Here is a 72,089-nt window from a genome sequence, read left to right as displayed (position 1 = left end):
ATGGGAGATTTCTCAGGATAAACATACACTAAACCTAGAATCACTGACCTATTAATTTCCTTACATAACACCCTGAAACATAGACAGTCATTCCAATCACTATATATGTAAGATTCGGATCCATGGAAGGCCTCAAATCCGTGGCGGATTTCCAAATCCATGGCAGATTTTCAAATCCAGGGCTAGTTGCCGTACCTACCCTGATCGCTAAGATTGTCTTTCGATATTGCTAATGTTTTCATGACTATCATAGAAACTAAGAGAGCTTCGAAAATTTTGGCCATGCTAATTATCGAATACGTTTGCTTTCCTTTAAATATTTAACAATACATGAAGAAAGACAGAAGAGTGAATAAGGTGTAAAAACATTTATTTCTTATACATCTAAATCTGTCCATCACGGACCTGATGTCTGTTCAGCTGGAACCTATGGGAGGTTTGAGTGTCCGTCACCTCCTACACTCGGCCACAGTTAGAGTTCTTAGATGCGGTGACAGTTCCCGGTCTCCAGAAGCCGCTGGTGAAAACAGCAACGCCCTTGTTCATCGCGGGGTTTGGTCTGAAATAGACAGCCTGTCCATCCCGCGGGTAGAACTCATCTTCCGTCATGATCGAGCTTGTCTGCAAACTGCTTAAAAAGCAAACCACAATATTACAAACATAGCTGCACGTCCTTTGCATTCCTCACATTTTACATTGATGTCAAACAACACATCAACAGCTTCCCGTACAACCGGGAAAACAGAGCGGTGAATGATTAATAAATGGCCGCCGATTTCCTATGGTCCAGTGCGTGTTGTTTAACAATGATTTTTACCATTTCTTCTTTGGTGCAACATGGCCGATGCGCGGTGTCGACACTTTCTTAAAAAACACTTGTGATGTTTCGTAAAAGAAATAATTCACAAGGATTTTCCTAACCATTCTTTCGTTGGTTGCAAACGAGAGGATCTTGCAAATCTGTACACTTCCCCATTTCGGATTCAGCGTTTTCAGTTTTGTAATCCACACGTATCAAGTTTTTCCATGTCGTTCCAAATTGTTTCTGCATTGGGATCTTTTGATAGGGGTTTCTTCTCCTTTGTAGGTGGCTCCGCAATTACAAAACCATCATTTTCTATGGTTTCCATTTTCATAGCTTTGAAGATTTTCCAGAGATTACTATCGCCACGAACGGCTAGTGTCAAATAACGTTGGGAAAGGTTAGCGATTATGACGTCATCGCGTAATGACATCATTACGCGATGACGTCATGTAACTAATCGAACAATCAAACCTGCAACGGATTAGGAAACCCGCCATAGATTCGAGACCCGCCACAGATCTGGAGTCCTACATATATTCTTTTAAATTGTGATGAAACGGGTTTCTTTATGCAAACAATGATATCCCGGAGCACCTTTAGAATACAGCACCACAACTTCTCGTGAGGACGATCTCTGCCGTAGGTCACGTGTCATTAAGACAAGCAACCAGTTTGTGAGAACCCGTCGGACGCGAACCCGCGACCTTCGGATTGTTAGCTCGACAGCTAACCGACTGAGCTACGTCCACACTGTTGCACACTGTGCAAATTTATCGAGTCATTCCTGTGACGTCACGGAAATGAACGGAAAGAGTCGAATAGGTCACGGACAATTACGATAATGCTACGGGTAGACTTGTTGTCATGCAATTTTATTCTACGGACAGTTGCCGAATGGACCCGATGCCATTTGGCACACTCGTCCCATTCCGTAATCTACAAATTAACGTGTGGCGTGGAATGAGCCGATATGCCTCAAACGGAAAAGGGTTGTTGACGTCAGGCGTCAGACGTAGATTTCACGGTGCATGCATGAATGACGCGCTTTTATATAAATCTGTGATTTTGTGACAGAAAAGTGATGTAGGGAACACTGTAAGGATAATGTGGATCGCAATAAGGAACGAGGGAGACATGAGCATGTGTAGTGACGGCACGAGGGTGAGTTAGCCTTCGAATCATTACTTTACAAAATTTATGTTGCGTGTGAAAGAGGCTTCAGTGCAAATTCCAGGCCAATTTCCATTAGCCCAAAATTTCTACATTAACCCATTTCATAATGTACTTTCGACGTTTTTGGTTTCCCGTTTTTGTGTGAAAAAAAAGTATTAAAATGCAAAAAGGAAAAACAACAAATGGTACTCACGTATTACACCGGACATGTACCTACTATATTGGATTAGGTCCCTAACCCTAACCCTAAACCCTAAACCCTAAACCCTCAGCCCTAACCCTAACCCTAACCCCTTGAAATAATCCTAATAAATAGAATGCATTGACCGAACCACCGGACATGTACCTACTATATTGCATTAGGTCCCCAACCCCAACCCTAAACCCTAACCCTAACCCTAACCCTAACCCTAACCCTAACCCTAACCCTAACCCTAGCCCTAGCCCTAGCCCTAGCCCTAGCCCTAGCCCTAACCCTAATCCCTTGAATTAATCCTAATAAATAGAATGCATTGACAGAACCGGCACAAACACGACTGACGTGTCTAGTGTAATGCATTATTACCGCTTCGAAATAAAAAATACTAATAAAACACTTTTCTATGTAATGGTGCAACTTACTGAATGACAAAAATATATATGTAAATTTAAAAAATTACAAAATACAAAATACACAACACTTAACACCCCAGCAGCCCGTAATACAAATAAATATGAGCGTATTAGTGAAAAAAAAAAATATTTCAAACTGGTGCTTGCAAAAATATTGCGCATCCGCCGGTATACAACTACTGGAAACTCTCAGCAACATCGTTGGCCTTATGCAATGACATGAAGCTCGTAGAGATGAAACACCAGTGAGCGGAGCTTATACGCACTCGCTGAGCCAGACAACCGTGTTGCCATGCAGGCGTCATAGGGCATTGTTTCGAGATCGTGCTTTCGAACAAAAACACATTACATTACGTAAAGGGTATGATGACGTATTTTTAAAGTTTGTGGTGCTGTATTCTAAAGGTAGGCCGATACCCCACTATGTCTGCCGTATTTTGTGGCCGTACTGGATAAAAAGTGAAGCACACATGTTGAGGGAAAAGTGAGGATAGATTCAATAGCTCAATACACCATGTTTCAATTAGGGCAGAATATTTCGAACTGAGTGCAAAAGTCAACAAAATCAGAAAAAAGATAACTTAGAGAAAGTCCATGGAGATGCCAAGTGGTGCATTTTGCTTGTCAGTTTATATGAAGCGTTAGTAACTGTGACACCTAAACAGTCAGGTTTGTAATTGAGATCACAGCCACTGACCTATTCTGAATTATGTCTTGAAGGATCTGCATACGTTTCCTCCTCGTCCAGTTCCGTCGCTCGCCAACTCTCCTAATACTGGTTGTGTCTTCGTCATAGGCGTAGACAGCGCCATCTATGATGAGTTTATCATAACTCATGTAGGAGAGAGACCCATTGTCTCTGGCCTCCATCATGTGTGAGAATAGTTTAGATCTGATTGTTCGTACATATTTGGTGAAGCCTTCGGACACCCTCAAAGACTTACTGCCTTTCAAAACTTTCTTTTGCTAACTGGAATATGTCACTTTTGTCCTTGAAAATGCTAACTGCACTATAACGGGACGAGATGCAGATTTGGCGTTTAATCTATGTGCACATTCAATTCTGACAGTGTCAGATGATTCATATTTGATAGTCTCTTTGAGGAACAATCTAACCTGTCTCTCTGTATTATCCAGTCCAGTAGAGCAAGAAGCTATTGATCAGGCCTTATTGAATAGCTAAGCCGTTTCCCATGACAATTTTATCAACCTGCTGTATTTGACAATGACTTGTATGTAATCCCGAAATAAATTTGTGTATCAGGATCAATAAAAAATTATTCCACGAGTATTGAGGAATCTTCGACTGAAAAGTTCTGACAGATGGGTGAGAAGATTTGAGAGTGGAATGGTAGTCAATATTTGATGCGATATGTGCTGTGGGGTCACTCTATCAAACTATATCTGATCGATTCTGCCAGTATAGAAATGTGTTAATTAGCATCGATTATAGTCCGTTTGATTTCATTTCAGACCGATGAATTGCTCACTAATAATAAACACAAAATCTAATAATTGCAACAAAAAGTAAATTTTGCACAGTCCATGAAATCGACAGACCAACTCTGAAGATTTGCTTCATAATTTTGGACACCCGAATAAAATGTTGTTTAACAACTGAGCAAAATTTGGTTTATCAGTCGTTGGGCATTGGACCTTTTATTTGATTAATAATTTTAATTCATATTGATATGGACATTTCTCCGTAGTTGTGATTTGTGAATATATTTTTGCTACAATTGAACATAAAAATGGTATATATCGATATACAAAGTCAGTGCTAAGGAGTACCAAGACTTCACTATTGTATGAAACTAATTCATTTCGACATAACGAGAAAAATACCTGTGAAAATGATGAATGAAGCACTGAAAATCAGTGATGACACCATGTGTTTGCGTAAAGGGAAGCATGTCTTACCCTAACGGTAGAACCCGCCATTTATATTGCCTAGAAAACAAAGTACTTCTTGCCTGACGCCGCACAGATGTGCTTCTGCCGTGCGACCATGACCATGGGGCAGGACACGCTCAACCTTTTCTCGAACACATAACAGACAAACCTATTATGGCCAGCAATAGTTCAGTGGATAGGGACAGTGGATTCCACCTGGTTTTGTGTTTTGATTGGCCGCACTCAGCAATGTTTCAGTAATATGGCGGCGGGCTGTAAATCATCGAGGAAGAGCATCAACCAGGAAACTATATAACGTTGTAGATTATCCCTGCATCAACCAATCAACCACACGATCCCGTTTGTCTCCTCTTTGGACAAGTATCTGTTGGTTCCAGTAATTATATCAAATGCGAGGGACACCAGAAATGGGCTTCACACATTGTACCCATCGATTCGAACCGGGTCTTTGTCGTTATGAGCCAACGCTTTAACCACTTAGGCTACCCAACCGCTCCTTTTCTAGAATGAACGGGCTCTCTTAGTTTCACAATTGGAACTTTTGGCGGCGGCCTGAAGGGAGGAGGTTGTATTCCGGAATTTAAGTAGTGAGTATGGTCAGATATAATTTTGACAGCTTGATTCACGATTTTGCCGCTCATATATTGATGATAAACATTCAAATCTGACTCCAGCGATTTTACTTGCAATGTTAACAATTATTTTTAGATTTGAGATGAACTGAGAGAGACCCGTACCAACAATGGAAGGAAAACGTTAAAAATACTCTGAATAAATGCTGCATAAAAAGATGACATCAGAGATTGGGTTAACATTAAAAGATCTCAGTTTACGCATGAGATGAAGACGTTGTTGACACTTTTTGTATAGGGCTTCAGTGTTAGAGTTCCAGTTCAGCTTAGAGTCAATGGAGGTTACCAGATACTTATACCCCGACACTGTCTCAACACATTCACCATTGATTATCACTGGAAACATTTCTGTGGGCTTACTCCGAAAGTCAATTATCAGTTCCTTTTTTGTGACATTTAAGAGTAAAGTGGTTTCTGCACCAAGTCGTAAAATGATTAATGTCCTCTTTATACAGTTCTTCAGAATCAGTGTCGTTCAGTTTGCCAACAATTGCTGCATCATCTGCGAACTTTACAGTTGAACAGGTTGAATTCGAGCTTGCACAATCATTAGTGTAGAGGGTGAAAAGAACAGGAGATATTACACAGCCTTGTGGTGCACCAGTGGTGGTGGTCCGTTTACTCGATGCAGCCCGTTAACTTTCACGTACCGCTGTCTGTCCACAAGAAAGTTTTCGATCCACTTGGTGAGGTATGAGTTAACGTCCATGTCTAACAGTTTCTGTATCATGATATGTGGCTGGATAGTGTTGAACGCAGATGAAAAGTCAACGAAGAGGATCCAGATGTATGACTTAGGTGTCTCTAGATGTTTATAGACATTATTAAGGGTGACAGTGTGGCATCAACAACTGCTCTCCTTGACCTGTAGGCGAACTGAAGCGGGTCCAGTATGTCGGCAACTTCCTGTCGGAGATGTCTCAACAAGATGCGTTCCAGCGACTTCATTGCTATAGATGTGAGAGCAACTGGCCTGTAGTCGTTGAGTTCTTTAGAGGTTGTGTCTCTTTAGGAACTGGTACAATTTCTGATGTTATCCAGACCGGAAGGAATAACGTGTGTATTCACTGAGAATTGGGAAACAATCTAGTGAAAACTGTACACAGTTTAAGTCTGCACTCCTTCAACACAATGCCGTCAAGGTTGTCCAGGTACTTTTGTTTTCTGATGTTAATTCTGGAGAAGCTTTGAATGACGTCAGCTTCTGATATATGGATACGACTTTCACTATCCTGTACGGCTTCAATAACTTGCGCTCTCTCATTGGTAAAATCGTGACAATCAAAGCTGCTGTAGAAAGTGTTGAGGTCCTCAGCAAAGGTCTTATTATCTCCGGCTTTGGTTGCATGTCATCGCCTGCTCTTGCCAATCATCTTGTTCACGCCTTGCCAGGCTTATTTGCAGATTGCTTTGGTGAAACTGTCTCTCAACTTTCTCTTTGTACGCTTTCATATGCGAACATGTACGTATATGTATATATACTTTCAGGTGTATTGATGCCATGAAAGGATGGGTGGGGTTTGGATGAGGAGCCTAGTTGGGCTATGCAGTGTTTTTATTGTTTATCACTTATCCAGTAGCATAGGGTGGAGTGTCTATATATATGTACTCCATATCATGGCTGCAGAGCCTTTTATAATACTAACATGCATATTTTATGGCCACGGAACCGTTATTACCATGGTTTAACTTTTTATTATTCAGTTGAAACCTGTTTTACATATTTGAGCAAAATGTTTTGAAAATCGCAATATGTGTACGCCCAATTGTCGATATATTCTGGGACAATGTATTATGCTACTGTAAACCCTCCAGTAGAGGAGGTGGTGTTGAATTTGTTGAGGGAACACTGATCAAGAGCTTTTTCTCATAAACTTTTTATCTCTGGTTTTAATTATCGGGCTTAAGCTACCTCCGACCGTTTTTGAAATATACATATATTTTGTGTGGTAACCGGCGTGATGCCGGCGGTTTTAAGCAGTTAGTGTTTTTTCATATTCGTTAAAATAGAGATTTTGGTATTGTATCATGTTGGGAATTATGACAATAAAAGGGCCGTGTACCGCCAAGCTGATCCAGTTTTGTAGTTGCTCTTTAGTTGTTGATTATAGGACTCTTGGGCATTGTGGGAGAACTTTTTTTCTCCTAAGCAAATCGGATGTGTTGGACTTTATCGTAGCGTAGGAGTCCAGTGTTGGCTTTCGCCATACACTGCAAACACAAAACAACTCCCCTTTTGTTGCAATATTGTAATCTTTTAATAATCAACTAATTATACAGGAAATAATGGATATGTATACCGATGATTATTTAAAAATGGTCAACTAGACAGTTCTCTCCAGTTGATTTGCCAATCGAAAAGGAAATAAAGAAAACACCAACATTCACACAAACATACATCAACAAAAGGACGTATTATCATATTTACAAACCACAATACGATCAATATAAACAAATCACATCGCACAGGCATTATCTCGGCCATGCAGCGACTTCTTAGTATACGGAACACTCAGTATGCAGCCAGTTTTATTTCATTGTTGAACATGCCTTTTGATTCAAAGATTTGGGCAAACTATACATTTGTGAATGCTTGAAGTGTATCTCCTAAAGTGGACAGGTATCGCCTTAATATTCTGCAATCCATGTTTTATTATTGCAACGGTGGCCCAGTCCGGCTTTTTCTTGGCTCAGGTTTTAGGAATCACCAAATTTTCAATTCCTTGGAGACCCGACCCGTGATGATCGGGTTAGAATATTGATCTTCAGTAACTCATGCTTGTCGTAAGAGGCGACTAACGGGATCGGGTGGGCAGGCTCGCTGACTTGGTTGACACATGTCATCGGTTCCCAATTGATCGATGCGTACGCTGTTGATCACTGGATTATCTGGTCCAGACTCGATTATTTACAGACCGCCGCCATATAGCTGAAATATTGCCACTTCTTGGAACCCAGAGTAAACACTGTCTTCCAGTTCCGAATATCCGTATAAACGTTGGAAATTCTATACGCGGAAGATCATCATGTTAATCATCATCGTGTTAATTTGTTCGACGCTCATATCTTCTGGCTTTGGCACAAACATGACACAACACTAAATACATACAGTCCATATTTGCAACTGAGAAAATTTACATTTGTATCTGCTCCAGACATGATTCAAATTTGCTCGTGCCTAAAATATTTTCACATGATAAATATGTTGACATTTTTACAATTATTAACAAACCTATCCTAGAGAAGCATTGCAAAATTATGTGAATACATTAAGTTATGCATGTAAGTACCAAAGTGTTTTATCCAGCCTCTTTTTGTAAATGTACATTTTGTATATTTCAATGGATAAGCATCATTCTTCTATCCTTTATGTAGTGTAAAATGATGACGTGGGGCATATAGCCCAAGACTTTACTGAATAAAAATTCTAAATCTGAACCTGAATCCTTAAACGGGTGACACAAACTCATTAATTGAGTGCAGTTGGCGAGGTTAACTATAAAACCTATGGTGGCTCAGCATTGTTTGTTATATAAGGAACAATACATAGTCATGAATACGACCTTCAGGCTGTTGCAGTACGTTTAACTATTCATGTTGCCAAAACATTTATGTTCTAAATATTATACATCCCTTCAACATAAGTCCAAGGATCAACAAGAAATCCCAAGTCATCAATGTTGTAAACCTATCCACCAAGAATCACACGATTTCACGAAAGGAAAACATGCCTTGTTAATATTAATCTGATGTTTGTCTACAACATACTGTGCATGTGTAATTCTAACTATTTAGTTTGTAGTCACTTTAGATACAATAATTGTAGACAAAACATTCTTGAGACAATTTAACTGTGCATTATGCTGGTATAATTAAGATGATATTGGCGTATATTAACATATAATTGTGAAAACAAATAAATAATTTTAATATTAGATTGAGGAGAGACAGTATAATGACTGTACGAAGAGAGAGTCAAGTACTTTCACCACAATCAGGATATAACCTTGACGTCGCCAAGGACGAGAAGAGGGATAACTGACAATTGACTAGCGCGTATTTTTGTGTCAAATGTTCCATACTTATTCGTTTTTATTTTCAGGTGGACGGTTGACTTTTATATGACGTTACACTGGAATGCAGAGTAAAATCTCGTGATTACTAACCATAAGGTTGTCATGGGAAAAACCTGGAAGAATGCCTGTTTCAGATCTTTCTATCCCAAACGGGACCCAGGAAGGCTCGTGGGAGGTGAATAATGCGGCCTTGAAGAAGCTGACCTCAATAAACCTATAACTATTGAGGAAGTCAAGACAAGACAAGAAGTTTATTGTATTCAAGGCCTTCGTCCCACATACAGTTTACATAGAGTTATACATACGTATTTTCTTTACAAGTCAGTTGTAACTAATTTTTCAGCAATTCATCTCTAAACTTACTGGAGTGTTTTATAAACAATGATAGATTTCTAATATTTTTCTTCATTGCAAGAACATAACAGTGATTTAAAAGCTACATCGGGCGTGGTAGGAATCATATCGAAAGAACCATAAAACACTGGTCGAGATATTCCTCCTCACAAGGATGTTTACTTCCAGGTTCTCAAATAACAGAATGATGCAATATATCAACTTGTATTTAGCACTTATTATCATGAAACAACATTTGTGAATATCCCATTATAATGAAACTACAGCAATAAGTTCACAATACATGACACTGTCATGCAAGGACTGTTCTAAGTTTCATGAAACTTTGAAAAGTCTAGCAAAACTACAGATGGTAAATTCCATGAATTAACACTGAGCATGTTGACTTTATATTGAATCTAAAACTACAAACTGACTCTAAAATCCTGTCAAATAAAGATATTATTCCAAACCAGTACACAAGATGCAAAATACTGCTGCACATTTCCTGACTAGAAACAATTCTGCAAAATATTATGAAAGTGAATTTCGTTTTCTACTGATTCCTCTATTCTTTGATTCCTCTCAATGGACATTTTTCTTCCTTCATTTACCATCAAATTTAGCAAACCTAGTCTCCATTTTATACACTTAAACCTTAAATCGTTGCATCTACGTGAAGATAAATATTTTTCTGGTTGTAGTAAAGTTTTAAATCAGTCAGGACTGCAGTGAAGACGGCAAAGAGCGGTAGAGCGCCAGGAATAGATGACATCCCGGTTGACGTACTGGAATATGAGACGGCAATTTATTTTCTACACACTTTGTTTAATCAATGCACGTCACGTCACGGTGGAAATAAGCTTAGGCTGCACTCTAAGTTCAATGATACATATGCAGTTGAAGCGTACGTAACACCATCCCTACCTAGATCTCGTGGAAGCGCACAAGCCGAGTTTAGATGTGGAGTGGCACCCATAAGAATAGAAACAGGGAGATATCAACCTCCCAGAGTAGCGGAACGAACTTGTTTTGTGTGCCGTACTTGTGTTGATGATGAGTGCCACGTACTGCTACACTGTCCACTCTATGGAGATCTAGACCCGTGGAGATCCGGGTTAGCATTGATCTTCAGTAACCAATGCTTATCGTAAGAGGCAACCAACAGGATCGGGTGGTCAGGCTCGCTGACTTGGTTGACACATGTCATCATATCCAATTGCGTAGATCGATGCTCATGCTGTTGATCACTGGATTGCCTGTTCCAGACTCGATTATTTACAGACCACCGCCATTTAGCTGGAATATTGCTGAGGGCGGCGTAAAACTAAACTCACTCACTCACTATGAAGATCTACGATGAGATATTTTGTCTATCTGTGATAGTATGATGGGAAACTTCCCTGAACACCAGGATATGGACGTCGTGAGTTGTATTTTAGTAAACCCTGCGAAAGGTCCCCTTGTTGCCAAAAGCTGCCATGACATTTTAAAACGAAAATAATCCTCCCTTTTAATGCCTTTTAGGGTGTATATTTTTGTTTTACTATACTATACTGTAATATAATATCTGTATTTACATCTACCTTTAGTGCTACATTGTATATAATTATGTATATTTATATTTTGTGTTCTAGAGGTTTTTATGCATGCATATTAGTCATGTATTTTATTAGTCTCCCATAACATAACAACGTATCATATGGATGTACAATTTCTTTATTATTTACAACAGGGCGTTTCTGGGCTACTTCTTGCCCCTTCAGCACTCTATTCAGAGTGGCTTGTTAAGGGTTTAATTCATTCATTTATAAATGTACATGAACCTGCTGCTGTAGTGAGACGTGACTGTAACAAACGATCTGTCTGTCCGCCTGTCTTGTCTGTCTGTCCGCCTGTCTTGTCTGTCTGTCCGCCTGTCTGTCTTTACTGTTCGTTTGTGTGTCTTTACTGTTCGTTTGTGTGTCTTTACTGTTCGTTTGTGTGGGATGCAACTTCAGCAAAAAAAGTACGCACGTATGTAATATTGTTCAGCTTAACGAATCGATTGGTGTTTAGTTTTGTCGTTGAACTAATGAAATGTATTGAGCGATACAATAAAGGTATGTATGCTCATAATCATTGTCCATTGTCATGTTGCACTAAATTGGGAATTCCTTAGCACAGACGTTATACATGCACTGTGCTTTTGCATGAAAGTGTACTAACGTGTGAAAATAAGGTATGTAAATGGTGAAATGCACATGTATTAAACGGTTAGTATCATAAACTGTAAATGTTTATGTGTAGCTAATCTATCTAAGGCTTATAGTCCGTGTTTTAAATTACAAGTAATATTGCTGTAGCCCATGTTTTGAATAGTAAATATTATTGTTCCAGACCATGTTATAAATTGTGCGTTTTATTGTTATAGCTCGTTTTTTAATTTTCGGTAAAATCGTTGCAGCCCATGTTATTAATTGTGCGTTTTATTGTTATAGCTCATTTTTTAATTTTCGGTAAAATCGTTGCAGCCCATGTTATTAATTGTGCGTTTTATTGTTATAGCTCATGTTTTAATTTTCGGTAAAATCGTTGCAGCCCATGTTATTAATTGTGCGTTTTATTGTTACAGCTCATTTTTTTAATTTTCGGTAAAATCGTTGCAGCTCATGTTATTAATTGTGCGTTTTATTGTTATAGCCCATTTTTTAATTTTCGGTAAAATCGTTGCAGCTCATGTTATTAATTGAAAATATTATTGTTATAGCCTATTTTTTAATTTTCGGTAAAATCGTTGCAGCCCATGTTATTAATTGAAAATATTATTGTTATAGCTCATTTTTTAATTTTCGGTAAAATCGTTGCAGCCCATGTTATTAATTGAAAATATTATTGTTATAGCCCATTTTTTAATTTTCGGTAAAATCGTTGCAGCCCATGTTATTAATTGAAAATATTATTGTTATAGCCTATTTTTTAATTTTCGGTAAAATCGTTGCAGCCCATGTTATTAATTGAAAATATTATTGTTATAGCTCATTTTTTTAATTTTCGGTAAAACCGTTGCAGCCCATGTTATTAATTGAAAATATTATTGTTATAGCTCATGATTTTCATTGAACAGAGTATTGACGTAGCCAGTGTTTTAAAATGTACGTAATATTGTTAAAACCCATGCTACTTAATGCACGTAATAGTGTTGTAGCCCATGTTTTAAATTGTATGTAAAATTGTTTTAAACACATATCTTTTGCCTTTGACATCCCAGTACTGCCAAATTATATCATTGATATTTTTAATGCTGTGGCTCTAATCTATTCTATTGTTTCAACTGTCAGAAGTTCGGTCATGTGTAAAATCCCTGTAAGAACAAGTTGACTTGATACAAATGTGGAGACTCTTATTACGATTGTAAAATATTTACTATCACTAACAAGTGCACATTGCAAAGATGTTTATGTGACATCTTCAACACTCTGGACATATGAGGCCACTGGACAGTAACTCAAAGAGTCAGTTACTCCGAGGACAGAAAACAAGCAAAGTTGATTGCGTCTGAGAATCCCACGCCCCAATGTTATGCTTATGCAGTCAAAATAGTGAAGTACGGTGGCGTTTGTCATGTTTTACAGTGTTTGCCAATTGACATCCTATGACACAGTTTAACATGGACACCCCAGTCAAAGATAGTTCATTCATCCCCCGAACGACCAGCGCCAGCCAGAGTAACAACAAGTAGCATCTTTAACGTGGATTGGTGTGACGTGGCTCGGGAATCGAAGCACTGAACCTTCACTCTGAGCATTTGTCCTTTAGACAGAGACAGCAATGCATGTACGAAAGAGTGTCAGTACTTTTATCACAATCAGGATATAACCTTGACGTCGCCAAGGGCAAGCAGAGGAATAACTGATAATTGACAAGTGCGTATTTTGAATTGTGTCAAATGTTCCATGCTTATTCGTTTTTGTTTTCAGGTGGACGGTTGACTTAATATGACGTTACACTGAAATGTAGAGACAAAACAACTCAATCGGGAGAATCGAGAACCAACTTTATATACAAGAGCATGATGCATGCGTTGTTACTGATGGTGAAGACAATACTATCACTCCGTCACTCGTCTTCTCCCACAGAGGATTATGATAAACCAGAGAAACAAGCTGATGTGCTTGCAATGATACTGTATAAACTTCTCTTATACTCTTAGACCTACACTCGTTACCCAGCACTTGATCTTTGAGTGAGTGAGTATGGTTTTACATTCCAGCAATATCACGGTGGGGAACACCAGAAATGGGCTTCACACATTGTACCCATGTGGGGAATCGAACCCGAGTCCTCAGCTTGACAAGCAGATGCTTTAACCTTTAGGCTACCCCACCACCCCTATTTATCTTTAATGAACGGTGAGTGAGTGAGTGGGTTTGATTTACTATAATAATGTTAAAGCACTGTGTATAACTTCTCTGAGAGGCTTTGGCGGGCATTTAGGAGTACAAAGGAAAGATAAGAATATATAAAACCTATGCCGAAATGCCATTCCTGTTGTTGCAAGGAAGTTATCCATTCATGTATTCTTATCCTTCTTTAAAGTGATGTGGATGGAAATTCCAAACGATTCAACAATAACTAAAACCCGTCCTGCGAATATCTACATCGCAATGCAGAAAGTGAGTAGTTTAATAGAAGGACGATGGAAGAAGTTACAGCTGTCAGACAATGTTGTTTACCCACATACAGAGAGGCCGTTCTTTGTGACAAGTAGTAAACCATATCGGAAACACGTTGAAGCTCTTTATTCCGCAATGTGTGACACGTGTAACATGTGGAACAGGCTTCGAAGTGTCAGTATAATAGAGCCATAGTGCCTTTCCGATCATATCATATCGATTTGTTACATCATCATAAAAACTACTATCATCAGTAGCATAATATTGTTTAATGCAGTTGGAAACATACTAACAACACCAAATACTTGAAGGAACTTTCATGTCACATAAGACTTCAGACAAATTACGTCCTCTGTGTCATTTCCCTTATGTATTGGGTTTCATGTTATCGTTTCTGTTGAGCTCCTGAGTGCCGGACACAATGCCATACGGTCGTAAGTGGTAAATGTAAAACTCCAGATCGTACATCTTCTGTGGTTTCACATAGTGGAAGGATATGGCATAGTCGGAGATGCTCTCTATACCCTGAAATATAAAATGATAATGTTAGATCTTTACATTAATCTAAAAATACTTACATGTCGACTTTCATTCCAGTGTCGAAGAAGAAGAAGTGTATTGTGTTTTAGGCATTCGGCTCACATACAGAGTATACAATATATACAGTAACTCACACAGTGTGCGAAATAGTTTCCAAATTTTGCTAGCCAGTCGGGTTAGCTTTGCCTGAAAGCTACTAGCCCACAGAATAATTCACTAGCCCGAAATGTGAATGTAGAAACTAAGCAAGGTAAAATCATAATTTATCCGGCCATAATCTTGCATGAATTTAAAGTGTGTTATAACTTAACAAATCGGAGAGAGTGTTACATTTAAGAAATGAACCCATGAAAATTCACTAGACAGTCGGGCCAGTGACTAAAGAAATTTACTGGCCCGACCGGACTTTCACTAGCCACGGGCTAGCGGGCCAGTGGCTATTTCGCACACTGAACTCACACAGTCAGATGTTACGTACAGTATTACATTACTTTGGATATACAATATTTTTCAATGCATTATGTCTTAAGCTTGTTGCATGTTTTAAATATAATGGCAGGTGTAAAATATCGGTATCATTTCTTGAGGTCATAAAAGAAGAGAATGCAAGTTCTGGAGGTTTACTAAACTTGTTTCGCATATACAGAATTCTCTGGCTAATAAGAGTAGGGCATGAAAAGACAAAGTGGATTTCAGTCTCTATACCTCTTGTACATAACTTCCAAATCCTTTAATTTTTATCAATCCTTATTTTCCTATCGTCACTGATCATTAATCCTGCCAAACCCAATCTGAATCTAACAACTAAGTATCGCAACTTTCCAGAGGTTAGTATGAAAAGATCTTTTTCGGGTTCAAGTAGACTTGTATACGATTCACGATTCGTGTACTTTCGTGTAAATTCGAATGTCAATTTTGAAAAAAAATATATATAAATATATGGAGCGTTCCCTGAATTCATTTAAAATACATGTATACGAACATTGCCAACCGCCTGGGACAAGACAATGCCATAACCGTATGAGAATACAAGGTTTCGAATATGTGAAGGCCATGTTACATTACCTACATTGTATAAGTGTGGGAGTATTTTGTAGGCTATTTTCGGTAGACAGAGCCTGATACTGATATTACATCGTAAGCGAAGTGAGTGAGTGAGTGAGTAATTTTAGTTTTACGCCGCACTCAGCAATATTCCAGCTATATGGCGGCGGTCTGTAAATAATCGAGTCTGGACGAGACAATCCAGTGATCAACAGCATGAACATCGATCTGCGCAATAATCATTAGTGATATGCCCCTATAGTAGTCTGGATTGTTTGTCCCCCTTCTGAAGTAACGGGATTATAACAGAGGACACCCATAAATGTGGAAACATTTCTGCTCCAAAGATTTTGCTACAAATATTTCTAATGCATGGCATATTTTCAGGCCTGGAATATTTAAACATTTCTGCTAAGATATTATCAAGGTCTGGCGCTATTTCGTAATTTCAAATGGTTAATAGCTTTGGTTATCTCACTATAACTTATGGCTGATTCCAATAATAATTCGTCCACATCTTCATAGGGTGCACGGTGTATATTATCGTTAACGTTAACATTTACATTTAGAACGTCATACGTTTCTTCATTTGAAAATATTCTTTGAAATGCGTAAACCACTTGTTTTGAAATATATTCTGGCGTAGTTCTAGGACTTTTCAGGAGTTTTATTTGTCTCCAAAACTGTGATGGCCAGAAGATAGTATTTGTTAATTTGTCAATATATCCTTTATTTAGGTCAGCCTTAAACTTTCTGCAGCAGGTTCTATAATATATTTCGTTTTCTACAGTATTACTCTATAAGCGTTTGTACGATATTTTCTAAAACTTCTCAGAGCTTTACGGGCGTCCTTCTCAGCAGCCTTACATTTTGTAGGTAGACGTGGTTTCTTCGAGTCATATTGTACACATTTCAGTTTCTAAGTAGCGAAAAATGATTTGACGACAATTTTTCTCGTGCGTGTGTTAATAATACACCGGAACTGTAATCATTCCAAACTATTTTTTCATTGAGGATGCAATCTATGTTTAGAAAAGAAAATAGAAATTTGTTCACGAATAGAAAAATTACACAGTATTTCAAGGGGAAAATGATCTATGTCCTGGCGTTCACCAACTTTTAGGAAGGAAACGTATTTTTGAAAACTCGGATGAGGAGACAAAGTAGTCATTTACACTACAACCACTTCCCCCGCAGTGTGTATACTCGCCTGACATATCACCAGTCACGCGACCGTTTACAATAAACAAATTAAATGTGTAACACAATTTCATCAACACGTGATCAAATCTGTTGATGACACTATCACGTGATCGACGGTCACCGACAGATGTATCATCATAACTTTCGAACCGACCAACAGAATCAATTATACACTCTGATAATCTGCGTCTTCTATTCTCCCTGCTTCTATTATGGACTATTTGATATGTATATGAAGAGCGGAAATGTAACATTGTTTCATATAAGTGAATACAATGTATATACTACTAATATGTATTGTTATATATTTGAGGTTTGGAGATTTGGTCATTTTTAATCATTGAAAATATGTTTTCGGTTGATATGATTAAGGCTGCTCCAGGCATGCATAGAATTAGCCCCCTACTTTTTAAAAAAGTTGATCCCATGATATGTGTAGAAAAGACGTTGATGAAGTGCATCTGACTCTAATAGCTCTTTCCGTGCCTCAAATCATTATATTCAAGTGATGACGATATGTTAGACAGGAAACACTGTTGACGTGTATTTTCCACTATTCAAATTTTCATTATATTTCTGATAAAAAATCTAGATACAGTACATAGATCACAGATTTGCCTAAAACAGATGTATCCAGATTTCTCAACAGGTTACACTACATCTGGCTTATTTAAGACTTCCAGCATTAAACTGCTTCGTTTGAGTCGCTTTAAAGCAGGATAATACAGGCTTCCGCCGCCGATGCTGACTGGATGATTCACCTGACCAACCGCCAGAAAGGTTTAGTACGGTACCAAAGTAAAATTTCTGATTCTGATGAGATACACACAGATTTCCTTTAGATAAACATAACATACTGTGTTTCACTTACCTTCTTAGCACCATTTGCATCGTACTTGTAAAACCACCGTGGGTATGTACCCGCCAAATGCATCTCAGGCCGAAAACAATGGAATCTGCTCCTCCCGAGAGCGTCTGTTGTGTTGACTGTCCTCACCCCCAGGTTCTCCATACATCTGCCGAACGCTGCATCTTCTGCACCACCATCAGGCCTGCACAGTGTGGGATCGTGTCCCTTCTCCCCATATCTCCTCAACGCCTCCTTACTCAGCACATACCCTCCTCCGCCACTGTAGTACCCTTGTTTGACAATTACCTTAAAATGGTGGCCAAAAAATACAGGTTCGGATTTGTTTTGTGACGTCAGAAAGTATCGGAGATTTTCTAAAATAACATATGTGTCATCGTCAGCTTTCATGAACCAGTCAGCATCATCAAAGTGGTTTTCGTAGATGTAGCGGAAAGCCTGCATCGTTTTGGCCGTCAGATGCTTCCGGCCTTCCGACACGTTTAATCCGATTGTAGGGAACTTTGGATCTGTCACAGAGCTCATGAAGAGGACTTTGTTGCAGCGCCTAGCCCACGTGTCACGAACTACACGTGCTTTAACATACAGGTTCTTTGGTGACGTCATAATCCAGCACAGTACTCTCGCCTTTCGATGCAGAGCCTTGGATATGTCATCATTGTCTGTTCCAATAAAACAGGAATCATCTTTGAGCTATCTCGCCAAACAATTTCACACGGTAGTTCGTTATACCCATAGTTCGTAATACCTTTAGTTCGTTATACCTGTAGTTAGTTATACCCGTAGTTCGTTGTACCCGTAGTTCGTTATACCCGTAGTTCGTTATACCCGTAGTTCGTTATGCCCGTAGTTCGTTGTACCCGTAATTCGTTATGCCCGTAGTTCGTTATGCCCGTAGTTCGTTATACCCGTAGTTCGTTATACCCGTAGTTCGTTTACCCGTAGTTCGTTATGCCCATAGTTTGTTATACCCGTAGTTCGTTGTACAGTAGTTCGTCATACTCGTAGTTCGTTTACCGTAGTTCGTTATACCGTAGTTCGTTATACTCGTAGTTCGTTGTACCCGTAGTTCGTTGTACCCGTAGTTCGTTGTACCGTAGTTTTATATACCCGTAGTTCGTCATACCCGTAGTTCGTTATACCCGTAGTTCATTATAAGCGTTGCGACTAAAAAATTACATCAAATTGCCGGACCTAATATATCCGTCAGTTCGTTATAAGCTTGTTCAGTATAAAGATAGTTGACTCATTGTCTTATAGAGCAGGCTGGGATGGAGCTGTTAACGTTTTGCTCACATTTATAGACGCTGAAACAACCTCCAAAGTGACTATTGACCTTTTTCTCACGTTCGTCAGATTGAATCTCGAACGAAATAACAAAACGGCCAAAATATATTGTCTGTTTACTTTCAATGTATAAAATACCGATTAAATAATAGTTATATAAAGTATTAATCGATTTCTGCAGAGCCTCGTCTTAATATTTGTTTGAATATTGCTTACTGCCGAGGAAAACCAGACTAACTTATCACCCACCATACATAATACACTCTTCAAAAGAAAAAGAAACGCATAGGTGATTTTGAGAATATTGAATTTATGTAGCTGTGGTAAAAAGGATACAAATATACTATTTCTTTTCCAAACGTCATCTTTGTGTGATTGTAAACAGCTTCAGCGCCAAACGGGGCAATTCTATTTCTCTTGTTTTAGAAGTGTTTGAAGGAATATTCGCCAAAACGTCACCAAGAAAACATGCAAAGCAAAATGCACGTGCTAGTAAGCGGTGTTTTGAGTGTGTGTGTGTGTGTGTGTGTGTGTGTGTGCGTGCGTGTGTGTGTGTGTGTGTGTGTGTGTGTGTGTGTGTGTGTGTGTGTGTGTGTGTGTGTGTGTGTGTGTGTGTGTGTGTGTGTTTTAATATTAAGATGCCACATTGATTAACTTTTCATTATTATGGGTCACAAAAGTTTAAAGCGCTGAATGTGATTTCAACTCGCACCTTCCCTAGACTATGTAATTCCACCTGTTGAGAGTGGGCCGAGGAGCTGCGATTAAAGTTACCTGCCCCTTTGTTGATGTTTGTTCATGTTCTGCTTCCGGAAGGCTCGAGAAGCGTCTTTGTCTTTTGCCATCGTTTTTGCTGGATTTCTCCAGAACTATATATATAATGGATTATAAGCGGTAGTTTCTGAGATGTTCGACAAACGACTTTGAGGACTGCTTTGGATTTACCCTCATCTGTCTGTCTGCTAACATCGTTCACTCACCTCGTCAACAAATCTTCAATCAGCACATCGACAAGAATCCAGACTGTGGTAACTATGAACATTTAGTCAATATTTTAGATTTGTAAATCTATAATATTGTATTAGAAATCTGTACTGTCATTCATTGTACTGACTGACTGAGTTTAGTTTTACGCCGCTTTTAGCAATATTCCAGCAATATCACGGAGGGGGACACCAGAAATCATTCATTGTAACTTTGCTCATTGTTTATTCAATATATTATTGAATATTTTAGACTTGTCTGTGTTCTTTTTTGCTGGTTCAAAGGGGACTCAGTAACCTTTTTCATGGCAATTCATAAAGTGTAACAGCGGAATGGCATGCGGTATCGATCACTATAAAAAGGCAAACGTTGTGTTTCAGTGTTTTCATTTGTTTTTGCCTGGCAAAGAGGAAATCATCATGCCACGACTGAGTGCCGCCAATCGAAACATCGCCATAGGCCGCCTTGAAGCTGGGGAGTCGCAGTCTGCAGTTGCGGACATTTGAACGTTCATCAGAGCACCATACCTCGCCTTTGGGATCGTGTCCTGCAGACTAATTCCGCCCAAGATCCCGAGAAGCGGGCGTCCAAGAGTTACCACACAAGCCCACGACCTCTTTATCCGGGTTGTTCACTTGCGTCATTGTCCTGCCACAGTACAGAGACTGCACAACGCATATCTTGTTTGAGAAGAATGTTTGACCAAACTGTCAGGAATCGATTGCATCAAATGGGGATTCGACCAAGAAGGCCAGTTGTCGCCCAAGTTTTGAGAGACTTCCATCGGCGCAATCGCGTAGAGTCTGGAACTGGAACCTTAGAAACTTGAGGCGAGTCTGGTTCCGTGATGAATCATGATTCCTTCTTCACCGGCAAGATGGAAGACAACGTGCTTACAGTCGGTGAAATGAACGTGTCGAAATTGCACTCGACAGATTGGGTGGAGGCAGTGTCATGGTGTGAGGTGAGATATCTTGCTCATAAAGATCTGATTTAGTGGTGGTTCATCGGGAATTTGACAGCAAATCGGTACATCAATGAAGTCCTTGCACGTCACATGCTTCCGATTATGTACCGACAGAGGGAGTTGTTCCAGCATGACAACGCTCCTTCACATACAGCACGCGTCACAGTCCGCTACCGTGTCAATTCTAACCTCAATGTCTTGATAGTTCCGAAAATATTATTCAAAGCGACGTAACAACCAAACTAACACTTTGTGGTACTTACCTTAATGCCTACTGCTTCATTTCCGAGTGAGATACCAGGTAACAATAACCCCGATGTACCCCCAAGACGTGTCACCACACACTGTGACTTTGCTTATTGTCTGTCACTATGTGCCAATGTTACATTTCCAAAACACGGCTGCCCGGTCATGAATACATTGTCCCTTGGCACTTCCCGATTGCCCCAGCTACAAAATGCCACAGTAAATTGGTCAAATTGCCCCAATGTTTTAACATGATTAAGCATACATGTATGAGCATTTCAGGCTATAAAATCATGTTTAGTAATTGACATTCAATGCTATGGTATGTTGAGGAAATGTTGAGACTCTGCTCAGCTAGATCAGGGTGGACATATGAGCATTTCAACTCCTTGTATAAATTTATTTTGGATTAAGTGCAAGTCATTCACTTCTTCCAACTGAAAAGGTGACCACCAACAGCAGGAAATGTTTATTGGTAGTAAGTGAAGGCGAATCTCATAATAAATAAATGTGAAGGCTGGACACAGAGTCTCTGCGGAACTACAGTATATATATAGAGTGTCCAAGAAGAGGTAAGATGAAGCCGACAGGACAGGTTCCCCTATAGCGCTTACATGCACCATCTCTGATGGATCATTTCGCAGATAGCCGGGACGGTTACTTTTGACGTCAATTTATCGGCAATCGACAGTGTCCCCGATGAAGATACCCTTCACAGTAAAGACACACAAAACCTCTCGGACATACTTGAAGAAGACATTCAAGAAAGGTACATATTATGATGGTGGCATACAGAGAAAAAACCCAGTGTTTCGATTTAATCTGAAACTGATGGTCTTGCCTTCTATCCCTGCTTTAGAGATCCGTCATACGTTTAAAGAGCTGACCGAGACCGTCACCCCAGCAACAAGCTTCGTCAGCTAGTGGGGCATGGGGCATTTTCACCTAATTTGCTGGAGCATTTTTGGGTGGGGCAATTTGACAGTTGGATTTTCTGTCCAATAAAGTTTAAACCCAATGATATAACTGAAATACATTTTCGATGCATAACTATCTTTTAAACCCACTCGCCCGAGAATCATATGCATAAATAGAAATGTATATATTTTTGTTTCAGAAAGGAGTAACAGTAGTACGGTAGTTTACTGTACACAGTTGCCTCCGTTTGACGTTTTAGTATCCGATTAACGTTACCTTGAATTCCCAGTCAGATCCTCCACTTATCAACACCATGTTCATGAATTTCAAAACGACAGAAACATACTTGACCGACGCTATTTCAGGGTTGCATTCCATGCTTATAGATGACGCGTTCTGATCACCTGACATACTGTTCACAGTGGCGTCAATACAACCTTCTCACTCAATAGGATGGCAGAGTATACTGTCCAATCGTAACTCACCTTTATGGAGATGCAGGTCTCCGAATTTTATATTTCCAGACAAGTATTGTTCCAGCGACTTCGGAAATTCTTCATGGAAGTCCTTCGATAGATTCTGCATCTCCCTTGAATGAACATTTTGTGAATTTACAGTGTTCACAATAGACGAGACGAAATGAAAGTCGGAATGTTCCGCTTTGAATAACACAACACAAATGGACGCCAACGATAATCCGACTGTTAAACCTAACACAGCAGCAGTTACTTTTGTGACAGGAGGGAAGGTGGCCATTTTCCCGTTATTTCACTGTTGTTGATTTACATTCACGTAACTGGGTCGAATGTCCCTTTGTAATTTGTACCTTCACTCTTCAGGATAATATGTAACGTGTTGAAACCAGATCTCCTTGGCAGCCACAGTATGGATACTGGATTTCAACTCTGCAACACCATTCTCACAGTTAATCGCCGATCGCTTAAAGAGGCTGAAAAGAAACAAACGATCAATCAGACTGTGGTCATTTGGACAGTTTTGATGCGTTTTTAAAAGGTTACTAGATTTAAACAAAATTATTCACCAGTATGCATTCCTTGATTACCATCTCAATAACACAGTTTCAAAATGCCCAAACTTATAACGTAGGTGTATATTTACCTGTAGTTGCGTATCGGCAACATTTCTGTCTTCTGGTGGCCGTAACAGATGTTTATTGAACGGCGAGAGTCAGACTTTTGTCTGGTGTATCATGATATTTGAATGCATCATAAAATGTGTATATCTGCCATTATTAAGCAAGTCATTTGGTGACTGTTGGTAGGCAATTAATTATTGGCTACTGGACACAAGACCCACAATATAAGGTGGATCGTCGTCGTCAATTTGCCGTGTGTTGTTTACATACAATGGGTGGAAACAGCTTGTCCCCCTTTTGGTCTGAATTCTAAAATAAAACTAAACCTGTTGCTTATATGTACGTCAGATTCCTCAGTTCTATTTAAAAATACATCCTTTGCCGTTCTCAGCACTGTTTAACATATGTTATATTTGGGATTACACTTTCTGAGTAAAGTACAGATTCTAGTTCTGGGTTGAGTTCCATCCGGGATCCGAACCCACACCCTCAGCCACCGACGCCTAGACCGCTCAGCCACCACGGCTTCCACAAAAATGGAAGTCGGACAACTGGTAGTCTAGACTGCGGACTTTGTGTACCCCTCTGATTATTGTTATTTGGCACGCCTCCCACGGCCGAAAGCTATGAAATACACAATGCCATTTTAGAAAGTGGTCAAATGTAACGTATGTTATATTTGGGATTACACTTTCTCAGTAAAGTACAGATTCCAGTACTAGGCACTGTTTGTTTGTTTTGTACTTTATCGCCATATTCAGCATAATTTCTCTCTGTATGATGGGATTTGTCAACACGAAGATGCATATTGTAAGCGTCCACCAACGCTGTCCAGTACGAAAACGGGCAATGAACCAAGTTACCGAGCATGACAACAATAACCACTCACACTCACTCACTCACTCACTTATATTTATACTGTCAGAATCGATCGGATATAGTTTCATTGACTGACGCCCTAGGACATAGTTAATAATATTTTTCATTGATAATTACAGGTTGTTTTCTCGTTATGTCGAAAGGAATTAGGCTATTAATACAGCAAACACTGAATCATGGACACTATTTCTCAGACCCGTACCACCACCAGTCCTTCTACTCCTACAACAACTACTACTGCCCCTACAATAACTACGTTACTACTACTACTCCTGTTGCTGCTGACCCGTGAAGCTCAGGGTTAGAATATTGATCTTCAGTTACCCATGCTTGTCGTGAGAGGCGACTAACGGGATCGGGTGGTCAGGCTCGCTCACTTGGTTGACACATGTCATCGGTTCCCAATTGCGCAGATCGATCCTCATGCTGTTGATCACTGGATTGTCTGGTTCAGACTCGATTATTTACAGATAGCCGCCATATAGCTGGAATATTGCCGAGTGTGGCGTAAAACTAACCTCACTCACTCACTCACTAATTCTAAAGCAGACTTGGAACGGGGTTTGCTGGTAATAGAGGAGCCCCTTTGCATATAATGACCCCACAAGGATGTTTTGCGTCTATAAGATGGAGGGCTCTGTTTGTCCGTGTACTGAGGTTCCCCGCGTAACAGACTCAGCATCACATGAGAAGGTATGTACTTACAGTTCGATCTATTTGGATTTCCTTATTGATATATCATGACGTTCAAGTAATTATCTTACATTGTCATCTAGCAGCCTTTGTGACAGACCACGTATTAATCGTCGCAGCCAATACCCAACTGTGGTACACGCATAGCTGGAGTTATTAACAGTCGTTATAGGTGCTTTGACACTATAATTGATCTTTCATGGACTTATTGTGTAAAGCTATATGCAAATTAATGACAGGCCTCCATGCTACTCTTTCACATGCATGGCTCTGTTTCACTCCTTCACGCAGGCACGCATGCACTCACTCACTATACTTTTATAGTTTTCTACCCGTTCAGTTTGGGCATACACTTCAAAAGGTTCAAAAGAATTTGCTCTTACCTGTCTCTCAATGTTAGATAAAACGGTCTGATTCCAATCATATCAAGGTGGCGTCAGACGCTAAACTAAAGCATGAACATATTAAGGAGAGTCCATACAATTGTGCCTATATGTATGACATGTACGTTATATGCCTCCTGGCCATTCTATTGGAGAACACAGTAGCTTGTGAATAACAACATATTTACTAGACATCTACATCTATGCTGAAACGTATAAAGTATCTTGCCTAGATTGATACTCACAAACTTCCAAAGTACCAATGAAACAATACATCATTTACAGTCAAATCCCGATGAGTCGAATGCCGGTGTCTCGAATATTATGCATAACTCGAAGTACCTGTCGGTCCCGACCATTCCCTGTTTAATTGTCATCATTTGAATACCGGTTACACGAATTCGACTCATAAATGCACACGATGACTCGAGAAGAAAATTTGGTCCCATGAGATTCAAACAACAGCAATCTTGTATACATAAGCCGAAGTCAGTCAATGAGAAGTTGATTGGTGTAGCAAACTGATCCAATTAACATACCAGCGCGGCTCACACCTTTCCGCCTTTGATGGGTGAGTTCAAAAGGCAGATTAGTGATTTTAGGAAAATCACTGTCTGTGCTAATCAGACTGGAACTGATAAGGTGCCCCTAACAGTGATAGGGAAATCATTAGATAAACAAATGCTTAGGCGGAGGAATTAGGACTGGATCATCTTTTTTTCTACCCTCATAGGCATACCTATGTCTCGAATACATCGATAAGTCGAATTTATTACTTGGTCCCCAGCGATTCGACTCATCATTGTGTTTCATAAACCTAGAAATCATAGAATGCTAAAGTTGGACGCTGTATATCCTCTACATAACTCATACATGCATATGTTAAATGAACACACATGTGTCATGTTTCCTCATTACCTGGTACCGCCCGTGTCATTTCAATATCACCTTGATCTCCGTTTCAGATTTTGTCAGTATTATTAGATTCATGGCATAAAGAGAAAGGAAGAGTATGATTCACGAACCAGTATGAAATAGCGATACCAGGTGCTCGCAGAAATGTATTGCCCTGTTCCACTAAGAATGTACTCTGCAGGCATTTGCTAGTCTGTCTCACAGTCCCTGAAACACATTATTTTCCCCACGAGCAAACCCTCCCTGCAATGTTAAACCCTAAATAAAGCAAGTCTAGATTTTCCCTGAATCTCCCAACACACTTGGGCTCCTTTTTAATTTAAATCAGTTGATTTGTTACTATGAAAAAGAAACACTTTATTGACATGTGATTGTCCAGCTACACCAATTATGACGTTTAGCGAAACAAGATATGTATACGCATCCATTTTCTGTTAACTGTGAATAATGCGGGCCGAAGTTATAAATATCGGAGGACACATGACTTCACTGTAGCTTATAGAAACATTCCTTTTGAACATTTTTAGTAAAATTACCGTCTCACTGACAGTGGTCGTTACGATATAAAGAAGAAAACCTACACAGCTCCCCACGCTAGGGGTCAGTAAAATGTTTATTAGAACATACTAACGTTTTACATCCAAGACAGAAACTGCCAGTTGTCTTGTGGTCTGAGTTGGCCGCGATTAGGACCCCAACAGAAGTAACGGAGATGTGATTCAACGGACTGTTATTTTAGTCAGCTAAGTCCGGATTACAAAGCATTGTTCTCATAGCAAGTTGATTGTTGGGACTGTTATTTTAGTCCGTAATCCGTCATTGAGAGAGCCAGGATTATAAAGCAAGATTTAATGATAAATTAAGAACAACTTTGCCGGGACTCAGAGAGTAGTCCGGAGTATGGAGAAAACCGGATTTGACAGATTCCACTGTATATATTCAAGGCCTAAGCGTTAGGCTAGTGACATGTGCCGTATACCGCTGTGCCGTATTGTAATGGCACCAGTGCTTCCAGAACGCATATGAAAATCGCATTTGAGGAAGAGTGTGGTTTCAGTAAAAAATATCGTTCACAAGCTCATGCAGCCAAAATACACATCTGACAGACACGACGTCTAGTAACTATGCCAAATTAGTGTTTTAAGATATTAGGTTGCATTGTTCACAATCAGGTGTGTGTGTGTGTGTGTGTGTGTGTGTGTGTGTGTGTGTGTGTGTGTGTGTGTGTGTGTGTGTGTGTGTGTGTGTGTGTGTGTGTGTGTGTGTGTGTGTGTGTGTTTTCACAATTAGATGACACACTCATGGCCGCCATCCCAAACACAGCAGTAACAGCAAGTCAAGTGTTTCCCTGAAAACACAACATAGGGTACACGTCAACATGAGGCACTGCAGTCAGTCAAACTCATTCATGTTCCAAGTATTGTAATCCACACTCATGAAGTGAAGTGAAGTATACCTTTTATTGTCTGTTAATTTATTCTCGATATGAGTCTTTAACAACCCCAAAGTATTATGAACTATAACATTTATGGCATTGCCAAAGGCATGTCAAAGTGTAAGAACTATATTTTGCAGTCAACCAAAACAGCTAGTCAACACTGACTGACTGACTGAGTTCAGTTTTACGCCGCTTTTAGCAATATTCCAGCAATATCACGGCGGGGGACACCAGAAATGGGCTTAACACATTGTGCCCATGTGGGGAATCGAACCCGAGTCTTCGGCGTGACGAGCCAACGCTTTAACCACTAGGCTACCCCACCGCCCCAGCTAGTCAACAGGTTGTGTATGTATGTATGTATGTATGTATGTATGTATGTATGTATGTATGTATGTATGTATGTATGTATGTATGTGTGTGTGTGTGTGTGTGTGTGTGTGTGTGTATGTGTGTGTGTGTGTGTGTGTGTGTGTGTGTATGTATGTATGTATGTATGTATGTATGTATGTATGTATGTATGTATGTATGTATGTATGTATGTATGTATGTATGTATGTATGTATGTATGTATGTATGTATGTATGCATGATGCATACATTTTTATTTAACTCGTGAATGATTTAGTATCAAATTCGCTCTCGTTCGTTTGATACCAGTTCATTAACTCATTTAATAAAAATGGTATTTGACGGACGATCGTTTAGTATCCTCTATCTCTGCTGCAGTCTCTCACACTGTAGCGACATTCTCTGTATCATGTCGGACTGACAAGACATGGGTCAAATCTGAAAAACCCACTTCCTCAGCTTCAGTTAGTACAGTACACTCTTTCTCTCCTCCAGAAGATAAAACAACTGGAGGGGGTTCCTTTTTGGTGCGACAAGGTATCATACATTTAATACAAATCGTCAAAGAGTAGCTATTCGTCTGGCCCTGTATATTGCCTTGACATGTTATAGCTTGTCTCTCCCTCATCTGATATCCGACAGTGGTATCTTCCAAATCTATATGATCAGTTTCCTAAACCATGTCTCATCATGTGCGATCTGAACGGACACAACACGCCTTGGGGATGTGTCCATCATAATAACAAAGGCAAAATCCTTGAGGAATTTAGTTCGGAGAATAATCTCTGTATATCTAAGGATCATTCAACCACTTCTTCACATCCAGCTCCTGGAACATGTTCAGCCCTCAGTCTGGCACTCATCGACTCCTCCTTACACAATGAATGTGAATGGATGGTCCATGATGACCTGGGAGTGGGAGTGATCAGTTCCCCACCATTCTCTAAATCGTCAACCCTGTTGATGATCCACCTTTAACAAGGAGAAACTTCGACATGTTTTATTGGTCAACATGAGTCTGTGTGCACTGAACACTTGAAGCATTACCTTTTCAGAAAAAGTTAAGATCCTATGCAGTCGTATATACTGAATGTCATTGCTGACCAAACTATACCAGTCCTTTGCAATTCGACATATTCATAAACCATGGTTTAATAAAACATGTAAACAGGCCCGAAAGGGAAGGAAGAAAGCGGAAAAAACATTTTGCAGACATCCCTCAATCCATAATTTAGATAATGTTAAAATTTTAAATGCCAAGGTTCGTCGACGAGCATTTAAACAGAATTAGCGTCAGTCTTGGAGAAACTGTTACCAAAATAAATTCTCGCACATCCATTTCAAAGGTGTGGAATATGCTTCAAAGGATTAAAGGCAAAGATTCCAAACCTACTGTTCACCATCTGACGAATGGTGATAATCTATTAACTAATAAAACTGAAACAGCAAATATAATTGTGAAACTCTTGCCAAACATTCTTCATCATCCAGTTATGTTCCTTAGTTTCAAAAAATGTCAGAAACAACAGGAGAAGAACAGAATCAGACTGTGAAGATTATAATTAAAACAAAATCATTACATGAGCTACATAACAGATTATTTTGGTTTCCGGAGAACTCGTCGTGCTTGTGATCATTTAGAACGATTAGATTCCTTTGTTAAAATGCCATAGCATCTAAACACTTTTCTATGATCTTGAGAAAGTCTACGATACTTGGAAGAACAGCATTTTGAATGATTTATAAACACGATATTGGTTTGAGAGGTGGTTTACCGTGTTTTATATCACAGATTATAACAGACAGGCAATTTCAAGTCCGAGTGGGGACTCAATACAATCAAGATCAGTGTGTTCCACAAGGCAGTATTTTGCCTGTCACTTTATTTAGAATTAAAATAAACAGTGTTTCAAAGGTTTTAAATGGCTCAGTGGATGGATCACCTTTTGAGGATGGTTGTAATGTTTCTTGTCGTGATAAACAGATGCATACTGTAGAGAGGCAGTTACAAATCTGTCCCAACAAATTTCAAAAATGGTTTGTTGAAAACAGCTTCCAGTTTTCTAAATTGAAACGAAATTGTATACATTTCTGTAGAAAGTAAAAGTCGCACAAGGACCATGAACTATTTGTAAATGACACTCCAATCAAGGTTGTAAAGGAGGCCAAGTTCTTGGAAGTTAATTTTGACTCTCATTTGACTTTCTTACCACATATTAAACACATGCAGGCACTTGACTTGTTGAAAGTCATTTCAAATTCAAAGCGGGAAGGGGACCAAACTACCCTCCTACACTTATACTTATACACCTATACAGATCACTCACCCGTTCCAAACTAGATTACAGCTCCATCGTATATCGACCTTTTATCGACCACATTAACAAAATCAGAAACAAAATTAATTACAATATAGACAAGAATTTAATCAATTTAGAAATAAATACAATGCATACAAATCGTTATGTACAGATGGGTCCAAGGATGGTGGCGCAGTGACTTGTGCCAATGTCATTGGATCAAAACAATATCTTATCAACTACCAGACAACAGCTCTGTTTTCACACTAGACGCAACCGCCATATCAACAGCTCTTAAATGTATTTTAAAAACACCCTAAATATAAACAATATATGATCTTCAGGCTATCAAAAAATCTATCTTTGTTGATATGCTCGAATCCCCACGTCTCTCAGACGATTTCTGATGGTTTGTTCGGATAGTCTTCGTAGACCAGGCTCCCGTCCTGCGGTGTCCGTTGCTGTAGCAAATCGGTGACGTCGGGGAAGAACCCGGATGATTTTGGTCTTGAGCAGGAGTGGTCACTCTTGGCCTTCCACTTCTGGGACGATCTTGGGTCGAATTGAAGCAGGTATATTGATGCCTTATCGAGATATGGTGCTGTGGTGGACGTAGAAGTGTATTGAATGACAGAACGGGACTCCCCTGCTTCCAAACGTCCTTTGGCGATATTTAGGTAAGTAACATTCAACCTTGGCATTTTGTTATCTTCGATTACGTCGTAAATATTGTAATGAAGCGATGACTTTGGTTTGGCCTTTTATAGCCGATGTCTCTACTCATGTTTCCGACACATTGCACGTGCATTTTGTAGAGAGCTTATTCTGCTGGAACTTTTTATGTGTCGCTTTAATATTTTATGACAAACGTTTCCAAACGCATTTTGGGGTGCGTTTGCGAGCAATACACATCAACCACGACATGCTTAATGGGATTCAAGCAAGGGAATTGTCTTAATGACAATTGCTGTTAAAATATATCGGAATGCACTGCTGAAAACGCTTATGCGTTTGTGCCTTTTTTATGAGTGTAGTCTGATCTGGCTACTAGCCAAAACGACATTGAATTTGGTTTGTTACCTAGCCATATTGGAATCAATGGTAACTCGATGGCTGATGTTGCAACTAGGGTAGCCCTTTACAAACATACGACAACCCCATATACCATACTCATATTATATATGTGTGATCTAATGCAGAAGTGAGACACCCAAGTAGGTATTAATAGATTAGATCTGCCATTTGTGATTTAATGTAGAAGTGAGACACCCATGTAGGTATTAATAGATTAGATCTTACATTTGTGATCTAATGTAGAAGTGAGACACCCATGTAGGTATTAATAGATTAGATCTTACATTTGTGATGTACTGTAGAAGTGAGACACCCATGTAGGTATTAATAGATTAGATCTTACATTTGTGATCTAATGTAGAAGTGAGACACCCATGTAGGTATTAATAGATTAGATCTTACATTTGTGATGTAATGTAGAAGTGGGACACCCATGTAGGTATTAATAGATTAGATCTTCCATTTGTGATCTAATGTAGAAGTGAGACACCCAAGTAGGTATTAATAGATTAGATCTTACATTTGTGATGTAATGCAGAAGTGAGACACCCAAGTAGGTATTAATAGATTAGATCTTCCATTTGTGATCTAATGTAGAAGTGAGACACCCATGTAGGTATTAATAGATTAGATCTTACATTTGTGATCTAATGTAGAAGTGAGACACCCATGTAGGTATTAATAGATTAGATCTTACATTTGTGATCTAATGTAAAAGTGAGACACCCAAGTAGGTATAAATAGATTAGATCTTCCATTTTAGATGTACTGTAGAAGTGAGACATCCATGTAGGTATTAATAGATTAGATCTTACATTTGTGATCTAATGTAGAAGTGAGACACCCATGTAGGTATTAATAGATTGGATAAAATAAACCAATAATTCAATTGGTTTCACCTACTTCGGTTGTCAGTCCAGATTTGAAGAGGTCATTAAAGGACGATGTTGCATTGGCCATAAAAGATATACTCACAAATACATATTAAAAGGTGAGGATTCTCCGTTTTGAATCCCTTGTGATGAAGGAATCACGGTTAAGTATGTCTTGCCTGACTGTATTGATTTTTCCTTTACAAGGGATAAATAGTTCAATGTCAGAATGGTAGCTGATCTTTTCAATCAATGCAAGTCATGTTTAAGTTTTAGTTTTTAAAACAAATTGGACTAATTAATAAATTTTGATTTTGTATTGTAATTAGTGAAAAAAAAATTATTTACTAGATTTAAGAAATAACCTTGACTGTTAGTGACAATTCGTTCATAGGGGGTGGCATCAGCGTAAAATTATTATTACCTCCGTCAGGGAATGTAAATCCAATTTCATTCAAGGTATTTTTGGAACATTCTACCACTCACCCTAAAAGAAATAGAATCTGATGATGCTTTCAAAACTGCCCTCAAAACTCATCTGTTCAAACTCTCTTTTCCATAGACATTGTCTACAATCTTTTCTCTTCATAGCGCCATTGAGCAATATCTTTTGGAAATAGGCGCTCTATAAATCAATTATCAATTATTAATTTCATGCTACCTGTTTTAATCGTTGAATATGCGTTCTTATATTCTGTGGCCAATTTGACTACAATTAATTGGCAGCGGCTGAGGGGATGACGTAAACCCAGCTTGGGTACATGAAGGTAACAAAAGTAATAGAGGTCCCCATGGTCCACAGTATGGTGATCTACCTTCAGTTGCTGGCATCTATAGCCCTGTGTTTATATTGTGTTGTTAGTAAACAATTTAGTACTTTATATGCTGCCAAACTAGTTTTGAATCGAATTTAATAATCTACTTGTTATACTGTGTTTTGTTGACAGGATTTGCTTCATATATTTGTTATTAGCGTACAATTTTCTCTCGTTACGATATGGGTGAAATATTGCCGATGTGACGATAAATTGTAACTCACTCACTCACTATAGTCTTACACCGACATTCATAACCCAAAACGTGATCTTTGACAAAAGATAAATGAAATGAGTCTGATTCAACTATAATCATGTTATAACATAACGTCTTTGAGAGGTCTTTAGTAACCCATGCTTGTAGTAAGGTCGCGACTGACTGGTGGTCAGGCTTACTGACTTGTTGAACACATGTCATCGTATGTCAGTTACGTATATCTATGCTCATGCTGTCACAGCATTGTCTGGTCCAGATTCGATTATTTACAGACTGCCGCCATATAGCTAGAAAATTGATCCATTAATTTTGCAGGCTTCTTATATATATATTCATAATAACATGTATTCTATGAGCCATGTCATCTGCATCTATTGACCACCACATGTATTGCGTCGTCATAGCATTGTGACGTCATAAGCATTGTGACGTCACGGCCAGAGTTAACAGTTACTGTTCAGTTTACCTGATGATGGGGCCAGAACAAGCTCTGAAACGCTGTACTCGAGAATAAAAAGAAGATGTAACCCAGAAAAAATCTCTATGTTCATCAAATATCATCTTCTAAAATGCCATTCAAGCATCTAGCTAGAATATTGTTGAGTGCGGCTTAAAACTCAACTCACACACTTACTGTTAGAGATTCATTTTAAAATGGGAGTGCAAAGGAAAGGTAAGAATATATAGAACCTATGCCGAAACGTCATTCCTGTTGCTATAAGGAAGCTGTTATTCTTATCCTTCTTTAAAGTGATGTGGATGGAAATCCCGTGCTGCTCTACAGTTCAAACAGTTAAAAAAACGTCTTGTGAAGATCGATATCACAGTGTGAAAAAGTAAGTCGTTTAATAGAAGGACAGCTGTCAAACAGTGTTGGTTACTCCCGTACAGAGAGGCCGTTCTTTGTGACAAGTAGTGAACAATATCGGAAACACGTTGAAGCTCTTTGTTCCGCCATGCGTGACACGTTTAGCACATACAACAGGCTTCCCAATAAGAGTATAATAGTCCATAGTGCCTGTCCGTAGTCGTATCGATTTGCTCTCTCAGCATAATAGCTATGTATATGAGCAATAGTAGTAATGCTTTTTAATGCACTTGGAAACATACTAACACCAAATACTTGATGGAACATTCCAGTTGATCAAGACATGAGACAAAAGACGTCCTCTGTGTCTCTTCACTTATGTATTGATCTCCTACGTTCCGGTTTCGCCTTATCTTTTCTGTTGAATTCCTGAATGCCGCACACAATGCCATACGGTCGTAAGTTGTAGTTGTAAAACTCCAGATCGTAATCTCCTGTGGAGACACATATTGGAAGGATATGGTGTAGTCGGAGATGCTCTCTATACCATAAAATATGTACACTCTCTCAAAAAGAAACGCAACCCCTGTTTATTTTGGTAATGTTTATATCAATTTTAACTGGTTATTACATTTGTATTTTTAAAGATAATGCCATGAAATTTGACATGGTGAACCTTAGGTCAGCACGGTATAAGGTAACAGTTAACTCTCAATTTACGCTAGGGGGCGTTGTCTTCAGTATCTCGTTGTAGAGCCACGAGCTCTAATCACAGCAGTGCACCTCCTCGGAACAGAACGAATCAGACGGCGGATGTTTTCCTGGGGGGATTGCTCTCCACTCTTCCTGGAGTGCTGCGGCCAGTTCAACCAACGTGTGCGGTTGTGGTGTACGTGCACGAACACGACGATCCAGCTGGTCCCACAGATGTTCGATAGGATTGATGTCTGGCGATCTGGAGGGCCACGGCATCACGTTGACGTTTGAATTCTGTAGGAATGCCACTGTTGCACGAGCTGTATGAGGGCGGGCATTGTCATGTTGAAACAACTCCCTCTGTTGGTCGATTATCGGCAGAAGATGTGGCTGTAAGACGTCATCAATGTACCGTTGTGCCGTCAAATTGCCACGAATGATGACCAAGTCTGACCGTTGGTTGTAAGACATGGCTCCCCATACCATGATGCTTTCTCCTCCAAATCTGTCGACCTGTCGAACGCAGTTCGGTGCGAAACGTTCATTTGCTCGTCTATAGACACGTTGTCTACCGTCACGTCGTTGAAGAAGAAAACGAGACTCGTCACTAAACCAGACTCTTCTCCAGTTTCTGAGGGTCCATCTCCTTACGTTAGTACACCACCTGAGACGTTGGCGTCGATGTTGGCGTTTCAAGACGGGCCCAACAACTGGTCTTCTTGCACGTAAATTTGCCTCATGTAAACGGTTCCTGATGGTTTGGGCCGATACTCTCCTCAAACCTGGCACCTGTGTTGCAGTGATGGTGGGTGTGGCATGCCGATTACGTAGGTGGCTGAGTCGAATAAACCGATCCTGAGCTGGTGTGGTGATCCTAGGTCTACCGCTCCTGGGACGATCTTCAATTGCATGGAACTGTGTGTAACGATTCCAAAGTCGTGAGATTGTTGTTTTGTGTACGTTTAGATGACGGGCAACTGTTCCAAAGCTTTCCCCGGCCTCAATGCGACCAATGGCAATATTTCGATTTGCTGTACTCAAACGGGGCATTTTCGAACTTGATTTGCAGAGCAAATTATGAGAGAAAAATTACAAACTACGCGTGCTTTTAAAACCCTCTACATGAACTGTGTTTTCAACGATTTGCACGTGCAACAGGCTTTTAGCATTTTGTACATGACAATTTCGCACTTTCTCAAATAACACGGATACAAAGGTCATCATGTGTGAAAATGGTTCCGTTTGGGAGCTTATACTGATCAGATGGGAACGTATTAACAGTATTTTGAAGAAAATTCTAATTTACATTCACCATCTTTATTCTAGAAATGATGTCAGATATTTAGATAGGGGTTGCGTTTCTTTTTTGAGAGAGTGTAATAATGATGTTAGATCTTTATACTAAACCAAGACATACTTACATGTCAACTTTCATTATACACCTTCTAGTCCAGAATTATCAAAATTGTGGCTATTTGATTCGTAGTGAAAACGTGGTTATGACATCAACACTATACTCGATTTTCATAAACAGGTGCCCTGGATATATGTGGACTATTTGATATACAAGGGCGGAAAATGTCACATTGTTTCATACAAGTGGAGGTATGTCTTTGGAAACCTATAACTATTACTACTAATATGTACTGTTATATCTTTTGAGGTTTAAAGATTTGTATATATATTTTATTATTGAAAATATGTTTTTGGTTGATATGATCTAGGCTGCCCCAGGCATGCATAGAACTAACCCCTTTTTTTTTTTTTTAAAAAAAAAAAGTTAAATCCCATAATGTATCTATGATTATAAACCTTACTTTCATAAAGCAGAAATACATTTTAAACAATTTGATGAAACACACATCATCAACTCTGATAGCTATTTCAGTGCATCAAATCTTTGTATTCTTGTGTTATAAAGATATGATGGACAGGTAACACTATTTAAATGTGTTTTTCAAAATTCAAGTTTCCTCTGTATTTCTGAGAAGCAATGTGTAGATTGAGTACATAAATCAATGATTTGCCTAATACAGATGTATCCAAATTTCCCAACAGGTAACACTTCATCTGGCACCTCCAGCATCAAGCAATTTCGTTTCAGCCGTTTCAAAGCAGGAAACCGATGCTGACTGGATGATTCATCTGAAGAAAAGCCAAAACGGTTTACATTAAATTTACAAATGTATTTTTTGCATCTTGTAAATAAAAGAACACCCTTATTGTAAATGCGATTTACAAATGATTTTATAATTTAGTGCGTGACGGAGGTACTGTCTTCTGAGTTACCCTTTGCATTCGATTTTGGAAATTGCCCACCCGTAAAAACTGCGCTAGGTCTGATAATAAGGCTCTGCGACTTTGCTAAATAGGTGTCACTGGGCTTCGTGACTCGTTGCTAGTACTATCAACTATTCGTCTACCTGTGCTTTATTATTTCAGGAGCATTTTACTGTGGACTAGGCCAATTGCTGGAATTCGCGGACCTGAATGTTGATATTTAACGATTCTTTTTCACCTGATGCATGCACTAACCATGCTGTTACTATCCTGCTGCATGGCATGGTGCTTCAGGTATTGCAAAGGTATGCATGTATGTGATATTGTTTGGTTCGTATTGGAATCGGTTCATGTTTAGTTTTGTCGTTCAGCTAATGAAACTGTTTGCGTAGTATGAGTGAGGGGGTGGAGGAGGGAGAGAGGGAGCGAGCAAGGGAGTCCTACAACGAAAATCACTGTAAGAGACCAAAAGCAAGCAAATGATGTTTCGACGTTGTGACGAGGAGTACACGTTGCGACAGGGGATATTCGCGACGTCCTCAGTACGACTGTGACCTAATCAATAGACCCAGTGTTGAATATTATGTGTCATATGCGTACAAACCCACTTGCATATGTATTCAAACGCGTTTTAGGTAATGTTATCGATAACCATTCTTGTCGCAGTCAGAGCAGCAGCCAACAGCTGCGCCAGACAAAGTAGAACAAGAAGATATTGAGACCTTATATCTCATTACAATTGTATCAACCTACTGTATGGCATGTAGTCCTCGAAATAGATTTGAGTATCAGGATCAATAAAAATAATTCCTCGAGTATTGAGGAGTCTTCGACCGAAAAGTTCTGAAACGTAACTGATCATTGACATCATACACCATTTGCGGTGAGGTGAGGTGAGGTGAGGTGAGGTGAAATTGGGTTTAACTTCGTGCTTGAGAATATTTCGCTCATATGACGACGTGCATGCGTGTGTATGTGTATGTGAGGCTGCTTGTACTAGCCCAGACTGTAGCTGGTTTTATAGTGCTATCCCACTGAGATACCATGCCGCAGTGAAGCATGAATACCCCACTCAGACACATTATACTGACTCCGAGCCGACCAGTCCTTGTTGTACCCATTAATGCCGAGCGTTAGGCTGGGACCAACAAGTACCATATTTTAACGTCTTTTGGTATGACGCGGTCGGGGATCGAACCCGCGACCTTCCGCTCTCCGGGTGGACGCTCTAACCACTACACCACGGAGGCGGTCATACACCATTTGAGAGTGGAATGGTAGTGAATATTTCAAGCAACATCTGCTTTGGGATCAGTATATGAAACTATAACTGATCCATTCTGACAGTATAGAAATGTGTTGATAAACATTGAAAAACGCCTTTTGTGCACTCGTGTTTCTTGAAGGATCGCAAGTCTCAAGTGATAGTATTGTTCTGTTAAGTTTAAATTGTATCACATCAAACGTCAAGCATGTGCACGTGTCAGATTTTTTTTTAAACAAACCAAGTTCCTTATGATTGAACTATTAGCATTTGTTGGGCATTGGACCTTATATTTAATTAACAAATTTTATTATTATTGATATGGACATTTCTCCTCATTTGTGATTTATGTTTATATTATTGTTGCAATTGAACATAAAATGGTATATATCAATATACAAAAGAATACCAGCACTTCAATATTGTATAAACTAATTCCTTTCGGCATAACGAGAAAACTACCTGTCAGAATTATGATGAAATATAGTGGTAAGGGGTCAGTCAATGAAACTATATCCGATCGATTCTGACAGTATAGAAATAAGTGAGTGAGTGAGTGAGTGAGTGAGTGAGTGAGTGGGTGGGTGGGTGAGTGAGTGAGTGAGTGAGTGAGTGAGTGAGTGAGTGAGTGAGTGAGTGAGTGAGTGAGTGAGGAAGTCATTTTGTGTGAGTGAGAGAGTGAAACTGGTAATCGTTGTCATGCTCTTACCTAGCATGGCTCATTGGGGGAGGTACCGCCAGGCCGACAATCGGGTTAATGTGCTCATTTTTGCCCCTTCTAGCAAGTCGTCCTGGCGCAACATTTTACCTTTGCCAATTTAAAAAGGATTAGCGAAACAATGGAAGTGGTGGATTAAACCTGGGGAACATGTCAAAAAATAGTTTGGGAAAAGTTATTTACGCCTGGCAAGATGATTCGAATATTTCCAGTCTATATTTTCATCACTTCATAACACAAACATGTACATTTTTATACATTTTTTCGTTCATTTATTTATACAATTTATCATTCACAAGCACTTTTCATACATTTCATATACATTTTGGGCAATTTATATATATCGAATACATTAATTTTAAGCACGTTTCATACATTTATTAAATACATTCAGACATTCCATTCAATCCATCAGATTTCATACATTTATTTCATTCACATGACATACTTATATTCATTCAAAGTGCAAGCAAGCCGCAACTTCGTCCAAGAACTGTCGAATTGGAGTGGTACGGTTGGCTTGAAGTCTGTCCTTGAGAGTCAAGAACGGTGTGTCCAAATTAGGGTATTTCGTCTTCTTTGGAGGCCTCTTTGGTGAACTCGTTAATTAAACCATGAGCTAGAACTAACTCTTGCAAAGTATATTCAGTAAGTGGTGAACTCGTCATGAGCTGACACCACCCCCGTACTGTCAAAACAATGATAATTGGCGTTAATTACATCAAAGGACACCGGCAAGTCGGCCTGGCGCACCTACCCGCATGTCCATTTGGTTCAAATGTCGGCCTGGCGAGACTCCTCCGGCTCATTGCCCATCATTGTACTGGACAGTGTTGATGGACGCTTATAACAGGCATCATCGTGTTGTCAAAACTCGACTGACACCAGGCCGTGGTCACACAGCTGGAAATTATGCTGAATACGGCGATAATGTATTAAATAATCAGTGTTGGGAACGGCAAAGAATATGTTTTTGAAGGGAGGTGAGGAATCTAACATATATATTACCAACCGTTATAGTTTTGTTTGATGAATTCTGACTAAAGGGGACAGACTGCTCCCACCCACCGTATATACCCAACACTAGGGCTGCGCGATATAACCGCTTTACCGGTATTTACCGGTGCAGAAATGAAAACGATACGTATTGCGATACGCCGATCGAAAACCGATATTTTGACTTGCATTCGAAAACTTCGTAACATTCGGAAATCTTCGAATATTACCTTGGTTCATTTGTGCTAAAAAATATTTAATTTTTTTTGTCATGATTAAAAGCTGTTATTAAAGCTTAATCAAGCATATTGATTTTGTTCTATTTTTGCTTTATAAAACAAGCATTAAGTCGATTATAAGTAGGTTTTTGTTTAAAAATTCTTCTTGCAATATATCGCAATACATATTGCAATATATGCTTTCGCATCGCAATATATCGCAATATATGAATTCTCTGCAATACCCAAGCCCCAACCAACACACGGCAAATTGACGACAACGATGGGTGTTATGTTGTGAGTCTATTTCCAGTAGCCAATGATTTCTACAGAAACCTATTAATTGCCTACCAACAGTCACCAAATGACTTGCTAATTGATGGCAGTTATACACATTTTATGATGTGTTACAATATCATGATACACCAGACAAAAGTCTGGCTCTCGCCCTTCAATGGACATCTGTTACATACTAACAGCCACCTCAAGACGTAAATGTTGCCGAATCAATACTACAGGTATATATACATCTACGTTATATGTTTAGAATAGGCATTTTTAAACGTGTGTTATTTAGATGTCCTGATGGCAAGCGCCCTGTCAAAGGTAATCATGGAATGCATACAGGTGAACAATTTTGTTTAAATCTAATAACCTTTTATGAACGCATCATAACTGTCCAATTGAACACAATCTGATTGATCGTTTGTTTCTTTTCAGCCTCTTTCCAGCGATCAACGATTAACTGTTAGAAAGGCGCTGGAGAGTTGAAAGTCAATATCCATACAGTGGCTACAAATATCAGGTTTCAAAAACGTACATAATTCCTGAAAAGGGAAATATTGATAAGGTACAAGTTACAAAGGGAGAGATTTGCCCCAACTACGTGGATGTAAATCAACAACAGTGAAATAACTGAAAAATGGCCACCTTCCCTCCTGTCACAAAACTATCTGCTGCTGTGTTAGGTTTAACAGTTGGATTTTCGTTGGCGTCCATTTGTGTTGTGTTCTTTAAAATTGAACATTCCGACTTTCATTTCGTCTCGTCTATTGTGAACACTGTACATTCACAAGATGTTCATTCAAGGGAGATGCAGAATTTATCGAAGGACTTCCATGAAGAATTCCCGAAGTCTTTGGGACAATACTTGTCTGGAAATATCAAATTTGAGGACCTGCGTCTCCATAAAGGTTAGTGCCGATGGGGAGGGTGTGTGTGTGTGTGTGTGTGTGTGTTTAATACATACACAGGTTTATTTTAATATTGATGACATACATGCGACTGTAACAATCTTCAGCCATACCATCGTTTCAGGTGTGACGTCATTCTCATCTCACGGCACAGATTCGAATAACGTCATCGATGCTGAACAATGCCACACTGACACAGTGATGACGTAGAATAACATCACTGTCACTGGCTAATTTGCATATCACGGGATGGAACCTTTCCCTTATTTGTAAACAAACGCGATTGTTGTGAGATCAGACATACTGTCCTAATGTAAGCCTTTCGGTGAAGTCTGCATATTGTTTTGTGTAATAACATATATATATATATATATATATACAGCTGAATCTATGGCAGTGACGAGCATGACGTGATAGATATACATCAACAAGACCATATTGCCAGGGCTCCTTTGGGACTTTGATGCCAGCACAACCAACGCAAACAAAGAATGACTAGAAATAGTGCTTCACGTTTTAGGATATTTTCTCTGTGAAAGTTGCCATTTCTGTCACGAATGTTAATATAGATAAGGATTCTTAAAAATTAAACAGATGAAAAAACATCCGTGGTATCTAAAATTGACTGTATGAGAGTGAAAAGTCGTCACAAGGCTGCTGCCTGTTGCAGATGAACTATGCTGGAACTATTGAGACGTTTATTGGTTTGTTGTTTAACGCCGCACTCCGCAATATTCCAGCTATATGGCGGCGGTCTGTAATCAATCCAGTCAGACCAGACAATCCAGTGATCAACAGCATGAGCATTAATCTCAGCAACTGGGATACGATGGCATGTGTTAACCAAGCCAGCGAGTCAATAACCTTAGTTGCCTTTTACGACAACCATGGGTTGCTGAAGACCAATTCTAACCCGGATCTTCACGGGCATCTGGATAGGACAATGAAACAACACGGCACGAAGTTAGATTTTATATGATTTCTATGTACGTGATTATTTCTAATCTTAATGATAACAAACACATATACGGTTGTGAATGTATGTAAGACTGGATTTGTGTTACAGTATATTGCTGATACTGCCTTACTTACTGCTTTTAGATAGTTTCGTTTTGCATTGAGAGAAGTGGCTTTTTCTGAAAATAATCTACTTCGCTGGGGATTCATGAAATGTCAAATAGGCATGTTTTTTCCTCCAGGTAGCCGCATGTAGTAAATTATCTCACAAAAGTGGGCGCTATTTCTTTTCCGTAAAACCCAATTCACTCACTCACTCACACGATCTACCAACCAAACCAATCCAACCCACTGAACCATCCATCAACTCACTCACTGACTCGTCTTTGAGAAGGTGTAACGTATCAATCGACCAATATCACTATGTGAAATTGTTTATCGAAATAGCTCAAAGACATTTCGTTGAACAGCTAATTACGTGTGCCATGTCGGTGAAGTTGAAAGCCAAGTTGTATTTGATTAGATGGACGTAACTGGTTGGGTTTCCCCCTTTGGTACATTGTGTGAATCCCTTTTTTGATGTCCCTGGGAAGTGATGGCCCACACCACACTTAACCTCAACCACACCTCTTGTGGTTAAAACATTGCATTGTCAATCCACAATTTTATTTCTCACATCAGTTCACAGTGAGAAACCAATTTCAGCTATCCCCATTATAATCGTGTTGGAATAAACCTACATGCGGTGTAAAACCCAATTCACTCAATCACCTGACCTACCGACTGAATCAAACCGTTCCACTGAACCATCCACATCTCACTAATTCACTCGTCTTTCAATAGCTGCAACGTATCAATCTAGCATTATTGCTATTTGAAAGTGCTTATCGAAATAGTTTAAAGATGATTTTTGCTTTATTGGAACAGATAACGATGCCATATCCAAGGCTCTATATCAAAAGGAGAAAGTACTCTGCTGGATAATGACGTCACCAAAGAACCTGGATGTTAAAGCACGTGTCGTTCGTGACACGTGGACAAGGCGCTGCAACAAAGTCCTTTTCATGAGCTCTGTGACAGATCCAAAGTTCCCTACAATCGGATTAAACGTGTCGGAAGGCCGGAAGCATCTGACGGCCAAAACAATGCAAGCTTTCCGTTACATTTACGAAAACCACTTTGATGATGCTGACTGGTTCATGAAAGCTGACGATGACACTTATGTTATTTTAGAAAATCTCCGATACTTTCTGACGTCCCAAAACAAATCTGAACCTGTATTTTTTGGCCATCATTTCAAGACACTTGTCAAACAAGGGTACTACAGTGGCGGAGCGGGATATGTGCTGAGTAAGGAGGCGTTGAGGAGATATGGGGAGAAGGGACACGAACCCAAACTGTGCAGGCGTGATGGTGGTTCAGAAGATGTGGCGTTCGGCAGATGTATGGAAAACCTGGGAGTGAGGACAGCCAACACAGCAGACGCCCTCGGGAGGAGCAGATTCCATTGTTTTTGGCCAGAGTTCCATTTGGAGGGTAAATACCCACGGTGGTTTTATAGGTTCGATCCAAATGGTGCTGCTAAGAAGGTAAGTGAAACACAGTATGTTATATCTATCTGGATAGAATCTGTTTTTTTCATTAGAATAATCTTTTTTACTTTGTTACTATACCAAACCTGTTTGGCGGTTTGTCAGATGAATCATTTAGTCAGCATCAATGGTCCTGCTTTGAAGCGGCGGAAACGAAATTGCTTGATGCTGGAGGTGCCAGATGTAGCGTAACTTGCTTTGGATACATCTGTATTAGGCAAATCTGTGATTTATGTACTGAATTTATACAATGCTTACCAGAAATACAATGAAAATTGGAATAGTGGAAAATGCACTTCAATAGTGTTTCCTGTCCAGCATATCTTTATGTCGCAGGAACTACAAAGTCCATTCTAGCTGATGTATTTTATTGGGTGAATGAAACCTGTGGATCACAACAACATGGTATAGTTGCTGCCTGACATGGTGTGTGTACACAAATAATATAAATGTTAATCAATTACTAAATACTCAAAATATATTCTATGGAATTAATTGTATTTTGAACAATTAATTTTATCACTGGCAATTCCCCATAACATTGTTTAATATCATGTTGAATATACTTCATACCTGAGAAATAAATACCTTTTGCATACTTAAATACAACTATCATTCCAAATTCACAACATACCTGTTTAACAACATGTTAAAGTTGTTGCCTGACATGGTGTGTGCCTGGCCTCTGGCACATATAGTTTTTATAGAGAGCAGTCATGTGACCTGCCTCTGCAACATTTGCAGGGACTGCATGTGCCAAAGCCCAGGATGTTCCAGTCAGACCACAAGTAAGGTGGGCTGTTTACACCAACATCAGTGAGAGTGCTGGAAAGTATGGTGCAGTGTTAGTGACAAACAGATTTTAGCCTGTGACATTTATTACACAAGAATACAAAGATTTGATGCACTGAAAGAGCACAGTTGGATGATGTGTATTTCATCAAAGCTTTTAAAAAGTATCTCTGTTTTATGAAAGAAAGGTTCATAATCCTACAAATATCATGGGGTTTGATATATAGAAAGAATGGGGTTAATTCTATGCATGCCTCGGGCAGCCTAGATCATATCAAGCAAAACGTATTTTCAATGATAAAAAATTAACAAATCTTTAAACCTCAAAAGATATAACAATACATATTAGTAGTAATAGTTTTAGATTTCTAAAGACATACCTCCACTTGTATGCAACAATGTGACTTTTTCCACACTTGTATATCAAATGGTCCATAATAGAAGTAAACATATATCCACCCTCTTTATGACAATCGGTTTAAAGTTGATGTCATAACGAGTTTTATCTACGACTCAAATAGCTAGAATTTTGTTAATTCTAGACTGTTAGGTATAGAAGGAAAGTCGACATGTAAGTATTTATTGGCTTAGTGTAACGAGCTCACATTATCATTATATATTTTAGGGTGTAGACAGCATCTCCGACTACGCTATATCCTTCCACTACGTGAAACCACAGAAGATGTACGATCTGGAGTTTTACATCTACCACTTACGACCGTATGGCATTGTGTCCGGCACTCAGGAGCTCAACAGAATAGAGAAGGTGAAACCCGGAACTCAGGAGATCAACACATAAGTGAAGTGACACAGAGAACGGCCATTCGACTTATGTCTTGTTCGACTGGAATGCTCCATCAAGTAATTTGGTGTTGTTCGTATGTCTCCAATTGCATGAAACAATATTATACTACTAATCGTGTATAAAGTTTTTATGGTGATATAACAAATCGATATGATTACGTTAAGGCACTATGGCACTATTATACTGACATAGGGAAGCATGTTCCACATGTTACATGTGTCACGCATGGCGGAACAAAGAAATTCAACGTGTTTCCGATATTGTTTACTACGTGTCACAAAGAACGGCCCCTCTGTATTTGAGTAATCAACACTGTCTGACAGCTGTAACTTCTTCCATTGTTCTTCTATTAAACTACTTACTTGTTCACACTGTGATATCGATCTCCGCAAGACAGGTTTTAGTTATTGTTGAGCAGTTCGGGATTTCCATCCACATCACTTTAAAGAAGGATAAGAATACATGGATGAACAGCTTCCTTATAACAACAGGAATGACGTTTCGGCATAGGTTCTATATATTCTTATCTTTTCTTTGTACTTCAACTTTTAAATGCCTATCAAAGAGGTAGATGCAGTGTTTAACACGATTATAGTGAAATCAAACTCGCTCACTCATCAACATCACTGACTGAGTTTAGTTTTACGCCGCTTTTAGCAATATTCCAGCAATATCACGGCGGGGAACACCAGAAATGGGTTTCACACATTATGCCCATGTGGCGAATCGAACCCGGGTCTTCGGCGTGACGAGCCAACGCTTTAACCACTAGGCTACCCCACCGCCCCTCATCAACATGTTGAGTGATGAGTGTAGATGTAACAGTTTAAGAGAGGCTCATACAGTACCATTACAAGCACATCAACTTGTTTTTCTGGTATATCTTAGTCCTCTGTGCGAGGAGAGTAAACGAGTGAAATTATTGTCTTCATCATCGGTAAAACTGCATGCATCATGTTCATCTATATAAAGATAGTTCTCGATTCTGCCGATTGAGTTGTTTTGTCTCTGTATTTCTGTGTAACGCCATAACAAGTCAGCTGTTCACCTCAAGACAAAAACAAATAAGCATGGAACGTTTGACACACTTGAAAATACGCACTTGTCAATTATCAGTTATTCCTCTCCTCGCCCTTGGCGAGATCATTACGGTTATAGCCAGACTGTGATAAAAAATTACTTACGCTCTTTCGTACATGCATTACTGTCTCTGTTCTAATGGATAGATCATCTACCCGCACTGTGAAAGGTCGGTGCTTCGATTCCCGAGCCACGCCACACCAATCCATGTTAAAAGATGCTACTTGTTGTTACTCTGCCTGGAGTTGGTCATTCGGGGGATGAATCAGTTGTCTTTGACTGGGGTGTCCATGTTAAACTGTGGCCACACATAGGATGTCAGTGGGCATGCTATTAAAACATTTCAAACGCAGTCCCATTTCTCCTCACCTCAAACGTTGAAAATACATAGATTTATGTGTTAAAACACCCCAATATTTTCAAATATTCCATAGTGTTCCAATTGTTTTTTCAATTATACCATCATAGTGTATTGTATTGTATCACAATGAATTGTCTACAATTATTATGTTCAAAATTATTATGTACGTGTTATACTGTTCTATAGTACTTCAAAGTAATGAAGCATACAACTTTATAAAAAGAAATCGTCTTTATTGCATCGAGCGACGATTTGGTATAGATTCTTACATCGCTATCAAGCTAAAAGTGACTACAACCAAGTAGTTAGAATGATACGTGTATAGTATGTTGTGAGAAACTTCCGATTAACATTAAGAACAGTATGTAATTGAACAATAAGTGGCACATAATTGGATGAGGCCAGATGGGGAAGTAAGAACACCAAAAATAACGGGTGCTACAACAATATTAAGTACAAATTAAAACATGGGCTATATGAATATTACACACAATTTAAAACTCTTGCTATAAGCCAAAAAAAAAGCAAAAGCAAATGATTAGTTACACACACACACACGTACACACACAGACACACACACAGAGAGAGAGACACACGTACACACACAGACACACACACACACACACACACAGACACACAAACACACACGGAGCATTTCACCATGTACGTACCTTGTTACCACACATTAGTACATTTTCATGCGAACGTAGGTAAATGTATAACGTCAGTGCTAAAGAATACCCATCTTGGACTATCGTTAGAAACAAATTTCATTTGGTGTAAAGAGCAACATGACAGTGGACAATGATCATGAGCATGAGGACATTGATCCACTCGCGGTGATCTATCATACATACCTTTACCATATCGGCCAATACATTCCACTCAAACAGTTTCATTGGTTCAACGACACAACTAAATATGTACCGGGTCTCCTTCAAGGATATACAATAAGAAGAACAATAGGAGGAACACAGTGTTTCGGAGTATATCCTTACTCCTTCAAGGATATACAATAAGGTAAAATAGGAGGAACACAGTGTTTCGGAGTATATCCTTACTCCTTCAAGGATATACAATAGGAGGAACAATAGGAGGAGCACAGCGTTTCGGAATATATCCTTACTCCTTCAAGGATATACAATAAGAAGAACAATAGGAGGAACACAGCGTTTGGGAGTATATCCTTACTCCTTCAAGGATATACAATAAGAAGAACAATAGGAGGAACACAGTGTTTCGGAGTATATCCTTACTCCTTCAAGGATATACAATAGGAGGAACAATTGGAGGAACACAGTGTTTCGGAGTATATCCTTACTCCTTCAAGATATACAATAAGAAGAACAATAGGAGGAACACAGTGTTTCGGAGTATATCCTTACTCCTTCAAGGATATACAATAGGAGAACACAGAGTTTCGGAGTATATCCTTACTCCTTCAAGGATATACAAGAAGAAGAACAATAGGAGGAACACAGCGTTTCGGAGTATATCCTTACTCCTTCAAGGATATACAATAGGAGGAACAATAGGAGGAACACAGCGTTTCGGAGTATATCCTTACTCCTTCCAGGATATACAATAGGAGGAACACAGCGTTTCGGAGTATATCCTTACTCCTTCAAGGAACAACAATAGAAGAACACAGCGTTTCGGAGTATACCCTTACTCCTTCAAGGATATACAATAAGAGGAACAATAGGAGGAACACAGTGTTTCGGAGTATATCCTTACTCCTTCAAGGATATACAATAGGAGGAACACAGCGTTTCGGAGTATATCCTTACTCCTTCAAGGATATACAATAAGAGGAACAATAGGAGGAGCACAGCGTTTCAATGTATATCCTTACTCATTCAAGGATATACAATAAGAAGAACAATAGGAGGAACACAGCGTTTCGGAGTATATCCTTACTCCTTCAAGGATATACAATAGGAAGAACAATAGGAGGAACACACCGTTTCGGAGTATATCCTTACTCCTTCAAGGATATACAATAGGAGGAACAATAGGAGGAACACAGTGTTTCGGAGTATATCCTTACTTCTTCCAGGATATACAATAGGAGGAACAATAGGAGGAACACACCGTTTCGGAGTATATCCTTACTCCTTCAAGGATATACAATAGGAGGAACACAGCGTTTCGGAGTATATCCTTACTCCTTCAAGGAACAACAATAGGAGGAACACAGCGTTTCGGAGTATACCCTTACTCCTTCAAGGATATACAATAAGAGGAACAATAGGAGGAACACAGTGTTTCGGAGTATATCCTTACTCCTTCAAGGATATACAATAGGAGGAACACAGCGTTTCGGAGTATATCCTTACTCCTTCAAGAATATACAATAGGAGAAACACAGCGTTTCGGAGTATATAATTGGAAGAGGCCAGTAAGGGACTAAAAACAACAAATAGCACTAGTGATGAAGCCAATAAACAGGGGGATTAAGTAGTAACAACAAATAGACAGGGTGCTATTGATGGTCTATAGTTTGATTAGTTCTGCATAGGCTGATGGGATGTAGTATCCTTGGTAACGGTTGATCAAAGGTTTGTGGCGGCGGATTTCGATGGCTTCCAACAGTTTTCTTTTTGTAAAGTCCTGATTATTGGTTGATAGGACTTCGAATTCGTCAAACTGGATTTGATGGGTAGGGAACTTTTGCTGGTGATCTGAGAGGGCTGATTTGCTGTCTGCCTTAGCTGTAGAGGTTTTGTGTTCTTTTATGATGGGTGTCAACGGGACGGGAGGTTTCACCTATATAAGAATCACCACATTCACAGTAAATCTTGTAAATCACTCCTTTGGGGGGTTGCTTAGTGGAGGGGTGGATTACGCCCATTAGTCTGGAGAATGGTCCTGAGGGTTGGAGAGCCAGAGAAGATGCTGTCGATACCTGCTTGGTGCTTGAGAAGTCTGCTGATTTGGTGGGAGGTCTTGCCAATATAAGGAAGGGTAATCCTAATGGTGGCGGCTTCATGCTTCGTCAATTAGGGTTTGGCCTGGAGCGTGATGGAGATGGTCCTCTTGACTAGGTTGGTGGGATACTGGCTGAGGTTGGTGAAGATACGTTGTAGGTGATTAAGCTCATGCTGAAAGTCATCGCAAATCTACCTGGCGCGCCTTGTCAGGGTTGAGATGACACCAGACTTGGTTGTTTTGTTGGATTTTTTTTGGGGGTTGGTTTAGAGTTGAAATGAATGTTCTGGTCGGAATGGGTGGGTTTTCTGTTGACCGCGGTTTGGATCTTGTTGCAGGGGTCTCTGGAAATAAGGACATCTAAGAAGGGGAGTTTGTTGTCGTTCTCTGTCTCCATGGTGAACTTGATCCTGGAATGTTGGGTGTTGAGGTGCTGGAGTAGTGAGGTGGGATCTTGGTCTTTTCTGAGGACGACAAAGATGTCACCCACCTTCCTATACCAGCACACAGGTTGGATGGGAGAGGAGGCCAGGGCTTCTTCTTCAAAATGGGTCATGTAGATTTCAGTAAGAATGGGGGAAAGAGGGGACCCCATGGGACCCCTGCAACAAGATCCAAACCACGGTCTACAGAAAACCCACCCATTCCGACCAGTACATTCATTTCAGCTCTAACCACCCCCCTAAAACCAAGTTAAGTCACGTTAAAAACATATTTACAAACTTTAAGATGGACACGTCCGATGATGATAACATTTTAAACCCCCAAACTTCTGCGCCACAGAGAAGAATTCATTTAACAAGGTCATCAAACAATTTCAATTGGCAGTCTATTGGAATATCAAGTTGACGAATGCTTTTGATTGCTCTATCGAACGGACCATTACCAGTGAAAAGTACACCAAGATTCAGATATTCATTTGAAATATCAACAGATGTACCACTTAACGTAAAGTTGCATTTCGTCTTACAATATCCTTTTGAAAATATAACAACCTCTGTTTTTTCCTTTTTCTAAAGCCACACTTAATTTCCATTCTTAACAATAATGGTCAAATACATTCAAAGATTTTTGCAGTCCATCACTTGTTTCAGCTAATATGACAGTATCGTCAGCGTAAAGTACTACCGTAAAGTAATATCAACAATTTCATAAAGATACCAAGCTGGTCCTCAATAAGCCTATTTACATGTCCGAGGCCAGGTACATCATGTTCATAAAGGAAACACTCAAGATCATTTATATACAAAGCAAAGAGGAAGGAGATAGATTTTCACCCTGTCTAATCCCAATCTTACAAGGGAAGGCATTGGTTACTACATCAGGTACATGGTCCCTGCCTGGCGCTCGGCATTAATGGGTACAACAAGGACTGGTCGGCTCGGAGTCAGTATAATGTGTCTGAGTGGGGTATTCATGCTTCACTGCGGCATGGTATCTCAGTGGGTTAGCACTATAAAACCAGCTTCAGTCTGGGCTAGTACAAGCAGCTGCACATACACATACACACGCATGCACGTCGTCATATGAGCGGAATATTCTTAAGCACGACGTTAAACCCAATTTCACCTCACATCATGTACAACTCTAGATTGTATACCTCATTACATATTCTTTATGATGCAGAAATATTTTCCATCGATATTACTCTGAATTAATTTATACCAAAGGCCGCTTCAGTATAAAAAAAAGCTGTACTTGAAATCAACGAAAACACAACGAAGTCAATTAATCATTTCCGAACGTTAATTTGATCCATCGAGAAATATTTACTTCTAAAGCCGGTGTGTTACTTACTTATTAAATGAATTTTGTATGAATACTTTTGCATTCGTGCACTTAAAATGGAGTTGAAAAGCTTTCATAAACAACTCATTAAAGAAATTCCCATATAGTTACATGGTTCAGCAGGGTCTCCTTTGTTTTTATAAATTGGCTTTATGTAACCAACTAGCCAAGCTTCAGGCATTACACCATTGTTGAAAACAGAATTGAAATTTTAAAGCTTTATATAAACTGAACGCCAAAAGAAATGTTACACCTCTTCATATGTAAATATTTTCCCAACGATTTCAAGTTAGAGAACCGATTTGTGTGTGTCATACAGATTCTTCATTTCATGAGAAGAGTAACTGATGATGTTTTTGTATAAGTCACTTATGACTGTGCAAAACCCATGTGAGTCAGAGTGGTATCCATTGTTCCGTTTTCGATCAATCACAAAAAACAAAAGACACATTGAAAAAGCAAGATTTTAATTAAATACTCTCTTTGATTAGTATCTGGTATGACCCCCGTTGCCATTCTAACATGCCTGAACTCGCCGCCTCACAGAATACGTCAAACGTCGGATGAAAGCAGCTGGAATCTGCCTCCACTCAACCATCAGAGCAGCAATAATGTGTTGACGTGTATGTGGCTGCTGCTGACGTAACCGGATCCGACGATCGATGTAATCCCAGAGGTGTTCAATAGGGTTCATGTCCGGCGATCTGGCAGGCCAAGGCAAAATCTGCATGTTGTTGGCGTTGAGAAACTATAACGTCTGTCTGGCTAGAGGACGAGCATTGTCCTGTTGGAAGAGGGTGTTAGGATTCTGCTGGAGGAATGGGAGGACCTCTGGCTGTAGGAACCTGTTGATGTACCTCTGTGCGGTGAGGTTGCCGTCGATCACAACAAGGTTGGATTTCGTGTCGCCGCGTGTACCGCCCCAAACCATAACGCTGCCTCCTCCAAAGGGTATGACTTCCTGTACACAGCAGCGTGCCTCTCTTTCACCCCGGCGACGATAGACCCGTATTCTCCCGTCCGCCCTGTGCAGCTGGAACCGGCTTTCGTCAGAAGAAAGCACCCTCTGCCAATTTTGGTTCTGCCAACGTCTGACATTTCTGGCCCAAGCAACCCTGTTTTGTCGATGTTGGCGTGTCAGCTGTACTGCTTGCATCGGCCGGTGTGGCCTCAGTCCGTGTTGTTGGAGTCTTCTTCTCACTGTTTGGGGACTTATTCGGCGTCCAAGAGCTGTACTAGCAGACGCAGTGGCTGTTTGAAACCTGTTCCGTAGGTGGAGTTGACGGAGGTAGCGGTCTTCATTAGGGGTTGTAACTGGTGGCTTCCCGCGTCTGGGTCTGTGTCTAGTTGTGCCAGTATTCTGGAATCTCTGACGCAGCCTTAGAATGGTGAGGCGATGACACCCGAATGCAGCAGCCACTTCCCGATCAGTCGACCCAGTCTGCAGCATTCCAATGGCCCTCTCCCGCTCTTCTGCTGTTAATCTCGGCATTGTAGTGAATGTATGGTGTGAAATGATATATCTAGGGGCCTTATATACCCGTTTCCAACAGTTTTCACGTGCATTTCATGCAAGGTGAAGTTACAATGGGTACGTTTTGGCGTTATGCTTCTTTATACAAGGACAGAAACAGGCAAAATTTTACAGTATCTAAGGGAAAAAAATTACTCTTTTCCCGTTTGACGACTCTTCCTGAAACAGTCGAAAGTCATGATGATCCAAAAATTAAACCTCAAGTTGTTGGAATGTGTTTTAAAGAGACAAAAATCCAATTTCAGCATTGGGTCCCTTACGGTAAACAACCATTCTTTCATATCCAAAACCCAACTTTATCACTCTTTGTGAGTGTGCATGCATTATCATCATAAACAATATCTTTTGGATCCATTTTTAACTGTTTTTTTACACTTTTGATTTGAATTTTTACATGATTGAAAATAGGACAATGGACCCCACCTAAACAAACATGTCGATATCCTAATTATCAAATAATTCCTCAGTCTGATGTTTTGACTCAATAGAGTTACATGATTGGTTGTTAAAACATACCAAACCAAAGTCTTCTATCCATATAACATTTTAGGATATTCTAATGTTAAGAGGTGTAACATTTCTTCTGGCACTCAGTTTATATACAGGCATTACACGATGTATAAGTCTATGATAATGATTAGTAATTGATATCAAAACACTCCAAATACTTCCTGTAGTCAACACTAAAGGCAGCATCTCTCGTAAGAAATGCTAAAGTTTGCTCAGCACTACTAAATTGGTTGAAGTAATTGGTATATTGCGATAAAAAAAGTAAGACGCACATGTGCGTCACTCGCTGAAAAATATGTGCTTTCTTTTGGCGCACATATGCGGCTCTCGCTGTGAGGAGCTGATTAATTTGTCGCACATATGCGGTTCTCGGCCTTAAGGAGACAAGAGTCAGATTATGTATATTTGATCAACGTTTTCATCATGAGGTTCTGCATTATCTTTTCATAATGATACATACACGATGAGAGTTTGTTTACATTTCAGCAAAGAATGGGGTCATATGCATGGGCTAATTCTATGCATGCCTGGAGCAGCCTAGATCATGTCAGCCAAAAATATATTTTCAACTATAAAAACAGATCAAATCTTAAACCGTACATATTAAGAAGTAGCAGTTTTAGATTTTCAATGACATAACATTTACACTACTCATATAAAGTACTGTTACGTTTTCTGTTCTTGTATATCCACTGGTCCACAATAAAGGTAAATATAGACCCACCCTGTTTGTGACAATCTGGTATAATGTTAATGTCATAATGAGTTCTTACGACGAACCAAAAGCCTAGAATTATGAATAAGTCGAGACTGTTAGGTATAAAATGAAGGTCGATATCTAAGTATTATTGGCTAAATCTAAAGATCTCACAAATAATTATGTATTTCTGGGTACAGACAATATTTCTGTCTACGCCATATCCTTTCACTACGTGCCCCCACAGACGATGTACGATCTGGAGTTTTACATCTACCACTTACGACTGTATGGCATTGTGTACGGCACCCAGGAGCTCAATAGAAAAGAGAAGATTAAAAAAACCATATCAAATATTTGCTTTTAATCGTGTTTCCAAATGAATTAAACGGTGTACTAGGGAAGGATCGGACCGACCGAAGGTGTACTTTAGATATAATTTTAATATTTGGTATTTACTGTTGAAAGCAACTGGGATGCGACTGGTTGCACGTAATGCACGTGCTTTGCCTGCTCTACTCGTGTCGTGCACATGCGCTACCCGCAATACCCGTCATGTGAGGATCACTTGGTTCATACTGACAAACAATCTCATTCTTTACAGCGATCCTTCGTAGCCTAGTGGGTAAAACCGCCAAGATAGTAAAGGAATGGGTGCAAGCTCGAAACTAGGCATCGGCACAATATATTGGATGTTTTCAATAATGCGATATTTTACGATCGTATTCAGTAATAGTAAGATAAAGTTATATCAATCTTCAAAACAAGTAAAATAATTCAAAGTTAAAGGGCTATTCGTCAGAAAATCCCCGGGCTGCGAACAATTGACAGACATACAAACAGACAGTTTTATTCAATATATACAATCATTTGTCATTGAATAGTTTAAGCGCACATAAAAGATGCAATCAACGAATGTAGGATTTCCTGATTATGCTGACACATTTCAAGAAGTTACAGAATGATACAATCATATTATATTTCAATATTAACAAAATTTTATTGGTTGTCAAAACATTCGACAAAAGGGGAAATAAACTTATTTCTTGGTTCATTATTCAACTTACAGAAAAAAAATATGTGGATTTCATCTTCAGCAGATATTAAATTATTATTACTCCTGCAGAAAATGCAAACTCTTTCTTCCATGGGTATAGCAGTATATCTTCCAGTTTCGATAGCTAATCCAAAGTTACCACATCTAAATTTGGCTAACAGAGATTTAAAGTATGGTGAAATAGGTAATGTTTAGTAAGTTTCTACTTTTAGCAATGACTTATAATGTTTATAGGTACAGGAATCGGAGAGACTTTCAACAGAGCTATGCCATGCCTGTTTAAGATAATCTGACAGACGAAGCTTAAATCTTTGCATGTATATCTTACTATTACCAACATCCCAATTTAAATAAAATATTTTTTATATAGGTAGTCCAGGTTTTCCTTCCAGAGTCATCAAGAAATTTCAACATATAATAACACTGAACAGGGAGCCTATGTGTTTCCAGTTGGATTTTCCTTCAGCCATTCCATATTAATCTTGTTTTCTTGATATGAACCTTTAACCCAGAGAACCGAGCAAAGAATTCAGTACCTGCAGGGTGGCAAAGAAACATCTCAAGAACTATGGTCACAGATCATTCAGCTATGCTGCTCCTTCACTGTGGAACAGTCTTCCCATAACCATCAAAACAGCAAAATCTCTTGACTTATTCAAATCTTCATTGCAGACCCATCTTTTCAGGAAATATTACGAATGACTTTTACAATTGCTGCAGTTTTTTTTTAGCTGTACACAAGGGGCGCCATGAGCATACACTAGTGTGTGGAAACGGCGCCATACAAGTGGACATTATTATTATTATTATTATTATCTTTCTGAACCGTCCAGAACACAAGTAGTATCTTCTGCAAATTAATCACATTGCGATATCGATCTTTTCAAGACGGGTTTTAAGTACTCACGGAAATAGAAAAAACATGATTTTTTGCGTTTATTTGGTTATTACTTCATTGAAATGTTAAAATAACTATGCTTGTCCCAACTAAAGCTTTTAATTTGGTCCTCTAGTCATCATCCAAAATACTATTTTACAGGTAAAAAATCATCATTCAAAATACTATTTTACAGGTAAAACTAACACAAATGTTCATATTATAAACAAAACATATTATAACTTACGTCATAATCAACAATGGTTGGCAACAACTACCTGCAGCACTGTTTAGACGGGAAGATGCATTTGCACTTGCGTTGCCATCGCAACTGAGCAATTGAGAATCAAAGCCATGATTGAACTCGTAAAAATAGTTAACTTTCAGAGTACAGGCATGAAAAAGCACCGAGAAAATCCCTAAATCAATCATTGTGTATATCAGTAAAGGAAAAAGGAACAAGAAATAAAGGATAAATGGTATATGAGATTTTTCATAAAATATATTATGGACGCGAACCTTTGGAGAGCACATCTCATTTGCATACTATAGTTTGCATTAGAAACGTACATTTTGACTTTGATGAAATTTCAAGGGGTGAAAATAACACGATTTGCTTTAGTGTAAACTCATCTATTTCGGATGATTTTACAAAAAGTGTTCAAAACAAAACTAAGTCATAGAATATTTAACAATCAAACATTAGTTGTGTTCAAAACTACGAAATAAACGCCAAAATAATTTTATTTGTATTTCCGTGAGTATTTTATTGTTAGTAGTTATTGTTGAACAGTTGGGGATTTCCATACACATCACTTCAAGAACGATAAGAACACATGGATGAAGAACTTCGATATAACAACAGGAATGACGTTTCGGCATAGGTTCTATATATTCATATCCTTCCTTTGTACTCCAAATTCTAAATGCCTCTCAGAGAAGTTATACACGTGCTATAACACGATTCCAGTTAAATCAAACTCACTAACTCACCTCTCTTTAAAGATCCAGTATTGGATAATGAGTGTAGGTGTAAGAGAGGTTTCTATAGTATCATTGCAAGCACATCAACCTGTTTCTCTGGTATGCCTTAGTCCTCTGTTAGAGAAAGAGAGTAACAGAACGATATTATTGTCTTCATCATCAGTTACAACGCAGGCTCTTGTATATAATCTGATTCTCGATTCTACCAATTGAGTTGGATTATCTCTACATAAAAGTGTGATATCATATCAAGTCAACCCTTCACCTGAAAACAAAACCTAATAAGCGCTTGTCATTACCAGCTCGTTTTCCTCTCCTCGCTCTTTGCGATACATCGTGTAACATCGATACAAGGTTACATCGTGATTGTGATAAACTTACTTACACTCTTTCCTTCTTGGACTGGGCAGTGGGGAAGCCTAGTGGTCTAAGCGTTTGCTCGTCTCGCCAAAAGCACGGGTTCGATTTCCCACATGGGTACCATGTGTGAAGCCCATTTCTGGTGTTCCTCGCCGTGATATTGATGGAATATTGCTAAAAGCGGTGTAAAACCATACTTACTCACTCACTCCTTCTTGCACTAATGTCCTATGGTCAAATGGATGGAGACCCGTCTGTCTGTTTCGGTTATTTTTGCCATTTGAAGCTAAATATATTTATCAGCAAATGTTAAGTCAGTTTGCTGTTTGCGCAACAATCAGTATATCAAGGTACCCTATACCATGTCGAATCTGGATCATCCATGTTTATTCCTTAAACGTAAACATTTGTCATGGATGAATAAGTATTCCTATGCTCTTAATTAGTCATCACGTCATCAATACCCTGTTAAAATGCACTCGTTTTGTTTCTTGATGTTTAACAATTTAATATTTCAGCTATACTGCAACGGTCTGTAAATAATCGAGTCTGGCCCCGTGAATCCAGTGATCTACAGCATTGAGATCGATCTACATAACTTGGATACGATGACATGTGTCAACCAAATCAGCAAGCCTGACCACTCGTTCCTGTTACAACAAACATATGTGTATATTTGCAAGCGTCTGTATAATACATTCATTAGTGTACCTGGCATGTGAACATGTGTAAACATTTCACCAGGAGCAAATCTGAATCATGTCTGGAGCAGATGCAAATGTAAATTTGCTCAAGTGCAAATATGGACTGTATGTATATTATAAGTTGTTCACTGGTCACGAGGGGGGCATGGGTTCCTCGAAGGGAACATAAACAAACATCGAGGGTATATCAACCCATGGGCCCCTAGGGACCAGTGAACAACGTATTTATCTTACCGAACACCTTAATGTTAATTTTAAATTGTTTGAAGCACGGGTACAAATCTTTTTGTAGCCATCGCTAGATTTTGCTGACCAAAAAAATATTTAGAGTTATCTCCCTTCCATCGATTTGCATTCGCAAAACATCGGTAATTTCCGTACATCATACGTGATTCAATGTTATTCGAGATAAAGAATTATTACCACGAAGTACCAAATGAGTTGCCATTGACAGCGGGGTACATTGAAATGTTACTCGCTTGTAAGCGGGGTACATTGAAAATAATAGAAGAGCGCTCAGCCAATCAGAAAGCGACATTTATGTGTGAGGTAAGATAAGGTGTGTTGTTCATGTTTATGCCAAAGCCAAGATAAACGTCGAACATATTAACAGCACTTCTGTATTCTGAACATGACGCTGTTGCACATACAGAATTTCCAACATTTATACGGATATTTAGAGCTAGGAAGACAGTGTTTACTCTCGGTTCCAAGGGATTGAAATCTGGTGATTGCCCAAAGGCCAAGAAAAGCCGAACTGGGCCACCGCGTACTACTAAACATGGCTTGCAGAATATTAAAACGATATTTTGGTAGGTGTACTTCAAGCATTCGTGATCAATTCAATGTTTATTTCGTACTGAAGAGGCCACAGGCCTTTAATACATATACATATATAATGGGGAATTACATAAATAAATATATTTACATTACAGTGATAAAACTTTTATTCTATACAACATTGCAATGTTGATGAACATGGCAAGACTTTGTAATATATTTTGATTTTTACTGCTTATAAGGGTAGAGAATTTTATGATGCTTGGATGGATATAGTAATATCTTTTAATGTATTTACAACGTATTGAATTATATGATGGACAGATGAGGAGAAAGTGATATTCATCTTCAATTTCATTTAAACGACAACGTGTACATATTCTCTCTTCTCTTTTAACATTTTTATATCTGCCGCTTTCAATCAATAAATCGTGGGATGAACATCGGAATCTTGCTAGTGATCGCCTAAATTTCTTTATATTAACACATGATAAGTATACTTCATTGAATAAATCTTTTTTAAATTTTGAATAGTAAAAACATTTACTTGACAAAGATATTTTCTCACACCATGTTTGAAGATATATGTCTTTAAGTCTTATGGTTAACGACTGAATGAATGACGTATGTGATTCTACATATTGTGCATTCCAAACGTTTCCGAAGCCAATAGAGAATAAGAAGTTCTTAACATGAGATGTCCAATTTCTTTGTCCATTTTCATCATACAATAACATCATATTATAACATTTTTTCGGTAACCGATATGAAGGCATATTTAACAGTTTTAACCAATATTTGACAACTTTTATGCTTGTAAACAAGTGCATTGGATATCTGCCACATTCACCGTAAACTACTGCATTAACTGTATTCAATTTAACACCAAGATATTTCTTGCATGCATACAAGTGTATTCTTTCTATTTGATGAAAGTCTGCCAATCCCCAGATTTCTGCTCCGTACGTCAAAATTGGGTTTATCTTTGCATCAAAAATCTTTAAAAAGGTTTTGTAACTAATATCTCCAAGTGTATTTACTGTCTTCATAATACCAATAAGTGCCTTTTGCGCTTGGAGCGAAGCATATTTGACATGCATGTTCCAAGACAAACCATTGGTAAAATACAATCCCAAATATTTATAATAGCTAACACAGTCTAGATGTATACCATTAAACAACCACTTTTCTTTTTTAGAAAGTTTACCTCCCTTTTTAAAGACTATGATTTTTGTTTTCTTCACAAATGTATAGTTTCCCCATTTTGAATCGAAAGGAATGTTCAACAATAAAATATACCTGACTACATATCGTATACTAAGAAATCGCTGTATGGTCGAGATAAAGCCTGAGCGATGTGATTTGTTAATATTGATCATATTATGGTTTGTAAATGTGATAATACGTCTTTTTGCTAATAGATTTGGTCTTATTTCCTTTTTCGAGGGGCAGATCATTTCCTCTGTGTACATGTACATTTTTCCTTCATAAATAGTTATTGCTGCAAAAGGGGGACGATGTGGACTCCGACACTACGAATAAGTCCAACACATCCGGTTTTCGTAGGAGAAAAACAGTTTTCCCAGAATTCACAACAGTTCCATAATCAACAACCAAAACCCAACCACATTTCGATCAGCTGTGCAGTACACGTCCTTTTTTATTGTCACCATTCCCAACATGATACAATGCCAAAATCTCCATTTGCGTGCAAAACAACACTAATTGCTAAAAACCGCCACCATCACGCCGGTTACCATAAAATATATATTATGTATATTTTAAACGTATATTTCACGACGGTCGAAGGTAGCTACAGTTCGGTTCATAATTATTGAGAATCCCATGAACATTACTAAAAAGCAAATAATGAGTGAAATCTGAAATTACTCAGTATTCAATACTTGTACATACCCTGTGGGTTTCTGCAGGTATGAAATTAATATTTTATCAGATCCCCGTTACTTTCCATGCACAGTCTAATGCGGGTAGGCATACTCTCTATCAGAGAGGTTAGAGTTTCATGGGGATACTGTCCCAATATCGCACTACCTCTCTCTTCATGTCTTCAAGTTTGGTGAGTCCCTTTTGGTTGACATTCTCCTTCATCATCCCCCAAATGTTCTGAATGGGATTCAGATCCGGGCTGTAGCTGGGAAATGGGAGCAATGTCACGTTTTTCTCTTGGAACCACTGTTTAGAGTGCTTTGCTGTGTGTTTTGGGTCATTGTCCTGTTGCAAAATCCAGTCATTCCCATAAAAGACTCCTGCATTTGGAAGAAGAAAGTTCTCAAGAATGTCTGTGTACCGTTCACTAGTCAAATTTCCCCCAAACACGCACAAAGGAGTTGTTCCCAGTAACGACACTCCACCCCCCACATGAAACGTAGGACTGTATTTCGGCCTGTGGTACGCCGGCGCTGAATCAGATTTTGTCCACATGTTAACATTATTAGGATACACCCAGACTGAACTTTCATCAGTGAAAATTATGTTACTCCAGTCAAAGTTTTCATGGTCCTGACACCACAAAACACGGTTTTCCTTATGTCTGTCTTTCATGTCTGGAGTCGGCATTCCCCTCTTTTTCTCCCATCCAAGATCAATTAAATTTCGTCTGATAGTGGATTTAGAAACATAAGGTGAGCCTCTATTTAGCATCTCATACCTGATGTTGGATATACTTGCTCTTTTCTTACTTGAAGCCAAAATACCAAGTCTGACCCGATCTCCAAATTCCAATTTTCTGGGCCTCCCTGCCCCTTTCTTGTGCTCAATTCCAGTTCCACTCTCAATATTCTTCTTAACCCTGTACACAGTTGATAGAGGAGTGTCTGCTCTTTCTGACATTGTATGGACATCAGTGATACCTCCATCGTACACATCTAAAACCAACCTTCTTTTCTCTTCAGCAGCCATTTTGGACATTGTTTTGGAAAATATCCTCTGTTTAAATTTCAGGGGAGGTAACTCTAATCTGACATGTCTAGAAAGACAAGAAGAGTTGCCTCCCTTGGACTGATAGCAGAATTTCATCATCAGTGGAGCTCATGAATAAACCTAGGAGTTCAAACTGACATGAAAAATTCTCAATAATTATGAACCGAACTATAATGTTACGACGAAAATTGTAATAAACGCATTGTAATACTTGCAGCAAATTGTAATAAACTTGACGTAAATTGTAATAAAACGTAAATTGTAATAAAATTGACGTAAATTGTAATACGCAAATTGTAATAAAAATTGACGTAAATTGTAATAATTTTCGTTGCGGTAAAATGTAATAAATATTTACGTAAATTGTAATAACAGTTTTAATCACTCGTAAATACGCGGGTGTTTGTTTTTCGTTGCATTTCATACATCAAATAAGCTTGTTAGGGCGATAACTCAAGAAAGAAATGATGGATTTTGTTCAAATTTGGTACCAAGGTATATTGGCGAGATTCACCGACACAAGTGAAATGGAGTGACTTGAGATAATTTTCAAGGTCACAGCAAAAATCTGAGGGTTTTGCCAATATAAAGATTGTTAGCGCGATAACCCAAGAATGAATTGACAAATCTTAGCTAAATGACGAAAATGATATTCGTCCTGATATATAATCGATATAAACTGTCCTCTGTATCATGTCTTTTCGCAAATATCTTTTGAGGTTTTGATATGTATACATATAAAGTGGGGGTGGGGGGGTAGGGGTGGGTTTCTAACGGGTATATCTAACACACTTGCATGCATGTAGAGTCGGAGAGGTGGGTGGGTGTTCTAACGGGTATAACTACGAGGGACGTTCAAATAGTAGTCAGCCTCACCTAGAATATGATACAAATGCAGCTGTTTTTATGTTTTATTTTTCTACATATTATCTGTCAGCCTCAAGCAAATTGGTTTTGCTATGTTGCAGCCTCACGATCCCATTTTGTGAGACTTTGTATCTTGGCTTGGTACTCCCAAAAACGTAAAATCTGCAATAAAATGCATCACAAACTTCAGGAAACAAAATATGCTATGTTTGAGATTGGTAGAAGTCGGCTAGAATCAAACTTAGATATTAAACTGCACAAAAAAAGCAATTTCAAAACTACAATCGCTTGTTCAAATGACTCCCCATTCTGTTTACTGAAAGAACTCGAGAAAGAAATGATGGATTTTGTTCAAATTTGGTACCAAGGTTTATTGACTGGAGATTGGAGATTTACCGACACCACTTGAATTTAGTGACCTTGAGGTCATTTTAAAGGTCACAGCGAAGGTGTAACAGTTTTGCACATGCCAAGCTTGGTAGCCGCGAACTCAGGAAAGTATTAATAGATTTTGATCCAATTTTATATCAAGGTGTATTGGCGGGATTCCCCCCAACACCAATTGATTGGGAAACTTGTGCTCATTTTAAGTTCACAGTGAAAAGTGTTTTGCACATGTCTAACTTTTTAGTGCGAAAATACAAGACAGAATTAATATGTTTTGCTTAAAGGTAGTACCAAGATGCGTTGGGAGTATCGTCTAACGCCAGTCGAATTCAGTGACCTTCGGATTATTTTCAAGGTCACAGCGAGTATTCTTGCGATATCTCCAAACCTAATGGATGGAATTTGTTCGCATTTTGTATCAAGGCATCAGATGACAGTTTCGGTAACGTTTACATAATTTTCAGGGTCAGACAGAGGATAATTGCGACATTCAGATATCGACATGTGGCGGGGGTAATAGCTATATGTTTGTGACAAACGCTTTGTCATTACTAATTTTCAAATTTTTGTTAGCATATGGTTTCTATAATTTCATGTTAATTCTACCAGCTGTGAAATTATTCGTGACACGTCTTAAAAAAGCCAGAGATTATTTGTGTATGTTTCGAAAATTAAAGTTAATTGTTTTTCATTATGGAGTTATTTTCGATGTTGACGCAAGGACATATTTTACGAGCAATAGCTTTCAATAATTTAATGTTATTTCTATTACATTTTGAAGTTCTTCATAGCATATCCCAAAATAACAGGATATTGTTTGTTTACGCTTTGAAATGTACTTTTCTTTTCTTCATTTTCGAATTATTTTCAATGTTGACGCAATGACATATTTGAAGTTAATTTAATGTTTTAATCATATGTGATTTATTATGATTTATGTTTCGATCATACATTCATATATTGCGTTGTCATAGTTTAACCTGGTTCGTATTATTTTCTTCATCATATTACTACATATTATTGTATTTTTATGAGAGGGAATTTTAAGTTACATTTGCTAAGGATATCATAAATCGCTGGCGCCTGGTTATTCCTTGCCACATAGCAGTCAATCTGTCTACTCATTTGTTGTATTTGATTGATGCATTTAAAATAAAATGTAGAAATGATATTGAATTGCATCATTTGCTTCAAGGAATCGATCAGATGTGCTCGTTATCAAAGTAAAGTCAAAACTTCTTTCTGTAAGGTATACAGTGGAAGTTGACACCTTAATTGTTATGGGTAGACCAAAGAAATCATTTATTTAGTTTCACCGCTCAAAATACAACAAAGAATTCAACGGGTGGCATTAACCTCAAAGAATGATAATAACAATGCTTATAACATACGAGGGCAAACATATCGGGGATAATTTGTTTTCATGCGATATGCACCGGGTAAAATATCACTTTGTCATGGTGACATGACATCATGAACAATATTATGACGTCACGTTGCTTCTAAGAAGCCGCCTTCTAAATACAACGATGACGGGGAGCCTGCCTTTGTTGGAAAGTAGATTATCGCGTAATTTCCGCAATTAAAGACTTCGTTAATAAATAGAAAATTATATTCGTGACCATAATATGCTAGGTTAACGACCTAAATATCGGCATATCCCTTCTCTGGTTTCGAAAATACCAAGATTTAGGCAGTTGTGTTGTAAACTGATATTTATCTTCTATAAAGTCGGCTATATTCAAACCATGAGAAATGTCGTCAAATAATGTCTGATGACAGTTACCAACGTCCCAATAGTGTCCATATATTTTAGAAATCTATAACAATAAAGCACAACCTCACTACTTTTTTGATAAATGACAAAGGATTAATCAACCATATTAAAAGGTTTTCAGGCTTGAAGGACGAAGCTCATTAAAATCTATTGCCAGCTCCCTTTTAGAGACTGATAAAAGGTTCGAAAATGTGGGTCATAAATGCATGAAAGTTTTTATTGTTGTTCATACCCGTTAGGCCTCCCGCCTCTACATGTATTTGAGATATAACCGTTAGAACCACCACCACCCCCTCTATGTCTTAAAGTATGCTAGATATAACCGTTAGAACACACCACACCACTTTTCTGCCCATTTATTCAATTGGGCTAAATCATAGTTGAGAGTTGCTTCTATGGATTTTACATATTTTCCCGCAACACCGATTGATGTGTCATCGGCCAACATTATTGTGATATTTTGTAAATTTCCAGGTAAATCATTGATATATACAAGGAACACAAATTAACCAAGGGCAGATCCTTGAGGAACCCCTGCAGTAACATTTAGTTTTTCATAATGTTCCATTAACAGAGACACACTGTCGTCTATCAGGGCCCGGTTGTTCAAAACTCGGTTATCTTTTAACCAGCCGTTAAGTACATTTAACCGACTGTTACCTAATAACAGAGGGTTATCTTGTTGTTCAAAACTCTGTTAACTTTTAACAGGCTGTTAACGTGACGTTAAGTTAACACACCTAAGGACCGCCGCTAACTTTTTAACAGTGTGGTTAACTCGCAAATGGCGTTCATGGCTAACACTGCTTTCATGATGCCAGTTCAGCAAAGAAAGGATAGGGTGTATCGTGGACTGGACTTCGATATTGGAAATTATTCTGACGAAGAGTTACATACGAAACTGTATCTATGCACATCATAGGAACTAAAATACATGTTGTACAAGTACATGATGCCTACGTTTCATCTTTTAACACTTGTGGAAAGGTTTATATATGCTTTACTACACTAAATGTGTGAATTTCTTCTGTAAATATTATTCAAACAAACACTTTCAAAGATATATAACACGTACACCCTATACCCACGTATGATATGATATTGAACAAGGCTACATGTAGATAATTAAATTAGTTTCATGAAAAAATATCCGAACGATTACATTATGATACTGAAAGTGTAATCGGCGGGATATGGTGATTGTGTATACTCTTATTCTACCGACCTTCACCTCAGAGAAATTGCCAAATACACTCCCATTTTAAGATAGAGAAGAAGCCAGAAATGCCGATTATTACCGTTGTCGTTCTGCGTGATTTTGCGTCAGTCATGGCGTCACGCAGCACAGAAACTTGACAGTTTCGTGTAAACACATCACATTCCTGTATTGTATCTATTTTTAATTTCCTATTTCTTGCTTGCTACTATGCTCTTTCCATGCAAATGGGTGTCTGAAAATTTGAGAAAATGCTACACAGTGTAAAGTCTGAAATTTTCTTTGTTTACATTTCAAACAGGTGTTGTCTTTCGAGCACAGCAGTTGTTTCCACCCCCAATATCTTTCGTTTCACTTTATCTAGACACTTGGTATTGGTGCCAAAAAGACCAGTTGTAATTAGATTCTAAAATGTATGAGGAATTCAGTAGGGCTGGGACGAGTAGGAAACAATGGAATCGAGTACCCGCATGTACGTACCCGAATCGGAATCGAGTACCCGGAAATGTAAGAAATACATTCGGGTCAACTTTCTGAATATTCAATCACGATTTGACAGAGATTATTGTAGAAAACTTGAACAGTTGGTAATAAGACATTAAAACTGACCTCAAGCTATTTAATTTACGTCTGTTTAACCAATATAGAGAGTAACACCATTACTTACATTCCTCGTTATAACAACGAACGTTTTGTTCCTGCTGCTACTGTAACTTAACTACTCACTGCTCATGCACAGATAAATTACAGTCATTAAAACTATGCTCCATTAATCGGACAATACCAATGATGTAAAAACCCGTGAATTTCCGGGTTAGAATATGGATCTTCAGTAACCCATGCTTGTCGTAAGAGGCGACTAACGGGATCGGGTGGTCAGACTCGCTGACTTGGTTGACATATGTCATCGGTTCCCAATTGCGCACATCGATGCTCATGTTGTTGATCACTGGATTGTCTGGTCCAGACTCGATTATTTACAGACCGCCGCCATATAGCTGGAATATTGCTGAGTGCGGCGTAAAACTAAACTCACTCACTCACTCACTCAATGATGTAAATGTGTGTTACGTCAAAATGAAAAAGACAAGCTATTGTCTGCCCTTGTCATTACAGAGCTCTCTCCCTTTCCGGATACTCGATTCCTAGAAATAGGACTCGATTCCAGCTGTACCCGACCCGGATTCGAGTACCCGAGTACCCGTCCCAGCCTTAGAATGCAGTGATTCATTTGTCGCCGCTGAATATGAAATACAAGTGATGTAATTGGCGTTTCAATACCGGCCTTCGCGAAACGTGATTTTGTAAACACTATCCAATAGGGCGCAAAGTGCACTTGGGCGTTCGTGTGAGTGTATTTATGAAAACATCTGAACACGATTCCAGGCTTATCGGCAACGTTTCAGAATTATTAGTGATTTTATTAAAACTGATATCATTGTTAATTAATATGCTATTTTTGAAAGTCTATACTCCAAGTAATTATCCGATTTTGTTTTGATATGTCCGTCTGGCATCCCTTCCCATAGATGGATTTTAATTATATTTTTACTAATCATTTCAGCAATAGGCCTAATTTCTTTTTCATTCTTCGAATGTTTTAATTGAAGCAAATCATCTTTTAAAAATGCTGTATTAATTGATGAAAACTTAGTTAGCATAAACATTGCTCTCGCAACTGATGTGTAGGAAAATAAACATAACATTATTATGTATCTATTTCTGTTGTGAGTGATATGCAGGCCTACTTCGTAGTCACTTTGATTAAATGTTATATTTGAATATCGAAACCTTTTTGTCACAGCGAACACAACACTATCTCTTGTCATATTACACGATAATATTTGGAATTTTTAACTTATTTTATAACAATATCTGAATGCTAATGTTATACACTGATAGGTTCATATAAGGAATACTATGGCACAATAGTATTTCTCTGCCGAATCGTTGCAGCGTTCTATAATACACTTATGAAATATAATATATGTTTTCCGACCGTGAAGTCATTAACAAGAATTATGCATTTTCTGCAGTCACTTGTGAATTGAACTAAATGAAGGTTCATCTGATTAATGAGTATCGAGGAAATTATGTTCATCTATAAATTAGACGCAGCTTCATGTTTTTCAAGACATCTTTCCGGAATATGCGTCTGTGAAGGCGTTCAGATAATGACGATATTGCACAGTATTATTCATGAGATTCCTGTCAAAAGTAAGGTCGGATAATAGATCGATTTTATTCAGCAGTGTTGGCCCTGGGGCCTATAGTACGATTACAGTTTGATTACTTGCACGTGGTGCTAGTAACATATTAAGTTTCTATTGGTATTGAATGCATATTTCAGATAAAAGCTATGGTATTAATTACACAACATCTATATTGTTTGATGTTAAAAGATTTGGCAATGTGTGTTCATACATTACAATTTTTGACAGACTTGGCAAATAATTAATAAATGATATTGATAGCATCTTCACGACTTGGCCATACAGTCATGACAATTTAAGGAGTGAAAAGTGAGCGATAGGTCTTGTGGGAATTCAAAGATTCATTAAGACTGTAGCCGTCTAAGCGTAACTCTGTGTGTAATATTTATACATTTTCTATCCACGGACAACATGCTTCTAATATTAATATTATTTTCATGGATTCATCATATTTTATCTATAGCTGTGCTATAGTTTTTCATTAAAATGTCTTTTCTGTTGCTGGAATTGAAGTAAGTCCCACACAGAGCTGGGATCATATGTCTTTGAAATATAAATTATGCAAACGGCTGGAACCTTGTGTTCCAATACAAAACGTTCGTAACGCTACGACATTCGCATGCCTATGATAAACTATAGAGTTGGCCTCAACCATTGACTGGATTACATTCTCTTCGTCAGCAGAGAAATTTCGACTTCTCTTTTTCCTTGGGGTGCAGGCGACATTTTGCGTTTCCATTTTTGGTAAACCGGAAGTAAACAGAAAACGGAACTATGGGATATATGGAAGCTAACCAGTGACGTTAACCACACTGTTAAACTTTGACGGCGACGTTAGCTAACGGCATGACTAACCATGTTTTGAACAACGCATATTTAACGTTCGGTTACCTAACGGCCGGTTAAGGATTTAACCGGCCGTTAGGAGTTAACCGGCGGTTAAGATAACCGAGTATTGAACAACCGGGCCCAGATAGATAGTTAGTTAACCAACTAAGTACGTTTCCACGAACACCATCATTTTCTAATTTGTGCAATAAACCTTTATGCCATGCCCTGTAAAAGCTTTTGAAATATCACAAAACAGCATACAGTAAAGGTGGTGATTATCTAGGACTGAGCATATATTATGATAAATGTCTATGTTGAGATGTAGTAGAATGACTAGCAGTAAAACCTGACTGGAATTTACTTAAAATGTTATGTTCATGGAAATGGTCGTGCACATGCTTTACCATTATTCTTTCAAGGATTTTCCAAAGGATAGGTATTAAACTAATAGGTCTGTAATTAGTTGGGAGGGATGCATTTCCTTCTTTCAAAATAGGAGTAACATTACCCGTTTTCCACAATGTAGGAAATACAGTCACTCAGTGATATATTATACAACAAACAAAGAGGTTCAGCTATAGATGTACAAATTCGTTTTAACACTCTCATGTTAATGCCATCAGGTCCACTAGATTTGTTTGCTGGTAAGGTCTTATCAGATACCTCCTTTTCGGTTACAATGACATTTGTTATACTGTTAACACAGCGATATAACAGGTGGCAAAGTCTTGCCGCCATCAGTAACATTTGAAACAGATACAAAATATTCATTTAATGTTTGAGCTTTATCCAAATCTGTAAAAACTGAAGGTATCCCAGAATCATCAGTGACAAGAAGGGGAATGGGTCCCGATGAAGTAGTAACCACCTGATTGAGTAGACTGAAGTGATAAATAGTTATCAAAAATAGATTAAAAGTTTCCCTTGGCTATTCTTTTCAGATTATTTACTTTATTCCTTTTTTTGTATTTAAATAGCTCAGAAGTATTCAGAGATCGAAATGCTTTTTTTCCTTAGACGTTCTCATTTCTTTTAAGTATGTTACGAGGGGCGTTGAAAAAGTAGTCAAACTAACTATATTCTCGATGTCCAATGTTTGAAAAAAGCTTCCATTTTATTTTGAAGGAATCATTAGCAAAGTCATATCCAAAATTTCATGTGGGTAATGTGGTTAACGAGATATTAGTCATCACAACATTGGGGTATTATGTTTCTTGCAAATTTGCAGAAAATGGAAAACGATCTCCCATTTGGTATCTAGTAATAGTAATAGTCCGCTTATATGGCGCTCACATCCAGGCACATTGCCTGCTCACGGCGCTACGTACATTACTATCCCCGATCATAGGACACTATCGTAGTTTCCGATACTTTTTCAACTCCCTGGGGACTGTACAGCCATGCTGCCTGTTAGGCGCAATGAACTAAACACTCACATTGCCAGCACATACTCACGGGTACCCATTTTACAGCTGGGTGAACTGAGACAGTGTAGATCTAAGTATCTTGTCCAAGGATACTACGCAAATGTGCCCATCTCGGGAACCGAACCTCGGTGCCTCCTCGAAACAGGGCCTTCAGCGTGATAGGCAGACGCCTTACAACTGCACTATTGCGCTATCTCTTGGATAATGGTATACCCTCAGATAGTATCATATAAAATATGTTCAGCATAGTATTGGATGACTTCCCGTCATCATCAACATTCAAAGATTTGGATTGCTTGATTTACATTTAGACGGGGACTGTTTTTTTAGGACACCCTCATTTTAAATTTTCAAAAACATTGTGTCCAGATATACAACATATTGAGAGCTGACACTTGTGTGACCATTCAGTATTTAGTTTGAACCCTTGACACCATGTATGAATAAGTGAAAACTTTAGGATGAGTTATATCCTTATGATGACGTCAACTGAAAGGGGGTGGGTAGTGTCTCCAAAACAAGCCCTTTCAGTAAACATGAAGGGGGAGTCACTTGAACAAGCGATTATAGTTTAAAATTGCTTTTTTGTGCAGTTTAATATCTAAGTTTGACTTTTACCAACATACAACATGTTTTTTGCATATTTTGTTTCAATTGGTGTAGGGGGATTCCCGCCAATACACCTTGATATAAAATTGGATCAAAATCTATTAATTCTTTCCTAAGTTCGCGGCTACCAAGCTTGGCATGTGCAAAACTGTTACACCTTCGCTGTGACCTTTAAAATGACCTCAAGGTCACTAAATTCAAGTGGTGTCGGTAAATCTCGTCAATAAACCTTGGTACCAAATTTGAACAAAATCCATCATTTCTTTCTCGAGTTCTTTCAGTAAACCGAAGGGGGAGTCATTTGAACAAGCGATTGTAGTTTCAAATTGCCTTTTGTGCAGTTTAATATCTAAGTTTGATTCTAGCCGACCTCTACCAATCTCAAACATACAAAAATGTTTCTTGCATATTTTGTTTCCTGAAGTTTAATTTGTGATGCATTTCATTGCTAGTCAGCTAGGCTATTCCATTTGTCCGAACCACAACATACGGAGACAGATCATTTAGCAGACCGGGTGCTGTACTCTGGAATTGATAACCTGAAAATGTCA

At 38.7% G+C, this 72,089-nt stretch overlaps 3 protein-coding genes across 3 annotated transcripts; 1 reads left to right on the top strand and 2 right to left on the bottom strand.

Annotated features, from left to right (window-relative positions):
* Positions 1–14,450: 14,450 nt before the first annotated feature.
* LOC124264917 (glycoprotein-N-acetylgalactosamine 3-beta-galactosyltransferase 1-like) lies at positions 14,451–22,842 on the bottom strand. Its single transcript, XM_046699698.1, has 3 exons — positions 22,743–22,842; positions 17,859–18,517; positions 14,451–14,725 (listed from the first exon to the last, which is right to left on the bottom strand). Exons 1-3 carry the CDS (start codon positions 22,840–22,842, stop codon positions 14,567–14,569), a joined length of 918 nt encoding a protein of 305 aa, XP_046555654.1. The 3' UTR covers positions 14,451–14,566.
* An 18,349-nt stretch (positions 22,843–41,191) lies between these two features.
* On the top strand, positions 41,192–45,621 carry LOC124264916 (glycoprotein-N-acetylgalactosamine 3-beta-galactosyltransferase 1-like). Its single transcript, XM_046699696.1, has 3 exons — positions 41,192–41,462; positions 43,347–44,008; positions 45,429–45,621. The coding sequence occupies exons 1-3, from the start codon at positions 41,192–41,194 to the stop codon at positions 45,600–45,602; spliced, it is 1,107 nt and encodes a 368-aa protein (XP_046555652.1). The 3' UTR covers positions 45,603–45,621.
* A 4,567-nt stretch (positions 45,622–50,188) lies between these two features.
* On the bottom strand, positions 50,189–50,575 carry LOC124264915. The gene has a single exon (XM_046699695.1). It carries the CDS (start codon positions 50,573–50,575, stop codon positions 50,189–50,191), a length of 387 nt encoding a protein of 128 aa, XP_046555651.1.
* Between the last annotated feature and the right edge of the window lie 21,514 nt (positions 50,576–72,089).

The sequence above is a fragment of the Haliotis rubra genome, unplaced genomic scaffold (assembly GCF_003918875.1).
Source record: "Haliotis rubra isolate DU_JTF1 unplaced genomic scaffold, ASM391887v1 Scf95, whole genome shotgun sequence".
Lineage (NCBI taxonomy): Eukaryota > Metazoa > Mollusca > Gastropoda > Lepetellida > Haliotidae > Haliotis > Haliotis rubra.
Note: the sequence above shows the minus strand (reverse complement) of the source record. Positions and strands in the feature narration are given on the sequence as shown.

Excerpts from the sequence above, each read along its gene's own strand:
- LOC124264915 (XM_046699695.1), bottom strand. The coding sequence starts at position 50,575 with ATGGGGTCCCCTCTTTCCCCCATTCTTACTGAAATCTACATGACCCAT.
- LOC124264916 (XM_046699696.1), top strand. The coding sequence starts at position 41,192 with ATGGCCACCTTCCCTCCTGTCACAAAACTATCTGCTGCTGTGTTAGGT. Across the intron at positions 41,463-43,346 it reads GGACCTGCGTCTCCATAAAG|ATAACGATGCCATATCCAAG; the intron begins GTTAGTGCCGAT and ends TTATTGGAACAG. Across the intron at positions 44,009-45,428 it reads CAAATGGTGCTGCTAAGAAG|GGTGTAGACAGCATCTCCGA; the intron begins GTAAGTGAAACA and ends TATATATTTTAG.
- LOC124264917 (XM_046699698.1), bottom strand. The coding sequence starts at position 22,842 with ATGCAGAATCTATCGAAGGACTTCCATGAAGAATTTCCGAAGTCGCTG. Across the intron at positions 18,518-22,742 it reads AGACCTGCATCTCCATAAAG|ACAATGATGACATATCCAAG; the intron begins GTGAGTTACGAT and ends TTATTGGAACAG. Across the intron at positions 14,726-17,858 it reads ATGCAAATGGTGCTAAGAAG|GGTATAGAGAGCATCTCCGA; the intron begins GTAAGTGAAACA and ends TTTATATTTCAG.